The sequence below is a fragment of the Cantharellus anzutake genome, assembly GCF_015039405.1.
Source record: "Cantharellus anzutake strain C23 chromosome Unknown EI90scaffold_116, whole genome shotgun sequence".
Classification (NCBI taxonomy): domain Eukaryota; kingdom Fungi; phylum Basidiomycota; class Agaricomycetes; order Cantharellales; family Hydnaceae; genus Cantharellus; species Cantharellus anzutake.
The window spans coordinates 75,831-146,029 of NW_024067066.1; the positions used below are offsets into that span (position 1 = coordinate 75,831).

At 48.2% G+C, this 70,199-nt stretch overlaps 5 protein-coding genes across 5 annotated transcripts; 2 read left to right on the forward strand and 3 right to left on the reverse strand.

Annotated features, from left to right (window-relative positions):
- The first annotated feature begins 22,887 nt into the window (after positions 1-22,887).
- EI90DRAFT_223248 (uncharacterized protein) lies at positions 22,888-23,873 on the forward strand. The gene is made up of 3 exons (XM_039052732.1): positions 22,888-23,009; positions 23,068-23,236; positions 23,291-23,873. The coding sequence occupies exons 2-3, from the start codon at positions 23,098-23,100 to the stop codon at positions 23,683-23,685; spliced, it is 534 nt and encodes a 177-aa protein (XP_038909203.1). The 5' UTR covers positions 22,888-23,009; positions 23,068-23,097; the 3' UTR covers positions 23,686-23,873.
- Positions 23,874-24,763: 890 nt separating this feature from the next.
- Positions 24,764-26,314, reverse strand: EI90DRAFT_223290 (uncharacterized protein). Its single transcript, XM_039052734.1, has 4 exons — positions 26,213-26,314; positions 25,501-26,105; positions 25,035-25,451; positions 24,764-24,975 (listed from the first exon to the last, which is right to left on the reverse strand). The coding sequence occupies exons 2-3, from the start codon at positions 26,008-26,010 to the stop codon at positions 25,185-25,187; spliced, it is 777 nt and encodes a 258-aa protein (XP_038909204.1). The 5' UTR covers positions 26,011-26,105; positions 26,213-26,314; the 3' UTR covers positions 24,764-24,975; positions 25,035-25,184.
- Positions 26,315-26,463: 149 nt separating this feature from the next.
- Positions 26,464-27,044, reverse strand: EI90DRAFT_3086068 (uncharacterized protein). Its single transcript, XM_039062175.1, has 3 exons — positions 26,991-27,044; positions 26,865-26,967; positions 26,464-26,830 (listed from the first exon to the last, which is right to left on the reverse strand). The coding sequence occupies exons 1-3, from the start codon at positions 27,031-27,033 to the stop codon at positions 26,599-26,601; spliced, it is 378 nt and encodes a 125-aa protein (XP_038909205.1). The 5' UTR covers positions 27,034-27,044; the 3' UTR covers positions 26,464-26,598.
- Positions 27,045-31,155: 4,111 nt separating this feature from the next.
- On the reverse strand, positions 31,156-32,360 carry EI90DRAFT_3158848 (uncharacterized protein; the record flags this gene model as incomplete). The annotated part of the gene is made up of 5 exons (XM_039066201.1): positions 31,156-31,557; positions 31,607-31,851; positions 31,900-32,017; positions 32,080-32,188; positions 32,254-32,360. The coding sequence occupies 5 exons, from the start codon at positions 32,358-32,360 to the stop codon at positions 31,165-31,167; spliced, it is 972 nt and encodes a 323-aa protein (XP_038909206.1). The 3' UTR covers positions 31,156-31,164.
- Positions 32,361-36,369: 4,009 nt separating this feature from the next.
- On the forward strand, positions 36,370-38,603 carry EI90DRAFT_3134281 (uncharacterized protein; the record flags this gene model as incomplete). The annotated part of the gene is made up of 7 exons (XM_039064650.1): positions 36,370-36,529; positions 36,585-36,706; positions 36,764-36,871; positions 36,933-37,025; positions 37,166-37,379; positions 38,445-38,522; positions 38,575-38,603. 7 exons carry the CDS (start codon positions 36,370-36,372, stop codon positions 38,601-38,603), a joined length of 804 nt encoding a protein of 267 aa, XP_038909207.1.
- Between the last annotated feature and the right edge of the window lie 31,596 nt (positions 38,604-70,199).

Below are 70,199 nucleotides of genomic sequence, written 5' to 3' on the forward strand. Positions count from 1 at the left end.
ATCTGGTCACATGGTATCAGTTATGATGCTGTGTGATCTTCTATCATCTTTGATCCACTTCTACCAGTTATTAGTTAGTTGGCTAGTTACCATCTCTACCGTGTATATATATCCTTTGCTGGCATGGGCATGTCCCCCAGCTTTGCTATCAACTTGGTTTTGGGGGCATCCTTTGTTGCGAGCATGCACGACCCTGACAATCAGGCGGATTCAGACGACTCTGGAATGGAATTGGAGACTTAGCATGGAAGGACCTCAGCCTCAGCAACTCATGCAGAGTGCTGTCCCATTGCTGGTTGTCCTAGGGGTCCCTAATTTCAGATCTAGCAGAGGGGAAGTCTCTGAGGGGGGAATCAAGTTGATTTCAGACTGAGGTTACAAGTTACTATGTACATTGTATATAAGGAGGGGTCCGGAATCAAAAGGAGCAAGGGTACTCCGAAAGGAGACAAAGGGAGCTGGAATGAGGAACAACACCAAGGGTCAAGGGTTTGACTCAATGGTGTTTCCCAAAGGAGGAGTGAAGGGCCAAGGCCCAATGTAAGGGGTTGGTGTAGGTTCCAACCCCAGTTCTCCTCAATCCTCAGGTTGTCAATAAAGTTGAGCTGTATGGAGCTTTTAATTATCAACGATGGGGAGGAAAAGGAGTTCTCTTCCTTTTCCCAAATTCCCATGCTATTGTATATACATTGTTTATACATGTTTATTATGAGACACATATAGAATGAAGATAGGAATTAAGGGGTGGGGTTACCACTCCTTACACCCAAGGAGGAAGGAAGGAGGATGGGCGTGGGGAATGGCTAGCTGACTGAATAGAAAGGAAGCAGCAGCCCAAATAGGAATGAGGGAGAATAGCAGAGATGAATGGGACAATGCAATAGTTGCAAGGTCTGAAGTAAGTCCGGAAAGTCTAAACTCGGAAGTTAAACTCCGGAATATTGGCAAAGGTAAATAAATGGAATGGGCTAATCAATACAATGGGTATAAGTGGAGGTGGGGTCAAAGTCTGAGGTCAGAGCTAAGACCGGAGGTTCCGGAGATGGGGATGCGAATGGGATTCTGGAGTGGAGGTCTGGAGTCGGGAGCATAGATGTTGCATGTTCATCTGGAAGGTGTCAAGGTTGAGGTCGGACCCGGAATGGTCCAGAGTCAGACCGAAGGTGGTGTTGGAGCTGGAGGTGGGATAACCTCTTGGGAATCGGCAAGGAGAAGGTGATGGAAGGGAAGTAGGGCTCTGGAGTCGGATTCGGAGTTCCGGGAGCCTGGAGCAGAGGTCGGGATTGTATGGATATGACATTTTCCACCTGTGCAATCTCGTTGCATGGTCTTCTCTGACTCCAAGGGTGTCTATGTTGCCCTTGGATCCCATTCTCACTTTGTGAGATCGGAAGTCTAAGTTTACCTGGTTGTTATTCAACCAGGGGGTGCCAAATATAGCATCATATCTGTCAATGTTGATAATATTGAAGTAATGTTTTTCAATGTGGTCGTTGATCTCGATGCCCATGTTCATTCTGAACAAGATTTTTGATCTTGTTCCTTTTGTCCCCATTTGGAGGATGACTGGATTCTCCAACTGGAGAATTGGGATGTGAACTGCATGGGCAAAATCCGGCAATATTGCACCTGTTTTGGCCCCACTGTCAAACAGCATGTAGGCTTTTATGCCTGCTATTTTGATGTGGGCCATCAATGTTCTCTTAGTAGAGAGCAGTCTGTTTGTGGGATATTTCCCCATGTCTTTGGAGATGTGAAATTTTGCATCAAATAAGGGGGTTTGGGTTTTGTCAGACTTCTGGTCCTTCTTCCCTTTCCCCTTGTTCTTCTTGGGTTCCTTGGTGTGGGTTTCCAAGGCATCCTTCTTTGGTGTTTCCACCAAAGCCTCTGCAACTTTCTTGTCCACAGAGTCTTCTAACTGGCATGTTACTGCCAGTTTGACTCCATAGTTGGTGTTATCATGGTCAACAACTGACATTGGGCCCATTCTTATGGTCCCAATGTTGACTTCCTCACCCTCTGAATCGGGTGAGTATTGAGGTCCCTCATATGGGTCCTCAACTTCGAAGCTTGACGCTTCAGAGTCACCAGAGTTATTCTCTGGTTTATCTTCCGATGAGTCCTCTGACTCTTCTTCTGATAAATGGGTGACTCCCATGGCAGCTATTCGCCATGGTTTCTCATCGCTTATTGCATGATGTTAGGGCAATCTTTTGTGTGCCCTAATTTGCTGCACTTGCTGCAAATTGAAACTGATTTTTGGTCAGTTTTCCTCGAATATTTCGAGCATGACTCCTCTTTCCATCTGGGTTTGAGCTCCTCAGCCCTCTTCCCTGATGGGAGGGTTCTACCATGGCTTGTGGTTGCCATGGTGGTTGTTTGGGTGTAATAACCCAATTTGTATGCTTGTCATGACCCGGCATATCCACCACCTCTGTCAACATGTCCTAGTGCCACTTGGCCCATCCCACCTGCTACCATCATCATCTGCCCATCCATCTGTCCACCCATCACCCTCATCTGCACTTTCTCCCCACATGTGTGCCTTCCAACCAAGGTTGCCCATTCAAGTGGTTCATTGTTATCTGTCAGGGTCGCATCCGGGGTCGAGGCGGTCCGGGCGTAGCGTCTGGTGCTGAGGACCTCATGGGGGGTGGATCGGGCGTGCGTACTGGCAGCCCCGATGTGGGACGGCGATCCCTGGCCACTTAGACTGAAGTGGGAATGTTGAGAAGAAGGTTACTTCTTCGGTTCCCACCCCAGGTGTGTTTATATACATGCGGCTTGGGTCACATGAGGTCCGCCACGTCACCCCGCATACAGCCGCAGTCACCCGGGTGTCCCCGTGGGGGATCCTGAGGGTGTATGCTGCACGTGCACTCACTAGGTTGCGCCCTAGAGCCGTCTGGGGTCGTCCGGGGCTAGGCATGTTGTGTGCGCGTCGTGGGCGGGTCAATAATACATGGATATAAGGGAAAGGTCGTCCGTGTGAAGTAGAAATAGAAATAGAAATAGAAGTGGAAGTGGGAGAGGGATAGAGGGGGAAGGGGTATGAAGGAGGGGTGCAGGGTGGGAGAAGGGGAGCCAGGTGAGGTGGGCCCGGGTGGAGGTGGGTCAAGCAGGTGTGCCCTGACATTATCTGCCTGCCAGCCAGACGGCTTGCTAGATGGCCGGATGGCCTTTGTTTGCTTGCAGACTATTGTTCTCCCTTTGCCACTCCTTGTTTCTTTATTTCCTTTTGTTGGCAAGGTTTGCCGATATTAACCATTTGTCTATTTCTCCATTCATTAATATCGCACTTGATCCGCCACTCCTTCCGGGCCAGTCCATTTAGTTACTTGTGCTTATAATGCATGTAGGTTACACCGGATGTACCTCAGTTCGTATATCAACTTGGATTTACCCCCCTTGTCTCTTCTCCTCATCGTAAGGCTTCTGTCTGAAATTGGGACAACAACATAAGAATGAAGCGCAGCGCTCCACCTGAGTCGCTGAAGCTGAAGTCCCACCCCTCCGACCTTACGAGCCTGGATGACTTCACGCACCTTGCAGATCATCCAGATACGCGTCCGACATGTTCCTGACAATGCTGAAGACATCTTCAGCCTGTCAATTATCTCATCCACACAAGATATTGCTCTTATCATCTCCTCGTTTGAGGAGAAGTCCGCTCTGATTCTATCATGAGTGATCATTTCCCTCTTCCATTTGAGGGGAATGTTGTTTATGAACTGTCAGGGCACACCCACCTGACCCAGCTCCACCCAGCCCCACCTCACCCAGTGACCCACTATCTGCTCCTCCTGACCTCCCCCCTTTTCCTTTCCCTTCCTTCCTTTCTCCTCCTTTCTCTCTCCTCTTTCCTCTCTCCTTTCTTCTTTCTTCTTTCCTTATTACATGGACAACTTCCCTTGTATCAATGTACCATTGACCCAGCTGCAGTGCAACACACCTGGACCTGGTGTAGGAGAAATAATATTCAAAGAATAAAACAATGATCTATCAGAATAGTCAACGAACAGGTGACAAGTTCAGACGTTTAACAGATCTCATGATCTTTATGAGACTGGACAGACATTAGAAGATCATTGTAAATTATCTACACCCATGTAGCATGAGATTTAATCTACTACAAGCATGCCTAGAACCTGGCATAGGTGTAATATTCAAAGAATATATCCCTACAACAAGAAAATAGCACATAGACGGCAGAATAAGAAGGAACATTGGGAAAGAAATGTGAATATCTCGAGAACCAGTAAACCTTTGACTGTAATCTTTTTACCATCTGAAAGGACTGTTTCTTAAATTTATCCACGGTTTTGTTTCATTCTAAAAGCTTCAAAACTGACGGAGATATCGCTCAAACGGCGAAACACCTTATAATTCATATATATTTATTTGCTAATTCTTATAAAAAGTAATGTGACTCAAGGGAAATATATTGGCGCCCGGAAGTCTGGCGGACCAAATACCATATAACAGAGTATTCCCCGGCGCGGGCGGACAGTTTTTGATCGCATCAGAAGAGGAGAAAATGCTAAAAAACCGGATCTTGTATATTTTCCCATGATTCATCAAAACTTTTTGATTTTAAGCTCAAATAAATCGGAACAAAGGAATGATTGATGATCTGGATCTCGGATCATAAGCATAAAGTGATTCAGAAGTCCGCGGATCGGTTAATTAATTGGGAAGGCTCTAGAACATTAGTAATGATGTGGCTTCACAAAAAGGGGTCAATTAGAGAACAGTCTAGAAAGTTCCTTTATAGCTGAGTCATTTCTAAAGATAACCGTTCGTAATTAAGGCGGTGTAGAGCATAGCTTCAGCGCTACAAGATCCCGCTAAGATCGGCCCAAAAGACAAAGAAATGAATTACTTATTGCTGAGTCATGTCCTAAGTCCATTATTAAGCTTACACAGCCCAAGCCCCTATATCATTCTAGAACTATCTATAATACAAATGTAGCACATGTAACTAGTGCGAGGCGTGGGAGTAGAGAGGCCTCTGAAAAGCATAAAAGGCCGCCGCTTCTGCCCCCTCTCAAACCTCAGGTAGAAATAAAAGTTTAATTCTCCTCACCAGTGGTTGGTTCGTTTGCTCCAAAAGATAAAAGCAAATATTAGTTGTTAGCTAATATAAAACTAACACGTCACTCTAAGCGTGAGTTAGGGTCAGTTAGATGCAGCTGAACAAAAGTGTCATAGTGAGAATTAGTGAGAATTTGGTGGAGGAACTTCTTAATTGAATAATCTCTCAGCAATACTTGGTTATCACACCACAGGAGAAAAGTGAGCGATCCTGAACCTGCTAGATAACTAGCACGCACTCTAAGCGATAGAAAGAGCAGTTTGGTCACTCCTGTATTGAGTAACATTTATTGTGGAATTATTTTATTAGTAGTTTTCCTTCAGTAAATTATCAGGAAAATCACGTCCTACTGAAAAGTGGTATATCTAGGTGTAATATTGACTAGAAATCATAGTAAAGTCAATATAGAATTTTATCCGTAGACGATCTATACGTCAGGTGAGATCGTTGGGGGGTGTTTATTGTTGTTTAGACAGTGAACAATCATATATTTGGCAACCAAAACACAGTCAGTATGCAAATCAGCACAAACTCTAATATCGTTATTGGACGTAGGAAACTGGTTACATAAGGTGATCCAGCTCTGCTCCTTCACCAGACACACCAGATGACCTCCCGCACACCGGACACTCCTGGGACCTCTTGTGGAGATACCCGGATGGATGTGGCTGTGTGCATAGATGATGTGGCGCCTCCCACATGGCCTTAACCACATGTATATAAACACAGCCTAAGTGGGAACTGAGAAGCAACCTTCTTCTCACATGTCCCACTTTAGCCTAAGTGGCCAGGGATGCCTGTCTGCACTGGGCCCATTGCTATGCACACCCATGTCACACCCTACCAGGCCCTCAGCCCTGGGCAATACACCCGGACACTCTCGACCCTGGGTTGGTCCCTGACAGCAGAAGAAGGCTTCAACCCCATTTCCCCCCCCCCTGCCATGGTGACACAAGAGAGTATGACGATCTGCTGGCCTGGTTCCAGGAACTGCAAGCCATTGTGGAGAGCCAAGCCCGGAACTGGCCCACACACGCACCTGCACCATGCCTATGTCAGGGCACACACCCTGACTAGCCCGGACCTGGACCCGCATCCGGACCCGCTTCCACCCACCACGCTTCCCACATGCATGCATGCTCTGCGCACCACATGCTCTGGGCCCGGTTCCTACCCCTTCATGTGACTTCTGGGTATCCCTGGAAGTTTTCCTGATATGGTGGCCACTGTGGGAGGATGAGAAGTTAGCTTCCTTCTCATCTTCTTACCCACAGTAGGTTGTGCCCTGGATAGGGCTGGTTACACCTCAGGGCTGTGGACCATAGGGGAGGGTCATGGGGACCCAGGAGTCGTCCCCTGACACTTCCGGGTATCCCCAGAAGTTTTCACCATATTGGGGCCACTGTGGGAAAGTGAGAAGTTACCTTCTTCTCACTTTCTTACCCACAGTAGCTCTCTGCCTTGAGACTAGGCTGTTACAGGTTGGGCTGTGGGCCATAGAGAGAGGGGTCATGGGGACCCAGGGATCGTCCCCTGACAGCCTAGCTCCAAACCACCTAAGGTTGCCCCCCACCCCCTTCTCAGGAGTCAGTGAGGACCTTGACCACTTCAGGGCTGAATGCAAAATCTACCTCTACATCTGTGTGGCCAAATTCCCCAGCACCCTCTCCCAAGTCTTCTTTGTGCTATCTTACATGAAAGAAGGGACTGCAGGGGCATTGTTAGAGACCGGATCGAGACAAAGGGGTTGTCTCCATGGCGGAGGGCTTCAGCCTCAGCAACTCAGGCCAGGAGCGCTGTGCCAAGTTACGCGTCTGTGCCCTAATTTACTTACTGGCAACAAGAACTAAAGGGGGATCAACTCTAGTCGATTTTATCACTGGAGTGTAACCTATTGTCAGGGACAGCTCCGAAAGTGGCGAGGTCCCGGCATGTGGGACTCAGTGGGATGAATACTGGCTATGCGTAGCGGCAATCCCGTCGCAGGGTGAGCATCCCTGACCACTTAGTCTGAAGTGGGAAGTTGAGAAGAAGGCTGCTTCTTCTGTTCCCACCCCAGGCGCTATTATATATCTCCGCAGGAGATCCTGGAGGTGGCCACTTAGTAGGTGGGAGTGTGTGTGGCGCGTGCAGCGATCAGGGGGGCAGGGTTAGGTATGTAGTGGTACATGGAGAAAGGGAAATCGACCATAGAATAGAAATAGAGAGAAAGGGGAAAATGGGAAAGGAGGAATGGGGAGTGATAGTGGGGGGAGTGGAGTAGTGCAGTACGGCATGGGGTGCAGCACAGGGTCAGGTGGGTGTGCCCTGACACCTATGTACAAGTTAAGTATAATAGTTACAGCGAGGGCGGGCCCGTGAATAGCGGGACCAAGCGGAGCGGAGCTAATGGGGATAGATGTGAGCCGACTGAATATTACTGACAAGTCAGGTTGCGGGTTTAACGGAATGGTGGGTTATGACCCACAAGTGGAAAGGAGGGATAGGCTCGAAGGTAGACTTGCAGGGCAAGCAAGTGAATTGCCCAGCGGAGGTGGGAATGTGCTAGCAGACATCGGAGCTGTCTGGAGAGCTTCAGGGCTCTGTACTTAGGGAGGTGTAGGTAATATATTGAATTGGGGAGGTGGTGACCATCAGGGGGGTCGGAGGTGATTGCGGAAACCGGGGGCTCCAAGGTTAGTGGTGGAGGAGCAGAGGTAATCCAGAGGATCGGAGGTAGTGGAAGACGATGGCCATGGATGGATATGACAAATGGTGTAGGAGATGGTGAGGTTGTGAGGTTGTGAGGTTGTGAGGGTTGTAGTGAGGTGCAGGAGTGCGGGGTTGGGATTCTGGGATATGACAGGTGTCAACAGACTATGCATAGTTGGATAGCCCCTTCAAATAGCTTCCAGAATATATATATAATTTGAGACCTAAATTGACAAGCAAGTTATTGAGAAAAATGCAAAATGCATTTTTGGATGCAAGTCTTTGGGATATCAATGACCCAGGAATTTCAATGACTGTCACTGAAATTTAGTGGCCCAGCTATCCCAAAGACTCACATCCAAAAAAGTATTTTGCAATTTTCTCAATAACTTGCTTGTCAATTTAGTCTCAAATTATATATTCTGGAAGCAATTTGAAGGGGCTATCCAACTATGCAAGTGTGTTGACACTGTGAGAAACAGTGCTGACACCCCTTCAGACAGTGGTGTGCACAGACATGAGGTGGACAGCCACACTGTCATATCCTGTCAGGGCACATACCCTGACTTAGCCCAGACCCGGACCTGGATCCGGACCTGCTCCACTTCCTGTGCGCGCTGAAGGAGCGGAGCTGGATCACCTTATGTAACCAGTTTCCTACGTCTAATAACGATATTAGAGTTTGTGCTGATTTGCGTACTGACCGTGTTTTGGTTGCCAAATATATGATTGTTCACTGTCTAAACAACAATAAACACCCCCCAACGATCTCTCCTGACATATAGATCGTCTATGGATAAAATTCTATATTGACTTTACTATGATTTCTAGTCAATATTACACCTAGATATACCACTTTTCAGTAGGACATGATTTTCCTGATAATTTACTGAAGGAAAACTACTAATAAAATAATTCTGCAATAAATGTTACTCAATACAGGAGTGACCAAACTGCTCTTTCTATCGCTTAGAGTGCGTGCTAGCTATCTAGCAGGTTCAGGATCGCTCACTTTTCTCCTGTGGTGTGATAACCAAGTATTGCTGAGAGATTATTCAATTAAGAAGTCCCTCCACCAAATTCTCACTAATTCTCACTATGACACTTTTGTTCAGCTGTGTCTAACTGACCCTAACTCACGCTTCGAGTGACGTGTTAGTTTTATATTAGCTAACAACTAATATTTGCTTTTATCTTTTGGAGCAAATGAACCAACCACTGGTGAGGAGAATTAAACTTTTATTTCTACCTGAGGTTTGAGAGGGGGCAGAAGCGGCGGCCTTTTATGCTTTTCAGAGGCCTCTCTACTCCCACGCCTCGCACTAGTTACATGTGCTACATTTTTATTATAAGTAATTCAGTTCTTTGTCTTTTGGGTCGATCTTAGCGGGGTCTTGTAGCGCTAAAGCTATGCTCTACACCGCCTTAATTACGAACGGTTATCTTTAGAAATGACTCAGCTATAAAGGAACTTTCTAGACTGTTCTCTAATTCACCCCTTTTTGTGAAGCCGCATCATTACTAATGTTCTAGAGCTTTCCCAATTAATTAACTGATCCGCGGACTTCTGAATCACTTCATGCTTATGATCCGAGATCCAGATCATCAATCATTCCTTTGTTCCGATTTATTTGAGCTTAAAATCAAAAGGTTTTGATGAATCATGGGAAAATATACAAGATCCGGTTTTTTAGCATTTTCTCCTCTTCTGATGCGATCAAAAACTGTCCGCCCGCGCCGGGAAATACTCTGTTATATGGTATTCGGTCCGCCAGACTTCCAGGCGCCAATATATTTCCCTTGAGTCACATTACTTTTTATAAGAATTAGCAAATAAATATATATGAATTATAAGGTGTTTCGCCGTTTGAGCGATATCTCCGTCAGTTTTGAAGCTTTTAGAATGAAACAAAACCGTGGATAAATTTAAGAAACAGTTCTTTCAGATGGTAAAAAGATTACAGTCAAAGGTTTACTGGTTCCCGAGATATTCACATTTCTTTCCCAATGTTCCTTCTTATTCTGCCGTCTATGTGCTATTTTCTTGTTGTAGGGATATATTCTTTGAATATTACACCTATGCCAGGTTCTAGGCATGCTTGTAGTAGATTAAATCTCATGCTACATGGGTGTAGATAATTTATAATGGTCTTCTAATGTCTGTCCAGTCTCATAAAGATCATGAGATCTGTTAAACATCTGAACTTGTCACCTGTTTGTTGACTATTCTGATAGATCATTGTTTTATTCTTTGAATATTATTTCTCCTACAGCGCTTCCCACGCTGCATGCTCCGGTCCCCGGATCCTACCTTCATGTGACTTCCGGGTATCCCCGGAAGTTTTTGCCATATTGGGCCACTGTGGGAAAGTGAGAAGTTAACCTTCTTCTCACTTTCTTACCCACAGTACATTACTTGCCTTTATCTTATTCACTTTCTTACCCACCGTAGGATAGGCTGTTTACACACAGGGCTGTGGGCTATAGAGAGAGGGGTCATGGGGACCCGGGGTCCGTCCCCTGACATATCCATACATACCCGATCCCAATCCGACTCCCGGACCCCCATCTTCACCACTTCCGGAGTCCTACCCTACCACTGTCCGTTCCAATATTCACCTTCGGACCTGACACCACTCCTCCTCTCACCCCTCATGCCACCTCCACCCTTCTGTCCTTCTCCTACCTTATCTCCGTCCGTTCCGATACTCACCTCGGACCGAACATCACTCCTCTCGCCACCCTCCTCCTCCTACTCCTCCTCTTACTCCTCCTCTTACTCCTCCTCTTATTCCTCACGACACCTCCACCCTTCCGCCACTCTCCTACCCTACTTCCATCCACTCCGATACTCACCTTCGGACCTGACACCTTTCCTCTCCTCCACTCCTCACCCTGCTCCTCTTTTCCCTCTCTTCCCTCTTCCCCTCTCCCACCAAACCTCTGCCAAGTCACGACCTTCCGCTGCTGTCCCGTACCCCGTACTTGGACACCGCTCGTACCTTCGCTCTGAGATTCTGTCATAGTTCCGACCTCGGACTTTGACCCCACCTCGGCTTAAGTCCATTGCATTGGTGACCCCATACCATGTAAACACCATTGCCAACATTCCTCGGACTTTCAACTCCGCCTCCATAACCTCCATAAGCTCCGCAACCCCCGAGCTCCATACCCGGCACTTTTGCTGTTTGTAATGTATCTTTTGCGCCTTTCCCTCATCCTTATTTGGACTGCTGCTTCTTCCCATTCTAGCCAGTTAGTCATCCTCCCCACTTCACCTCATCCTCCTGCCCCTCTGGGCTTCGCCCTCCCTATCTCCTTTCGGATGTACCACAGGTTCTAAACCTATGACCTTCGGTGCCGCTCCACTTTCGTTTTCCCTTTGTCCTGTTTGGACATCTTTGTTCCGATTCAGACCCTCTTGTTTTCCTCGCGCTTTCGCCCTCTCCATTATATACTGGCACTTGTACATACTCGTTTTAGGCCCTTAGTCTAAAATCGACCTGAAATGCCCCCTAGAGACTTCCTGCTCAATGCCTCCGAAATTAAGGACCAAATGGACAAACAGCAATGGCACAGCACTCCGCATGAGTCGCTGAGGCCAAGGTCCCTCTGTCAGGGATGTGTCCGGGGTCGAGGGGGCCCGGGTGTAACACCCGGCACTGAGGCCGTTGCGAGGTGTAGAGCAGGCATGCGTAGTGATGGGCCCGATCCGGGACGGCAGTCCCTGGCCACTCAGACTGAAGTGGGAATCGTGAGTTGTTATTAAAAAGGAAGCTATGCTACTTACCTGAAGTGGGAATCATGAGAAGTAGGTTACTTCTTCGGTTCCCACCCCAGGTACTTTTATGTACATGCGGCTTGGGTCACATGAGGTTTGCCATGTCACCCCACATACAGCCACAGTCATCTGGGTGTCCCTGTGGGGGATCCCAAGGGTGTGTGCTGCATGCACACATGCTGGGTTGCACCATGAGGCCGTCCGGGTCATCTGGGGCTGGGTGCATCGTGCATGCGTCGCGGGTGGGTCGATAATACATAGATAAGGGGAAATGTTGTCCATGTAGATAAAGATAGAAGAAAGGGCAAGAGAGCAAAAGAACAGAAGGACAAAGGAAGAACAAGAAGTGAGAAACAATGGTGAAGGGTGAGGGGTGGAGGTGGGCGGGGTACCGGGTGAAGGCGGGGGAGCTGGGTTGGGTGGGTGTGCCCTGACATCACCCCCTCCTTAAGCCGCTTCGCCTCAAAGTGGCCAGGGGGTTTGTTCTCTCCCTTCCTGGGGCATGGGGGTGTGTCTGGTGGAACTCTTCGATCCGGTCGGGGGCATGGGTTAGTTGGTCTCGGGGGAGCCAATCATTCTCCGAGTTCGGCCAGCCAGCAAACTTTACTAAATACCAGAGCTTCCAGCGTAACCACTTAGAGTCCAGTATTTTCTCCACTTCGTATTCCTCCTCTCCATCTATGAGTTCTGGGCCCGGGCAGGGGTCGGGGGGTCGCTCTGCAATCTCGTCTGGGCGGTATGGTCTTATGTTTGTCACGGATACGACTGGTTGTATTCCCTTCTGCCATGTGGTGAGCTGGAGTTTGACAGCAGCCAGGGAGACGACTTTGACGACCTTGAAGGGGCCTAGCCACTTATGGTCCAGTTTCTTGGTCGGGTGGTCAGTCGTGTAGTTTTGGGTGCTGAGCCAGACCCGGTCACCCTCCTGGTAGTTGGGGGCTGTCTCTCGGCCCCAGTCGTAGTAGCGGGCCATCTCGTCCGCTGCATGCTCCAGAGCTGCCTTTGCCTCTTCCTGCATCTTCATCATCCTGGATGAGAAAGTGTTGGCAGCTTCTACCTCGGACGTATGTGTGGGCTCCATCCCCATCCTGGGATGCTGCCCAGTGTCAAGTTTGAAGGGGGTTCGACAGGTGGATGAGTGGATGCAGTTGTTGTAGGCGAACTCTGCCAGTGGGAGCCAGTCCACCCAGTCGTCCTGGCGGTGGTTGACAAACACCCAGAGATAGGCTTCGATTTCCTGGTTGACCCGCTCTGTCTGTCCATCAGTTTGGGGGTGGTAGGGCATTGAGGGGGTCAGCTTGACCCCTAGGAGGTCTGCGAGTTCTTTTGAGGAGCGCGAGATGAAGGCACTCCCTCTGTCGCTGAGGATTTCCTCTGGGAGTCCGTGGTGCTTCCAGACATGCTCCAGAAAGAGCCGGGTGATACCAGCCGAGTCTACGGACGTCACAGTGGGGATCGCGTGGATACGCTTGGACAGATGGTCCACTACAACTAAGATGGCATTATAACCCTTCAACTCTGGGAGCTCTCCCACTGTCAGGGGACAACTCCCGGGTCCCCATGACCCTCCCCTATGGCCCACAGCCTCAGGTCTGGCCAGCCCTATCCAGGGCACAATCTACTGTGGGTAAGAAGATGAGAAGGAAGCTAACTTCTCATCTTCCCACAGTGGCCACAATATCAGCAAAACTTCCGGGGATACCCGGAAGTCACATGAAGGGGTAGGAACCGGGCCTGGAGCATGCGGCGTGTGGAGTGTGTGCGCGTGCGGGAAGCGCGGTGGGTGGAAGCGGGTCCGGATGCGGGTCCGGGTCCGGGCTAGTCAGGGTGTGTGCCCTGACACCCACCATGTCTACTGAGATCACCTGCCAGCAATGGGTAGGGACTTTGTTTGGGGTGAGCTTCCCAACCTTCCGTGCGGGGAAGGATTTGACATGGTTGCAGGTGTTGCATCCACATACATATCGCCTGACGTACTCTGCCATCCGAGGCCACCAGTAGTCGCAGGAGATGAGTTCCAGGGTTTTCCATCGCCCTGGATGTCCCATTGCCTGTGCGTCGTGGTGTAGCCATACCAGATCATGGTGGATGTTAGAACTTGCGGATTCGGACGACTCCGGAATGGAATCGGAGACTTAGCATGGAAGGACCTTGGCCTCAGCGACTCAGGCGGAGCGCTGTGCCATTGCTGGTTGTCCTAGGGGTCCCTAATTTCGGATCTAGCAGAGGGAAAGTCTCTTGGGGGAATTCATGTCGATTTCGGACTGAGGTTACAAGTTACTAGGTACATTGTATATAAGGAGGGGTCCGGAATCAAAAGGAACAAGGGTAGGACAAAAGGAGACAAAGGGAGATGGAAAGAGGAACAGCACCGAGGGTCAAGTGTTTGACTCAATGGTGTTTCCCAAGGGAGGAATGAAGGGCCAAGGCCCAAGAAGGAAGGAAGGAGGATGGGAGTCGGGAATGGCTAGCTGACTGAATAGAAAGGAAGCAGCAGCCCAAATAGGAATGAGGGAGAATAGCGGAATTGAAATGGACAATGCAATAGTTGCAAGGTCCGGAGTAAGTCCGGAAAGTCCGAACTCGGAGGTTAAACTCCGGAATATTGGCAAAGGTAATTAAATGGAATGAGCTAACCAATACAATGGGTATAAGCGGAGGTGGGGTCAAAGTCCGAGGTCAGAGCTAAGACCGGAGGTTCCGGAGACGAGACGTGAACGGGATACCGGAGCGGAGGTCCGGAGTCGGGAGCATAGGTTTTGCGTACTCATCTGGAAGGTGTCGAGGTTGGGGTTGGACCCGGAATGTTCCGGAGTCGGACCGAAGGTGGTGTCCGAGCCAGAGGTGGGGTAACCTCTTGGGAGTCGGCAAGGAGAAGGTGACGGAAGGGGAGTAGGGCTCCGGAAGTCGGAGTTCGGAGTTCCGGGAGCCCGGAGCGGAGGTCGGGATTGTATGGATATGACAGTGGAGTTGTGGGTCTTTTGGAACGTACACTCTGCCTCGGTAGAGGACCAGCTCTCCCTGTCTCTCCCACTCATCCGACCTCAACGTCCCTTCTCCCATTCCCTCATGGCCTTCACCACCCGCTCATCATGATCCTTCGCTCCTTGTATCCTCTCCAGAATATCCATTTCCTCACCTTCCACTGAGACTGCCTCTGTCGCACGGGCCTCAAACCAGGTCGGTTGGAGGAGTGTCAGCCCCTCGTTGTCGCCCCTCCCCTTCGGGTGGTCAGCGCGGCGGGAGAGTGCGTTCGGTTTCCCCATGAGCTTCCCTGGGTGGTGGACGAGGGTGAAATGGAAGCGGGAGAGGAAAAGGGACCATCGAGCCTGGTGCCAATTCAGCCTCTGGGCTGTCCGGAAGTAGCCCAGGTTACGGTGGTTGGTGTAGATCTCAACTTTCTCTTCAGCACCTTCCACGAAGTGCTGCCATTCCTCGAGGGCTTGGACAATTGCAGGCATCTCCTTATCGTACACCTCATAGTTACGCTCCACATCCATAAAACTTTTGGACATGAATGCCACCGGGTGGAATTCCCCATCCGGTTGGAGTTGGGAGAGCACCACGCCAGTTGCAAAGTTGGATGCATCACACTCGAGCCTAAAGCAGCCATGGTCAGTGGGGAAAGAGAGGACAGGGGCCGTGGTAACAGCTTCCTTGAGGGTGCGGAAGGCGTCATCTTCGCTCGGGCCCCAGTTCCAGGCTTGGGTCTTCCGGGTCAGCCTGTGAAGGGGGCATGCCTTCTCAGAGAAGTCCCTGATGAACCGGCGATAGAAGTTTACGAATCCTAGGAAGGATTGTACCTCCTTCACCTTGGTTGGGGGTGGCCAGTCAAGTACTCCCTGGATCTTTACCGGGTCCATCACAACGTTACCCTCCGAGATAACAAGACCAAGGTACTTGATCCGGGTTCGCTTGAACTTACACTTTTCTGGTTTAAGGAAGAGCCTCCTTCTCCTCAGCATCTCTAGGACTTCACGGACGACCCTCCGATGTTCCTCCAGGGTGGCCATGAAGATTAGGATATCGTCCATGTAACAGATGACAACCTCCCAGTCGATGAAATCCCTCAGGATGTCGTTCATCATGGTCTGGAAGGTTGCTGGGGAGTTGCACAGGCCGAAGAACATCACCATGGGCTCGAACAGCCCTCGGTTGGTCGTGAACGCTGCCTTCCACTCATCTCCATCCTTGATCCGGACGTTGTTGAACCCCCAGCGTAGGTCCAAGGCCGAGAAGTACTTGGCATTACGGAGGTGGGCGAGGATGTCCGAGATGAGGGGGAGTGGGTACAAGTTTTTTACCGTGATCTCGTTCAGCTTCCTGTAGTCCTGGACCAGGCGTAGTGACCCATCCTTCTTCTTGATGAAGAAGACTGGCACTCCCATAGGGGACTTGGATGGCCGTATACGCCCATTCTGCAGGTTCTCGCGTAGGAACTCGTCCAGCTCTTTCTGTTCCGGGCGCGAGAGTGGGAAGGTTTTTCCCCTGGGCAGTTTGGCATCCGGTACCAGGTCTATGGCGTGGTCCCAGGGCTTCCGGGGGGCAACTGGTCAAAGGCTTCTTTGGAGAACATGTCCCGGACGTCCTGGTAGTGCTCTGGTACTAGCGTCTTGAACGACATGGGCTCAGCCTCTGGGTTGCAGGCCTCTGTCATATCCATCCCCGGCCATCGACTTCCAACCCCTCCGATTACTCCGGTCTACTTCCACTCCTTCTTCACTAACCTCAGAGCTCCTGTATTCCGCAATCCCCTCAGTACCCCTCGATGGTCACCACCCCCTCCTTTCAATTTACTACCTAAGTACGGAGCCCCAAAGGCTTCCGGACAGCTCCAACGTCCGCTAGTGCACTCCCGCCTCCGCTGGACAATACACTCGCTTGCCCTGCAAAGCCCACCTTCGGGCCTATCCCTCCTTTCCATTTCTGGGTTATCGCCTGACTTTCCATTAACCCCGTAACCTGACTCGTTGGTAATATTCAATTGGCTAATGTCTAAACCCTGTTAGCTCCACTCCGCTTGGCTCTGCCATTTGCGGACCCGCCCTCGCTGTAACTATATATACTTAACTTGTACATAGGTTACACTCCAGTAATAAAATCGACTAGAGTTTACCCTCTTCAGTTCTGGTGGCCAGTTAGTAAGTTAGGGCACGGACGTGTTTACTTGGCACAGCGCTCCTGGCATAAGTCGCTGAGGCCGAAGCCCTCCGTCATGGAGACACTCCTTCGTCTTGATCAGGTCTCTGACAGCCTCCTGGGCCATCCACTGCGAGGGGGTCGTGGTGGCTCTTAGGTCGTGGCCCCAGCTTGGGGGGATGATCGCAGCGTAGATCCCATCCCCAGGCTCTAGTATAGGGTCCTGGTCATCTGGTACTCACAGTCGTCTGCAGGAGGATGGGCAGCGGGACATGATGACCTTCTGTCATGCCCAGTCCACCTCTGGGTTGTGGTGCAGCAGCCAGGAGTGTCCTATGATGAGGGACTGCCGCCCGAGATTTGCAACTGCGAAGCGTGCCCGCTCTGTGTGCCACCCGAAGGTCAGGAGGGCTTCTAGCTCCTCGGTTATAGCTCCATTCTCGTTCAGGGTTCCATCGACATTATGGACGGGAATGGGCTGGGGGAGGGGGTTGTCTCCAGATTGTGCTTCCGGATGAACTCAGGGCTTATGAAGTTCCCAGTGGCTCCTGAGTCCAGGAGGGCTGATACGGACACTGACGTGAGGGAGGTTAGGGTGGTCAGTTTCACTGTGAGGTTGAGAGACCTAGGGGACTGTTTGGAAAGGACGTAAATGGCTGGGGGGGAGACCGCTACTTCAGGCGTTACTGCCCTTGGGGTCTTCCCATTCTCACAGGTGGAGGGTGCATTTCTCCTCTTTTTCTTCGCGATGACTCGATGAAATTTTGGCATTGGCATTGGCTTATGCATGCTGCAGTATTTACATGAGCTATCTTCTACGGGCAGCCGGGACACATCCCTCACCGGTTGCCTGCCTGAAATCCCTCTGAGGTTCCGCCTCTGGTTCCTCCTCCACTGTCTCTGTCCCTTCAGTCAGCTGTCTCTTCAGCCCTTCCATCAGCGCCCTTAGGTCTTCCAGGTGGAGACGTCATACTCGGCTGACCCTGGGGTGTGGGCACTCTCGTGCGAGATGCCCCGGGGTGTTACAGTTGTAGCACCACCTCTGGTCAGTCCTTGACCTGTCGAGATCCATCGGCTGGGGGCCTGTCCCTGACGTGGGACGGGCTGCTGGAGTGGGGGGTGGAGGTGCAGAAGCAAGTCGTAGGGGGGTCTGTGCGGGTCGCATCTGGGATGGGGTCGCGGTTAGTGGAGGTTGAGCTGGCAGAAGCGGGGGTCTGGGCAGGGGTGCGCATGGTTGGGTGGCTTGGAAACATTGCCACTGGTTGTCCAGAAGTGTGGCTTCGTGTTTCCACTCAGCCCAGGTGGTGGGCATGGGGTGGAGGTGGTATATGCTCTCCCTGAGCTGGGAGTTAATTGCCTGCTTGAATCGGTCGACCAGCCCGACATCCCCTAGCCTCGAGGTGGGTCCCAGTATCTCAAACTCCTGGATAACCTTATCCACAGAGTCAGTCCCTTGGTGGATGACTGCCAACTTCTGCCGGGCTGTGGCCTCCCGGTTTGGGTCCTGGAACATGGCATCGAGTTCCATGTTGAACTCGTCCATGGTAATGGTGGGGGAGTTGGCTGTTAACAGGGTGATCATCCATTGTGTCACCCACACCCCTGTGGGTCCCCCCTTCATGTAGGAGAGGACGAAGAGGATCTGGGATAGCTTGGTGGGGAACTCAGCAGCGTGGACATGGAAGTAGATCCCACACTCGGCCTTAAAACGGTCGAGGTCCTCGCTGGCTCCCGAGAAGGGAGTGGGGGGAGCAACCTTTGGTGGTTTGGGCCTAGGCGTGAGTGGGGGTATAGGGATGGGCGCAGGTGCGGGTGCTGGTGCAGGTGCAGGTGGGGGGTGGTTGCAGGCTTGGCTCTCCACAATAGCTTGGAGCTCCTGGAAGCGGGCCAGCAGGTCATCGTACTGCTCTTCTGACACCATGGCTGGGGAGATAGGGGAGGCGGGGGAGATAAGGTTAAAACCTTCTTCTGCTGTCAGGGATGCATCCAGGGTCAAGGGGGCCCGGGTGTAACACCCGGCACTGAGGCTGTCGCGAGGTGTAGAGTGGGCATGCATAGTGATGGGCCCAATCTGGGACGACGGTCCCTGGCCACTCAGACTGAAGTGGGAATCATGAGTTGTTATTAAAAAGGAAGCTATGCTACTTACCTGAAGTGGGAATCATGAGAAGAAGGTTACTTCTTTGGTTCCCACCCCAGGTACTTTTATGTACATGCAGCTTGGGTCACATGAGGTTTGCCATGTCACCCCACATACAGCCGCAGTCATCTGGGTGTCCCCGTGGGGGATCCCAAGGGTGTGTGCTGCACGCTGAAGGAGAGAATGAAGGAAGGTCAGTTGGGAGGTTCAAACGAGACCACCACCAAGCTGTTCCCTGGTTCTTTAGTTAGGATGGGGAAGTGTACTAGTATTATTAGTTGTAAATATAGTACCAATCCGAGTGTTTTGGCTAATTCTATTTTTATGGGTTAGTCTAAAGTTTCTGGGAATTGACTTACAGATAAACTGAGCCCTGCAGAGCTGTTCCTTTATTGAAATTTCTTAATTTGTCTAGGTGTAATTCTGTGTAGCGTTGTTTAATTTGGAATTTAACTTGAATTAAATCTTCTACTTGGTGAAGTTTCAAAGATTCTACTCAGTTAATGGATTTGGATTGTGTCTGGAGTGTCCCTTGAGTTTGTTTTATTTTTGTCTTATTTTATTGCTTGTTTTAACAGTAGCAAAATAACTGTTTTGTGTTTACACTTTGAACTCTGGAGTGTTAACCAGCTCTCCTGTTGAAATATCTACTTAATATTTCTCTCCTTAATTGCTGCCTTTTACTACAGTGGCAATCTTAACTGTATATCACTTTTTCGCACTGGAGTGACAACCAGAAATGCTTGAGAAAAATAATACTCTATTCTCTTACTTCTCTGAGGGGGGCAAAAAGTCGCAGAAAGGGTCACCCTTTTATACTCCTTGGGTTGCCTTCCTTTTTCATGCTCTACCTTGTATTTACAGGATTTATTTACAGTGTATTTTTCTCAAACTGAATAAAGAATGAAATTTTCATGCTATAGTTCTACTGCGCTTTGCTGTGCTGCACTGCGGCTCTACTGTGGTCAGACTGCGCCTAGAATCCTTATTGTCCTTCCTCACCTAAGCTATTTTAATGGTTAATTAGACCTTGACTGCGCTGCATTTGTCGCAGTTTCCTATTTCAAATTCCTCATATTTACCATTAAATTTGCTATGACTTGGTGATTCTGAATTCAAACTTCGCATTACTATGCGTACGGCTGTGCTGAGACCTTCAGCTGATTTATTCCATTTTTATTCAGCGACATTTAGTTAAAATGAGACTTGAAATGGTAAATGAGTGAATTATTCAGGTTTAAAACCGAAAGAAAAAGTTGCTAGTAGTCAAGAATTACTCAAACGAATGTATTAGGGCTCTCCACTTCATTAGAATATTGTTCCCTAAAATTCCTGCCATGGTCCGTCGTAGTTTAGTGGTTTTCGTGGATTTCGTTCATCTTCCCTGATTTCCCCTTTGTATTATCACATCCTAATCCTCCATATGTATTTTTCGTTGTTATAGTAGGTCGTCCTCGAAGATATCATATTTTTATGTATTTTATTTAGGGCTCTGGACCTCTTGAAGCTGTCTTCCCGCGCGTTATCAGGTTTCTAACTTCATGTCCTTGTATCTCATTCATTTCTGGATGGTTTCTCACGTTCTTGGTATCATAAATTTTCATTTATTCCCACCTCTCCAATGGTACTAAAGTTATGTTCTATTTCCTGGTATTTGTCGAGTTAGCAAAAGTTTGCGTGCACATTCAGTAATCACATGCATCGTTCCCATAGTCGTTCGTATGCGGGCGCAGTTTGTTCGGGATTTATGGTATGCGCAGGTGTTTATATCCTTCATACGGGCTTCTGTGATTTATTTCAGATTTTTCCCTCATGATCTAAGGTTGTTTTGCACTTTCCGTGCTTTGTTTTGACCGGGCTCTTCCTTATTTGGATGGAAATTGGTCTTTGTGATCTGCCGAAGTGTGGATCTCAGTTCCAACAGCTGGTTCCCTTTGCATTGCCACCCTCACATGTCATTAAACATGATGCGGATTTCTATACCCCCACCATTGGTATAACTTTACAATGGCTGGACCGTTTGGGCTGAAATTTGCATAACTATAGTTTCCTATTTTTCATAATTTCCGTGTAAATTTCGTTGTATGTTTTAATTTTGGATCCTACGTAAACATTGTCTTTTCCCTGAGCTCGGACTTTTGATGTCGCTATTCCCATTATTGGATATCTCATTAATGCGTGATCCTTTTATTATGAAAATTTGGGTGGATTAAGATTAGATCTCTTCCTTTCTAATGGGCTGTCAAGCTCGTCTCGGTCGTTACTGGTTATTCTTTGCGCTTGCTTTTTAAGCGTTGTCCTCGTTTTGCGGGAGTTTTAGTCATATCTCCATCGTTTATGGGTAGTTTTCCCTGTAATTACTTTCATTGGGTCCGTTTGGGGGACATCTACATTTCCTATTATAAACACGACTTTGAATTTTGCATTAGTTCCTGAGGAATCCTTGTTCCGTGGTACTTCCATCCTTGGCTACATGTGCAGACATGGGAAAGTAGTTTCCGTGGAGGTTCTCTGATTGTTTTTATAGTCAAATCTTGGTCGATTGTCCTAATTCTTTGTTTAATATTTGCTATAAATTCCCCCGAGAATTCCGTCTTGTTGATGCTAAGCTTGAAGTACTTTTGCTAATTTTCTTTCTTTCAATTTATCACGTATAATCATAATAATTCGTAAGAAATTTGTTAAAATTCATTAAAGTTCAGGTCCTTCTATTTTCTCATGTCTACTTGTCATATGGGGTTTTGTGATTTATCTGGCATATTTCCATAATGGGTTTCCATAGTGTGTCCGTTATTTCTCCTACAATGTGCGCATGCTGGGTTGCACCATGAGGCCATCCGGGTCATCCGGGGCTGGGTGCGTCGTGCATGCATCGCGGGCGGGTCAATAATACATAGATAAGGGGAAATGTCGTCCATGTAGATAAAGATAGAAGAAAGGGCAAGAGAGCAAAAGAACAGAAGGACAAAGGAAGAACAAGAAGTGAGAAACAATGGTGAAGGGTGAGGGGTGGAGGTGCGCAGGGTACTGGGTGAAGGCAGGTGGAGCTGGGTCGGGTGGGTGTGCCCTGACACCCTCCTTGCTAAGTCTCCGGTTCCCCTTCGGAATCATCTGCCCTCGCCCAGTTCTAACACACACTAACCCAAAGACTCGTGTCCAAGAAGGTATTTTGCATTTTTCTCAATGATTTATTAGTCAATTCAGTCTCAGAATATATACAGACAGTTGAGCAGCCTGGGAATTGTCATGGGAAATCAGATTCAATTGCGGCATTATGTTTTGAATGTCTACCCTGAATAATACAAATTTGATTGAATTATAGAATCATCCCAGGACGTTCCAGGATGTCCTGGGGACATCCTGGTGAATGGATCAGGCATTTTCTTTCCTCACCAGGATGTCCAGGACATCCACTAGTAAATACCCCCTTTCAGGCCCCATTCAAAGGCCAAATGGCCCCCCCTTGTTGTAATGTAGGGATTCCTGATAAGGCAATCCGCTTACTTCAGCAGTTATACTCGCGAGACCAGAGGTAAGCTAGAAAACTTTCTGATGATTTTGCTCAACGCATGTCTGTGCGTATTTATACATACACGAAATGTATTACAATGATATTATACGTAAAATAAGTAACTGCGCAAGCGCGCGTACGCAAGCACAGACTAAGCGGGAATATTCTAGCGATTTCCCACAATAATCCAGAATGCCCCGGAAGGTTCCGGTGACTCGTGACTTCAACACCCCTCCATAGGCTGTCATTACATGGCTGACTAGGCTGAGAAAATGGTCGGCACAGTAGTGACTGCTAGCAACCATAGCAACCCATCAAAACCTCTGGTCCGACTTTGCTGATGTGTGCCCGTGGCCCGTGACCGTCCGAGTCCCAGCTGGACAGTCACGGATGGAATTTAGCACTCAATGGGTTCAATCGCATCAGATGCGCATACTTGTAGTAAGTATATATTCATTTGCGTCTCTGCTTTCATCTCCTCACTCATGGATTTCATACATTATCGGGGAACGAGGCGCCAATCCACGGGCCGGGACCGCCCGGGTTCCGGCCGTTCCCCCTCTTTTATAGTTCTTCTTAGACACTGGAGTATCCTATATAATCTCTGAGGGGTGCGCTCCCAGCCCTCTAAGCGCATACACTGAAAGTTGTGGTAAGTACTCCTTGATTCATGTTACGTACCTACTGACGCCACGCACATTACCTGCCAGTATAATAGCAGCATTTCTCCAAAAGTCACAATGCGATTCTGGAACGTTTTTGTCCCAATCACTCTAGTTCTTGTTGTCGCAGCTGATATCCACTATGGCGAATTCACTTGCCACGACAGAGGCCACAACTGGATGTCAGGATCTTGGGGGATCGTCCCCGCAGGCAATGGTGAGCCGAAGTCAAATGGATTGTGCTCCTGCTTAACCAATATTTGCCCAAAAGACACTTGCGCCGCTGCAGAGATAATCTTCTCTCACGAATTGGAAGGCCTGAGATGCAACATCTACGGTCGCGACATCGCAATCACCGCGTCGCTTTGCGGTAAAAACGTTACCATATTGTTGAATGACCCCCTAAGAGCGATTTCTTCCTGGACGAGGATGGAAGAAGTGGAGAGTGTGTACCACTTTCCGGCGGTGTTCAGTCGTCGGAGTGCTATAATGAAGGGGATCCACAGGGCAGTTGCCACTTCGAGGACCGGGGCTACTGCCCGTTGCCCATGTGCCAGCCAGCAGGATCTGGCGAAGCACAGCGACCAATGCGCAAATCATCGGCATCTAGACGCTAGCTGCCTCGTCGCAAGACCTGTTGATGTTCAGAAAATAGTACTGTCGTAAGATACGCTCGGAATGATGATCGCCATTTCATCAAACTTTATAATTCAGAGATCGCCTTTCAGAGCACTCGTGCGCCGGAAATGGGGACATTCCAGTGAGAACTTCGCTGGTGTTGGATGAGCCAGCGATGACGAGGACGTACGACCCCACCTGATCGGCCTCTCTTAGGCCATAGCCGGAGTCACTGTACCCTTCTTTACATGTTCGTACTGCGAGGGATCCGGAGACGGCTATTATGTGATCGGTGCACGTCGGACTACGACACTAGAAACTAATGCCAAAATCTAGAGGACCCAGGAAATAAAATTATCAACGTGATTTGGGTGTGAATAATCTCGCCAGAGTCCCAAAAATCGACGACTCACCGATTCCCTCCATGGGTTTCCGCGCTGCCACCAAATGGGGTGACGAAGACGAGCGCGGTGCTTGGAGGTGTATGGCCAGAGAATGGTGTGCGATGGGCCTGAAGGATATGCCGGTACAGATCACATCGGGATGCCTGAAGGGCAACGAGTTTAGGGCAGTGTACCATTTTGTGAAGAGGTGCGTTTCATTAGCTTTGTCTTGTTCAAGGATACGGGGACTGATAAAAAGATGTATTATTATTAGGTGTAACTACGTATACAATGTTTTATAGTATGGCTACATGTGGAACGGCACACGGACGAGGCAGGAGGAGGTGTCAGAGTAGTCGTGGGATGCTGTGCATGCGATAAGTCTAGTGAAATGACTTGTTACCCCAGTCTGTTGTTATGAGTAGACTTTAGGCGCTCAACGGCAACACTCAGACACTAACGAGGGACTCAAGCTCAAGTAAGTATTGAAAGATATTATCCTTAGGTTCTGACTACGAGGTTTTATAGTACAATGGGACTATGCTACAACTGGGACGGCGCACGGACGAGATGGGAGGTGGTGTCGGAGTAGTCGTGGGATGTTGTGCATGCGCGCACTGCATACCCGACTAGTGATATTCAACAACGTCATTCACTGTTGATGAGGATCAGGACCCTTCGCATCTCTCTGCACCCATTTAAGCTTTCTCCACGGACCCAGCAGAGGATCCTGCAGAGAAGCAACCTCAGTTCGTCCTATCTCTTGCACTCAAGGTTACCTTAATTTGTTCTTTCTAAGAACCTGCTTGACTCCTTTGTCAGAGAAAGCATATGTCGCAAGGTGTGAATCGGACTCAAGGAGTGACTGATTTGATTGTGGAGTTGGGGATTTGATGAGAAGAAATACATAGTATTGTGGCGAAATAGTGGGAAAATGAAATACTAGTCAACGGGGCTGCAACAAGTCCAGAGTTAGCACAATGAAGTGGGCAAGGATAGCTAAGAGGAGCTCACATCATAACGAGAAGCAAAATGACATGCTATTAGCGGCCGAAGGTGGATGAAAGTGAACAATGAAAATGCCTTTGCAAAATAGGTACAGATTGATCAGCGGCATCGTCGTCACCTTCGAAGCAAGAGGCAGCCGGATTTGAATCCCAGTCACTAGAGGTATGGGATCCTAATGTTGCAAGGTTGGCTTGTCGGCCATGGCGACTCTTGCCCCGGAGCCAGGTATGAACCATTCCACTCCGCTCTGCGCATCACTCTGACAAATTCCTCGACAATCGGCCCTGCTTTTCGAGTCAGATCATGACCTGCCATACCCCGCATCCAAACGCCCTCATCCTTCTCAACTTGTTGGAGGACAGTTTCTCCAGCCTCAATGAGATAGTCCCCCAATTCATTGAAACGAGCTCGCAGCTCGGCAATCTTTGAACTCGTAAGTGTGAGAACCATGCAAGAAATAATGCCACTTCACCTCATCCTCATCCGATAAATCGCTGCCATGGAGATTCACAACCTCGTCATTGCCAGCAGGGGTGAGATTGGTGTTGACATCCATGTGTGCCTGAATCAAGATGTCAGCATGAGCGATTGAAGTGTCATATTTTAGCTTTTTAGCTGAGTGATCCAAATCTTGAGTCGGATCTGCTAAGGATGAGTGAGTGCGCTTGATTTCATGAGGTTTGAGGCTAGCTAGACTAAGTCGGACCCCTTCTCGGTCCTGGTCATCACCGTCAGATATGCTGCCTTGTTTGGCAGCTTGGTCACGGTTCCAGAGGTGAGTATGCCGATACAGGGAGGCTGAGGGGCATAAAATGACGCCGGTGGATATCCTCCCAAAATTCCATAGGAGGTTTCCCAGCAGACTGTATGAGGTGTTTGCAAAGGTGAAATGTGTTGGTGGCTTGTGCACCACAGTGGCAGGTCCAGTCTTTGATGTTAGTATTATAGTTGCGGCTGCTGATGGGCCTCTTTTCAAGTTCATTCCAAGCAGACTTGAAAGCTTGCTGCCAAGTTGTGAAGGGGCGGCTCCTGCCAAGGTGCCAGTTAACGGAATAACCGCTTGCTCTAATGCTAATGCTCAGTCTCACTATATGCACGAGAACTATTAATATTACCTAATGCTAAAGCTATAAGGTAATATACAATGAGTTATAAGATATAAGAATGAATGAAAGATAACTAACCTCAGTCTCACTATATGCACGCTTGTGCATGGGCGAAGGTGTAACGGATAGCATGGTGACGGCCCCGACAGGATGTTGAAGCCTCTTGATTTGAAGCGAGCCGGTAAATACAAAAATCCAAAAAAAAGGAGGTGATGGGGCAGGTGGAGGGTAACGATGAAGACAACTGAGAGTAGCAGCAGAGAAGTGCCAACAAAAGAGAAGAAGTGAAGTTACAAAGACAAGGCATGAGCCGAAAAGTGAAAGACACCGTAAACATCCGGGATCCAACTTGCAAAGGGTAACCAAGGCTAACTGCCTTATCCAATGCAAGACTGAATATTCAACGCCAACCAAACACCCTAACCAAAACTAATAAGAGAATTAGTTAGAAATATACGTCAGAGTCATAGAAAAAGAAATAAACTCCAGCATGCATGGACGCAAGAGAGATAAAAGACTGTAGAGCAACAGCATGCAGCGGATGCAAGAGGTGGTGGCTGAGAAGCCAAAGCGTACCACAGACACAGACGCAGAAGAGAAGGCATGGAGGCCAAAGCGCTCAGCGGGTGCGCATAAAAGAAAGAAGGCATGGAGGCCGAACCGTACAGCAAACATGTGTAAAGAGAAAAAAATAAACTGATGTACCAATCAAGCAGCAGAAATCAGAAACATGGACACAATTGCATACCAGACAACTAAGAAAAACTGAACATCGCAGGTGAACAGTCTAAAGGCATAAAGCAATGAATATTGTGTACAGACGAGGACTTGACCTAGCAAAGGGCATGGCAGATACCCAGAAGAAAACTGAGGCGCTGAGGCTGGCGCACACAAGTCATATTTAATCTCGTGCCTCCATTAAATTTAAAAGAACTGAGGAAAAAGGAAACTAATTCAAAAGATTGAATATAGTTTGTGGCCTTCACAGATAAGTCCGAAGTGACCAAAATAAGTAAGAAGAAAAAGGTGTTGTGACCAAGTAGTCACGCTACTGTGGGAATGTGGCTGTATGAAAGCTTGTCTGGCCTCCCATAGCACATGGTTCCTCCAACACCAGTCAGGCTCAAGAAAGTGGGATGTATGAATATAGGAGTTAATGGTGGAATAGGCAATGATGTAAACAGTCTGATTGAGCAGTGAGTGTGTTTTTAATCAAAGATAGCCATGTTTTAGATGCTTCCAGTGGTTTTCAGTGACAAGGGGGGTGTCAGGGGACAGACCCTGGGTCTGTCAGGGCACACCCGCCTGACCCCACTCCACCCGGTCCGACCCCACCCGATCCCACTACCCTCACCTGATGCCCCCATCCTCCCTCCTCCTTTCTCTCCTTCTTCCTTTCCCTTTTCCTCCTCTTTCTTCTTTCCTTTCTTTCTCCTTCTTTCCTTTTCTACTACACGGACAACTTCCTTGCTCGATGTACCATTAACCAGGCTGCGCAACATGCCTGGACCTGGACACACTGGGTGACGCCCTACACACCAGACGCTCCTGAGACCTCTTATGGAGATACCCGGGCGGACACGGCTGTGTGCATAGATGACGTGGTGCTCCCCACATGACCTCCAACCGCATGTACATAAACACAGCCTAAGTGGGAACTGAGAAGTAACCTTCTTCTCACACTTCCCACTTTAGGCAAGTAGCTTACATTCCCCTGCTAATAATAATAACACACTTCCCACTTTAGTCTAAGTGGCCAGGGACCCTTGCCTGCTCCGGGCCCGTTGTTACGCACACCCATGCCGCACCCTACCAGGCCCTCAGCCCCGGGCAATATACCCGGACGCTGTAACGGGTCTATCGCCTAGACTCGAGACAGAGAAAGGGGGGAGGGTGGTAGTGAATGAGTGTGTGGTGGAGGTTCGGTTCTTTGGGTCCTGGGGTGCTAGCGGGTCTGTTGGAGCCTCAACTCAACACTCACCTACGTCTCTCTTGGACGTCAAGGCCGAGGGTTATGAGAAAAGGGGTCTCAGATGTAAGCAAGTAACTCAGGGGAGGCGTTAGAGTCGTGGATGGCATCTTTGCCACTTGGATGCAACTTCTGCTTGTCCCTTCACGGGTCTATTCAATACTAACTTGTTATGTACAAGCTGTTATCTAGTTTTTATATGTTTGAAATGAAATGAATGGACTGGGGGAATGTAAACGGGCCGTTAGACAACCGTAAATGACGAATATCCAATTGGGAACAAAGAAACAATAAAAGAAATATGAATGAATGGGGGATATATCATAACGGGTCCGAAATGGGAAATGTAAAAGTTAACTCCGCAACGCTTCGCCACAGCGCCCGCCTATCCTCCCGTCAGCAACCTCCTCGTCTCCAGCTTTCCAACGAGCCCCTATTCGTCCCATTTGGTGCAGTAGTTGTTGAGATGTGGCCATTGACAGGTACTGTCAAGACCACGTGAGACTCTACTCCGTGCTGAACCATCCGGGCATGGGATTGCCATTCTGGGAAATGCTCCGGGGGTGAAGAAGGAAGGCAGAGCATCACTATCGGGTGGAAAAACGACTGGGTTGTATGTGTAGGTATGGAGATCTGGAGAGGGGGTGAAATTGGCGGCGTGGTTTGGCGTGGGAATTTTGCTTGGGGTTGTCGGGAATGATGGGGAAAATAGGGAAAAATAAGGAATGAGTTTGTGGAGTGTTGGATAGTGTTATAATGAACATCGGGAGCGTCAGAGGGTATGTGGTATATGTTGGTGGCCAAATTCCACAGAATCCGACTTTTTGCGGTACACGGAGTTGTCCCCACAACAACGCTCTCGACCCCGGGTCGGTCCCTGACAGGGTCCCCATGACCCCTCTCTATGGCCCACAGTCCAACCTGTAAACACAGCCCATCCCAGGGCATGACTACTGTGGGTAAGAAAGTGAGAAGAAGGTTAACTTCTCACTTTCCCACAGTGGCCCAATATGGCAAAAACTTCCGGGGATACCCGGAAGTCACATGAGGAATGGGAACCAGGCCTGGAGCATGCAGTGCATGGAGCATGTGGGGCGGAGTGCACATATTGGTCCAGGTCTGGGCTAGTCAGGGTGTGTGCCCTGACAAGCTCCCAATCACCACCCACACACTTCCCTGGTAAGCCAAAGAATTAAATTTGCTATAATTTGGGTGAAGTTTATAGTACACTCACAACTTGAATCCATGTCAGGGCACACCTGCCTGACCCGGCCCCAGCTGACCCGGTCCCCCATCACCCACCTGACCCAGTTCCCTGCTACCCACTCCTTCCCTACTTCCTCTCCCCTTTTCTCTTCCTCTCTTTCTCCCTCCTTTCTCTTTTCTTTCTTTCCTTACTTATTACATGGACAACTTCCCTCCTATCAGTGTACCATTGGCCCAGCTGCAGTACGACATGCCCGGACCTGCCAGGCGGCCTCTCACTGTCAGGGCACACCCCCCTGACCCGGCCCCACCCGGCCCCACTTCACCTGGTACCCCACCACCCAGCCTTCTCCTCCCTCCTCCCTCCTTCCTCTTTCTTTCTTTCTCCATTTCACTTCCTCTTCATTTATTTCACTTTCTCTTTATTTTCTCTTTATTCTACACGGACAACCTTTCCTTGTATCAATGTACCATTGACCCACCTGCAGCGCGCTCACGACACACCCAGCCCGGGCGCCCCAGGCGACCCCTGCTACGTCCAGCTCGTGCATTCACAGCGGACGCTGTTGTGGGGACAAGTCTGTGCGGGTTAAAACGAGCCTCATCGCACACTTCACCCTTTACTGCATCAGGGATTAGGATTGGTGACTCGGGGTAATAGTAGGAGTTGTAGAGGTTGTAGAGGTGGTTCTGACGAGTTTAAGATCGTTGGATTTGGTTGGGTTGTTGAGGAGATATGACATTTTCTTTATTATCTTTACTATTTTCATTCATTCACGCATGTGACTTTCCTTTTCTATTTGTATCGGACTCTTCCGTGACACACTGTACAGTAGTTAAAGAGGGTTATCAGCACCGTACCCAAGGACCCCACTACATCTGTCTGACACTAGAGAGAGACCTACCCCCCCCCCAGACCTGAGCCACGAGTCTAGATTGATAGACCCGCTACAATGCCCTTGGGATCCCCCATGGGGACACCCGGGTGACTACGGCTGTATGCGAGGATGAGGTGGCACCCATCATGTGACCCAAGCCGCATGTATATAAACATACCTGAAGTGGGAACCGAAGAAGTAGCCTTCTTCTCATCCTTTTCCACTTCAGTCTGAGTGGCCAGGGACTGTCTCCTGAGCCGGGCCCGCCAGTACGCACGCCTGCTCCACACCCCACGAGACTTCTAGTGTCAGGCGTCTCACCCAGGCCTCCTCTACCCCGGATGCGTCCCTGACAGAAGGTTAACTTCTCACTTTCCCACAGTGGCCCAATATGGCGAAAACTTCCGGGGATACCCGGAAGTCACATGAGAAGTGGGAACCGGGCCCGGGGCATGCGGTGCGTGGAGCATGCGGGGCAGAGCACGCATGCGGGTCCGGGAGCGGGTCCGGATGCGGGTCCGGGTCCGGGCTAGTCAGGGTGTGTGCCCTGACAGGCTCCCTCCTGCACCTGAATGCTATAGAAATGGGCCCATTTTTATAACATGGGGGCACCTCAACCCATTCATATGGGACATGACTCACAGAGTTATTTGGACGCTTGCACATGTTTCACTGAGAGAAGCGATTCCATGATATTGTAACGTGATAGGTCAAGATTTTGCAAAAAGTCCTGACCATTGTGTGATTATTGGAAACAAGGCATTGTCCGTTATCATGTAACTTTGCGGACTGCTACCTTCAGGCTCAGTGGAATAGGATTTTTATCCTGATCTTTTACAGACCGGTTCCACTGTTTGCTGGAGGCAGAACAGAGCCGGATTTTTATCTCATGGTAGACCAGACAAAGTCGCAATTCGGAAGCTAGATGTAAATTTGATTTGTAGCTAGGTATCCTAAGCATACACAATGGATTTTTGTCAGAGTTTGTCTTGTTGGGGAGTGTCTACAGTCAGTGAGTCATCCGTGAAGGCGGTGCGGACCCAGGAACCGCTCCGGTCAACAATCACCCATTGAGGATTCGTGGTGCCAATTTGGATGCGACCCACCACTGCGCAGATTGCAGCCAAGTCCACGATTTCAATGTACAACATCAAACTTCTAAAATAGGTCAGCTCTAGTGTAGCATCGTGTCCCTGGGTACAAGTGGTAATGATGCCAAAAAGAATGGTTTTGGGCTCAGTATTTTTGGATATGACGTTTGATGGGATGGTGCAGTGAAGGATATACTCAAGCCGCCCATAGTAGACAGTACGAACAAAATCTTCTTTGGCTTGTGGGCAGTGTGCATTCGCATCAGCAATCAACTCATACTATCAAATAACATATTTGGTTATGTAAACCAGAATTGCGATCACTCACACGGACAAAAGAGGCATCGCGGAAACTCTGCCAACTGCTCATCTGTGCAATGGCCCCTCGAATAAGATGGCCCCCATTACCAATGCAAACTTTCACCCAGTGCTCCATTATTTGTGGAAGGATGTCCAACCAGGCTCTGATCAAGCCACCAAAAGATGTCGTCAAATGTTTTGCAATCTTCTTTTGAATTGTCATGTCAGGAGTATGGTTGTGTTTGACAGGGTTGCATAAAAAAGAGATAAGATCTGGCAATGTGTCAGCTATGGTGGCTAAATAACTGAAGGATAGCGCACAGGCCGACTTCGAAAACCGTTTCTCATGCCGTGAAGGGACATTCATATCACGTCTCAGTGGCATCAGCTGAGTTACGTTGTAGCGGTTTACAACCTCAAATAATTGTGCTGCCTGATACTGCCTTAGCATGAGGCATGTGAATGGTTGTTTCCGAGATTTGATGGCAGGTAAAAGCGAACCACACCAATGCTCCATGATGAAGGTCCAATTGTTACATGGTGGCCCATTGTTTCGAATGTCGTATGGGGGCATGCAGATAAACGCTGAGCCGAAAACTGGTAGTAAATACTAGAAAAGCGATGCAATATGTATATTGTTTTGCACACAAAACTCAAGTGATAAAATGAACTCACATCTCATATTCTTTCACATAATCAACGATATCTTGCTCTAACTCATCCAGGTCTTTCTCTGTGAAAGAATATTGAATGGTGCGTTTGAGGATTGAATTGAATTTCATGAAATGTTTGTAATATTTGGGGCAGTTGAACCTGTTCCTGAGAACATACGGCGCTATGTGAATCATCCAGAATGTCATATCCATCCCTGGCCATCGACTTCCAATCCCTCCGATCCCTCCGATCACTCCCGCTCCTTCTCCACTAACCTCGGAGTTCCCGTATTCCGCAATCCCCTCGGTACCCCTCAATGGTCACCACCCCCTCCTTTCAATTTATTACCTACGCCTCCCTAAGTACAGAGCCCCGAAGGCTTCCGGACAGCTCCGACGTCTGCTAGCACACTCCCGCCTCCACTGGGCAATACACTCGCTTGCCCTGCAAAGCCCACCTTCGGGCCTATCCCTCCTTTCCATTTCTGGGTTATCGCCTGCCTTTCCGCTAACCCCGTAACCCGACTTGTCGGTAATATTCAATCGGCTAATGTCTAACCCCGTTAGCTCCGCTCCGCTTGGCTCCGCCATTTGCGGACCTGCCCTCGTTGTAACTATATATACTACACTTGTACATAGGTTACACTCCAGTAATAAAATCGACTAGAGTTTACCCTCTTCAGTTCTGGTGGCCAGTTAGTAAGTTAGGGCATGGACGTGTTTACTAGGCACAGCGCTCCTGGCATAAGTCGCTGAGGCCGAAGCCCTCCGTCACGGAGACACTCTTTCGTCTCGACCCGGTCTCTGACACAGAAAGCCCAATCTTCAGCTGTGAAGATGTGCTTTTCCATCCAAATGTTTGAGGTACGATGTCCGAAGGATGAGGGTACCGTGTCCCCAGCTTGAGCAGTTTCTTGTCCGATTCTTTCCCAGAGAGCTTCGGAAAGCTGATAGCTTTCCTTCCCCTCACTTTATATTTACCTTGCCATAGCGCAACCAGATTTTTTGAGTGATTTTCTAGGCAAAGATGCATCCAATCACGGGGGAAAGACCTAGTAATTGAAATGGATGGAAGTTCAGTTTCCATTGATCCCAGACTGTTGTTGGATTTTGGAAAGCTTCGATTTTGAGCCTCTGGAACTGCCTAGGAGGGAAGTGACCTCTGAGAGTGTGTTGATAATCAGATTTGGAACAGAGCAAGTTGTCCCGAATATCCCAGTATGTATCACATGTTTTGGGCTGGTCGAGAGGAGGTGTGTGAGGGACATAGTATGTTGTCACGCCATCAAGATTCCTAATTCCCTTAATGTGGCAGACTGAGCATGGGGAAATCCCATTAGGACCCTTAAAATTCATTACATGCGTCACAGCAACCATATTGCCATGGAAAGAAATTGGATAAGCTTGAAGCTTGAAAGTTTCATTTGAAGTTATATCCAATGCCCATTCTCCCAGAGCCAGCTGCTTGCAGTCATCAACAACTGGCTGTAAGAAGGAATTGAAGTCTTTTGGTGCCTTTGGCCCCGGGATTATAGCAAGTGGGATTATATTCGATAGTTTAGTACGTTCCTTGGGTGGCAGGTTGAAGTTGATTGCGATAATGGGCCAGCAAGTCATGCTGCCGTCGCGTTGGCATTTGAAGATCTGAAATCCATCTATCATGATCCCCAGTGTGACGTCCCAATGATCACCAAATAAATAGTGCTGATATCTGTCATATCCATCCACAGCCATCAACTTCCACTACCTCCGAACTCTCTGGTTTACCTCCGCTCCTTCTTCACTAACCTCGGGGCTCCCATATTCCGCAATCACCTCCACTTCCCTCGATGGTCACCACCCCCTCTTTTCAATATATGACCTACGCCTCCCTAAGTATGGAGCCCCGAAGCTTTCTGGACAGCTCCGATGTCCGCTAGCACACTCCCGCCTCCGCTGGGCAATTCACTTGCTTGCCCTGCAAGCCCACCTTCGGGCCTATCCCTCCTTTCTGTTTCTGGGTTATCGCCTACCATTCCGTTAACCCCATAACCCGACTTGTCGGTAATATTCAATCGGCTAATGTTTTAACTCCAGAGACCAGGTCAAGACGAAGGAATGTCTCCATGGCGGAGGGCTTCGGCCTCAGCGACTTATGCCAGGAGTGCTGTGCCAAGTTACACGTCCGTGCCCTAACTTACTGACTGGCAATGAGAACTAAAGGGGGTCAACTCTAGTCGATTTTATTACTGAGGTGTAACCTATGTACAAGTTGAGTATATATAGTTACAACAAGGGCGGGCCCATAAATGGCAGGGCCAAGCGGGGCGGAGCTAATGGAGTTAATCATTAGCTGATTGAATATTACCGACAAGTTGGGTTACAGGGTTAGCGGAATGGTAGGCGATAACCCAGAAACGGAAAGGAGGGATAGGCCCGAAGGTGGGTTTGCAGGGCAAGCGAGTGAATTGCCCAGCGGAGGTGGGAGTGTGCTAGCGGACGTCAGAGCTGTCCGGAAGCCTTCAGGGCTCCATACTTAGGGAGGTGTAGGTAATATATTGAAAAGAGGGGGTGGTGACCATCAAGGGAAGTGGAGGTGATTGCGGAATATGGGAGCTCCGAGGTTAGTGAAGAAGGAGCGGAGGTAGTGGAAGTTGATGGCTGTGGATGGATATGACAGCTCTGCTCGGCCCTGCCATTTACAGGCCCGCCCTCGTTGTAACTATATATACTCAACTTGTACATAGGTTACACCTCAGTAATAAAATCGACTAGAGTTGACCCCCTTTAGTTCTCATTGCCAGTAAGTGAAATTAGGGCACAGACGTGTAACTTGGCACAGCGCTCCTGGCATAAGTCGCTGAGGCCGAAGCCCTCTGCCACGGAGACATTCCCTTGTCTCGATCTGGTCTCTGACAATATCACTGCCCATCAAGACAAACTTGTTGTTGCTGTAGATGATGGTAGTGGATTCCATGAAAGACATCATCAATAGTCCCAGTATTGAGATCAAGAGCCCCACGGTATTTTAGATGTTCAGCAAAGGTCTTGTTTGTGTAGAGCGCTTTGAGGTGAGGTCCCATTGGGAGATAATGGAAGGTCTTGAAGGGACGACGACAATTTGGTTTGAAGCGTGATTGCTTGCAGTATGGACAAGTATCGAGATCGGCAAGTTCACCAGAAAAACAGCAGCAGCTGTTAATGCAGCAGTCATATGAATGCTCTATGACATGGGAAAGCCTGGAGATGTATGAGTGAAGTTGATGAAGTGACTTCAGTTGAAGTTCTTCAAAGCGCGACTGAATAATGCTATATGTTGAACCAGACATATTGCTGCAAATCATAATGTCGAACATCTTCAGGTTTGTGTAGTCTACACTGGAAAGGGGCTGGTTGTCTGCATTTGTAGGTTAGCTGATGACAAAGTGAGAGAAATTACGACACACAAAATTGGTTATAGCGCCGTAAGGTCACGCCTGCTTTATATTCCTCAACAGCCTCCATCCACTCTTCCAGAGATGCCCGGTTAGGCCCTGAGAATTCCCCCGATCCATCATCACTCTGGGATCCATCATCATTCCGATCATTGCTTCCGTTGGCATTAGGAGCAGATGTTAGCACCAAACTGTATTCATAGCTGACTGGAAGCGTACAAAATTTCGCAATCATCGTCAAAGTGTGCCATTTCCACTTCTGAGGCCCAGCGCTCATATTCGAAAGGATCTTCCCATGGTGAATTCCCCATTGTATCGAGTTCTGATTCCATAGCAGGATTGAGAATTCCTTTTCACCTTTTGTAATAGCTATGGGGAGCCGGACGTCCAAAAAGATGTGACCTTTCGACTTCACGGTGTCTGCAAGCCATGCTAGTTGAGTACCTTGGCTTCCAAGCTTTGGTTGTGTCACTTGTGTGGCAATTGCGAACCATAGCTTAAGGCAGTCTCAAAATGTTTGATAAAAGTACCCAGATGTGTCCCACCTCTCAAAGAGCTAAACAGTTGAGCGAGAGGGGAAATTACACCAATGGAAGCTGCAGGTGCTTGAGACGTGTTATTTTGGCTTATTTGGTTCTGTTTGAGACGAGAATGAATTCAACTTAGACCAAACACGATCTGCCCAGGTGACCAGCCTCTTACGCTCCACCATCGCACCATTTCTCATGCCGCATTCTGTAACTCAAAAACGCACGATTTCTTCCCTCAGACACGAAAAAGAACAGCTCAAGAAGGTGCTAGAAGGCAAGTCTCCCTCTATTTTCACATTCAAACGCATCGATCTACAATCATGTCCTCCAGGCCTCCAGAAGGATGCTGACACATGTAAGTGCAGTAGCCTCTCTGCGTTGGCTACTCTGATATATTTTTTTGCACTCAGTGTGTCAAAACCATGTCCAAGAGCAAATTCCATGGCCACAGGGTCGTGCAGATTGTCTCAATTGTGGCTTCTGTCTGATGGAGGAAATGAGCATTACGAAAGAAGATATGAACACTGTACAAGTGAGTACTGAGGCCTTCTAATTCACACGATACTGCAGCTTGACAACCAAATATCAGGAATCCATTCGATCTGCCCTACGCGCAAATATTGGGGGGCCATACCTTAAAGGCATGATAAGATACAATGCCATCGACATTGACATGCTCAAAATAATTCAAGATGAAGTGAGCCTATTTAATCCACTTTCCTCATCATTATAGCACGCTGATTATTTGCATCATGCAGATCCTTATCGAGCATGCTTGGATCAAACAGAATTATGAAGAAAGCTGGCCTATTCCAGTGCTAATCAAGACAGCGATAGAGAATCATAAAACAGTTCTTTGACGAAAGGCAAACAAAAAGGTGATTCAATATGCTTGCTGGACCACTGCTAAACAACTATTCCGCTGTCCCATGCAGGTGAAAATGTTAAACGGATCCCAGGACTACAGTGCATAGCTCATCGTGTCTCCCAGAATAATACTGCCATAGATAATGTTGCCATTGAGAGTGACACTGAACTGGGCAACTGCGGAAATGACCCCACCAAATCAGACGAAGAATTGGATGACAGCCACACTAAATTTGATGGGAGCCACACTCAATCAGACGATGACCAAATCGAATCAGATGATTACCATGCTAAGGCTGTGGGAAACCAAGGGATTACTGGAAAAGTGCGAGGGAAAGGTGAGTATCACCAACATTTCCTCTCTATCTGGCATTCATGCAGCAAACCAAATAGGGACGATGAGGATAGGGTCATCCACGACCAGTCTGATGAGACATCGCACCCAAGTGTTAGAACTTGCGGATTCGGACAACTCCGGAGTGGAATCGGAGACTTAGCGTGGAAGGACCTCGGCCTCAGCAACTCAGGCGGAGCGCTGTGCCATTGCTGGTTGTCCTAGGGGTCCCTAATTTCGGATCTAGCAGGGGGAAAGTCTCTTGGGGGGAATTCATGTCGATTTCGGACTGGGGTTACAAGTTACTAGGTACATTGTATATAAGGAGGGGTCCGGAATCAAAAGGAACAAGGGTAAGACGAAAGGAGACAAAGGGAGATGGAAAGAGGAACAACACCGAGGGTCAAGTGTTTGACTCAATGGCGTTTCCCAAAGGAGGAATGAAGGGCCAAGGCCCAAGGAGGAAGGAAGGAGGATGGGAGTCGGGAATGGCTAGCTGACTGAATAGAAAGGAAGCAGCAGCCCAAATAGGAATGAGGGAGAATAGCGGAATTGAATAGGACAATGCAATAGTTGCAAGGTCCGACATAAGTCCGGAAAGTCCGAACTCGGAAGTTAAACTCCGGAATATTGGCAAAGGCAATTAAATGGAATGAGCTAACCAATACAATGGGTATAAGCGGAGGTGGGGTCAAAGTCCAAGGTCGGAGCTAAGACCGGAGGTTCCGGAGACAGAGACGCGAACGGGATTCCGGAGCGGAGGTCCGGAGTCGGGAGCATAGGTTTTGCGTACTCATCTGGAAGGTGTCGAGGTTGGGGTCGGACCCAGAATGTTCCGGAGTCGGACCGAAGGTGGTGTCCAAGCCGGAGGTGGGATAACCTCTTGGGAGTCGGCAAGGAGAAGGTGACGGAAGGGAAGTAGGGCTCCGGAAGTCGGAGTTCGGAGTTCCGGGAGCGCGGAGCGGAGGTCGGGATTGTATGGATATGACACCAAGACAACCATCAGGCCAAGAGTATTTCCTTGATCAATCAATGCACTCACGATGTCCATGCTAACACCTTTGTTCAGAACACAAAATTCCATCAAGAATCCGCTTGCATCTCCCTTCAAAGAACAAATACATTGATGATGCTCTCACGGATGAAGGTGAGCAAAGTTGACTTGTTCTCAATTTGTTGCAATTTCTAACATCTTGTAGACATCGATCCTCTTCCTAAGCACAAGTAACGCTTGTTTGTGTTCGATAACTAACTCAAACTCTTTTGGGATGGATAGGCCATCGTTGCCTAAGTGTCAGGGACCGACCCGGGGTCGAGAGCGCCTGGGTGTATCGCCCGAGGCTGAGGGTCCGGTAGGTATGACGCGGGCGTGCGTAGCAGCGGGCCCGAAGCAGACAAGGGTCCCTGGCCACTAAGACTAAAGTGGGAAATGTGTTATTGTCATTATCAAGGGAAGTGTAAGCTACTTGCCTAAAGTGGGAAATGTGAGAAGAAGGTTGCTTCTCAGTTCCCACTTAGGCTGTGTTTATATACATGTGGTTGAAGGCCACGTGGGAAGCGCCACGTCATCCGAGCATGCAGCCACCCCCGTCTGGGTACCTCTGTAAGAGGTCCTAGGAGCGTCCGGTGTGCGGGGGGTCGTCCGGTGTGTCCGGATTCGGGCACGTTACGCTGCAGCCGGGTCAATGGTACATTGATACAAAGGAAGTCGTCCGTGTGATAAGAAAGGAATAAAGAGGAGAGAGAATAGAAAAGAAGGAGAGGAAGGAAGGGAAGGGAGAAAAGGGGAAGAGGGGGGAGGTCGGGAGGAGTGGATGGTGGGGCACCGGGTTAGGTGGGGCCGGGTCAGGCGGGCGTGCCCTGACATCACCCCCTCCTTAAGCCGCTTCGCCTCGAAGCGGCCAGGTGGTTCTCCCTCTCTCTCCCGGGGGCTTGGGGTGCGTTCTGTGGAATTCCTCGATTCGGTCGGGGGCGTGGGTTAAGTGGTCCCGCTGGAGCCACTGGTTCTCCGAGTTTGGCCAGCCCGTGAATTTTACCAGGTACCAGAGTTTCCGGCGTAGCCATTTGGAGTCTAATACCTTTTCAACTTCGTACTCCTCTTCTCCATCTACGAGTTCCGGGCCCGGGCGGGGGTCGAGGGGTCGTTCTGCGATTTCATCCGGGTGGTGGGGCCTGATGTTCGTTACAGATATGACCGGGTGGATCCCTTTCTGTCGTGCGGTGAGTTGGAGTTTGACAGCGGCAGGGGAGACGACTTTGACTATCTTGAAGGGGCCGAGCCATTTGTGGTCCAGTTTCTTGGTGGGGCGGTCGGTCGTGTAGTTCTGGGCATTGAGCCAGACTTGGTCACCCTCTTGGTACTTGGGGGCTGCTTCACGGCCCCGATCGTAATAGCGGGCCATCTCGTCTGCTGCATGTTCTAACGCCGCCTTCGCCTCCTCCTGCATTTTCATCATCCTTGATGAAAAGGCATCAGCAGCCTCTACTTCGGATGTACGGGTGGGTTCTGTCCCCATCCTGGGGTGTTGCCCGGTGTCGAGTTCGAAGGGGGTCCGGTGGGTGGACGAGTGGATGTGATTGTTGTAGGCGAACTCTGCTAGCGGGAGCCAGTCTGCCCAGTCGTCCTGGTGGTGGTTGACAAACACTCGGAGGTAGGCTTCGATTTCTTGGTTGACCCGCTCGGTTTGTCCGTCCGTCTGGGGGTGGTAGGGTGTTGAAGGGGTGAGTTTGACTCCAAGGAGGTCTGCGAGCTCTCTCGAGAAGTGGGAGATGAAGGCACTCCCCCTGTCACTGAGGATCTCCTCTGGGAGCCCGTGATGCTTCCAGATGTGTTCTAGGAAGAGTCGCGCTACGCCCGCTGAGTCTATCGTCGTTACGGTGGGGACCGCATGGATGCGTTTGGACAAGCGGTCCACCACGACCAGGATGGCGTTGTACCCCTTCGACTCTGGGAGCTCTCCTACCATATCCACTGAGATTATCTGCCAGCGGTGGGTGGGGACTTTGTTTGGGGTGAGCTTCCCAACCTTTCGTGAGGGGAAAGGTTTGACTCGGTTGCAGGTATCGCACCCGCGTACGTACCGCCCGACGTATTCTGCCATCCGGGGCCACCAGTAGTCACGGGAAACGAGTTCTAGGGTTTTCCATCGCCCCGGATGCCCCGTTGCCCGTGCGTCGTGGTGCAACTGTACCAGGTCATGGCGGAGTTGCTGGTCTCTCGGTACGTACACCTTTCCTCGGTATAGGATTAACTCTCCTTGCTTCTCCCATTCATCCGACCTCAGGGTCCCTTCTCCCAGTTCCCGCATGGCTTTCACCACCCTCTCGTCATGCTCCTTCGCTCCACGTATCCTCTCTAGGATCCCTGCCTCCTCTCCCTCTACCGAGATCGCTTCTGTTGCCCGGGCTTCAAACCAGGTGGGTTGGAGGAGTGTCAGCCCCTCGTTGTCATCCTTCCCCTTCGGGTGGTCAGTGCGTCGTGAGAGTGCATCTGGCTTCCCCATGAGCTTCCCTGGGCGGTGGACGAGGGTGAAGTAGAAGCGGGAGAGGAAGAGGGACCAGCATGCTTGGCGTCGGTTTAGCCTCTGGGCCGTGCGGAAGTACCCCAGGTTGCGGTGATCCGTGTAGACCTCAACCCTCTCTTTGGCACCCTCCAGGAAGTGCCGCCACTCTTCAAGGGCTCGGACGATCGCGAGCATCTCCTTATCATATACCTCGTAGTTGCGCTCCACGTCCGTAAAGCTTTTGGACATGAATGCTACCGGGTGGAACTCCCCATCCGACTGAAGCTGAGAGAGGACTGCGCCGGTTGCGAAGTTGGAGGCGTCACACTCGAGCCTGAAGTGGCCGGAATCAGTGGGGAAGGAGAGGACGGGGGCAGTGGTGACGGCCTCCTTAAGGGCGTGGAAGGCGTGGTCCTCGTCCGGGCCCCAGTTCCAGACTTTGGTCTTCCGGGTCAATGCATGAAGCGGGCGGGCTTTCTCAGAGAAGTCTCTGATGAACCGGCGATAGAAATTCACAAACCCTAGGAAGGACTGCACTTCCTTTACCTTGGTTGGGGTGGGCCAGTCAAGGACTCCTCTAATCTTCACAGGGTCCATCGCGACACTTCCCTCGGAGATGATAAGTCCCAGATACTCGATCTGCGTCCGCTCGAACTTGCACTTCTCTGGCTTCAGGAAGAGCCTCCTCTTTCGCAACGTCTCCAGGACTTCTCGGACGACCCTCCGGTGCTCCTCTAGGGTAGTGGTGAAAATGAGGATGTCATCCATGTAACAGATGACGACCTCTCGGTCAATGAAATCCCGGAGGATGTCATTCATCATGGTTTGGAAGGTCGCGGGTGAGTTACATAGCCCGAAGAACATTACCAAGGGCTCAAACAGCCCTCGGTTGGTTGCGAATGCGGCCTTCCACTCGTCACCGTCCTTGATTCGGACGTTGTTGAACCCCCAGCGCAAGTCTAGCGCTGAGAAGTACTTGGCATTGCGGAGGCGGGCCAGGACATCAGAGATGAGCGGGAGCGGGTATGAGTTCTTTACCGTGATCTCATTCAGTTTCCGGTAGTCCTGAACTAGCCGTAGTGACCCATCCTTCTTCTTAACAAAGAAGACTGGGGCCCCCATCGGGGACTTGGACGGTCGGATGCGTCCGTTCTGCAGGTTCTCTCGCAGAAACTCGTCCAGCTCCTTCTGCTCTGGCCGCGAGAGTGGGAAGGTCTTCCCTCTGGGGAGCTTGGCGTCCGGCACTAGATCAATGGCGTGGTCCCAGGGTTTCCGGGGGGTAGTTGATCGAAGGCCTCTTTCGAGAACACATCCCGGAAATCTTGGTATTGCTCTGGCACCAGTGCCTCGAACGATACGGGTTCTGCCTCCGGGCCTTGGGCTTCTTGGGCCATCCGCTGGGAGGGTGTGGTAGTCGCTCTTAGCTCGTGTCCCCACTCTGGAGGAATGATCGCAGCATAGATCCCGTCTCCAGGCTCTAGCGTGGGGTCTTGGTCACTTTGTGCTCGTGGTGGCCGGCAGGAGGATGGGCAGCGGGACATGACGACCTTTTGCCGTACCCAGTCCACCTCCGGGTTGTGGTGGAGCAGCCATGAGTGTCCTATGATGAGGGACTGTCGCCCAAGGTTCGCGACTGCGAAGCGGGCCCGCTCTGTATGGCGTCCGAATGTCAAGAGGGCTTCTAATTCTTCGGTTATGGCCCCGTTCTCGTTTGGGGTTCCATCGACGTTACGGACGGGGATGGGTGTGGGGAGCGGGGTGGTCTCGAGCTTGTGTCTCCGGACGAACTCAGGGCTCACGAAGTTCCCGGTGGCTCCTGAGTCTAGGAGCGCTGATACAGACACGGAGGCAAGGGAGGTTAGGGAGGTCAGCCTTACGGCAAGGTTGAGGGATCTCGGGGACCGTTTGGAGAGGACATAGATAGCAGGTGGGGACACTGCTACCTCTGGGGCCGTCTCTGTGGTTTCCTCATCCTTGCGGGCTCGGGGTGCTCCTTTTCTCCTTTTCTTTGCGATGACTTGATGGAGCTTCGGTGCTGGTGACGGCTCCTGGGCATCGTGGCGTCTGCGTGAGCTATCCCTTGTGGGTGGCTGGCATGTGCTCCTTACAGGCTGGGTCTCCGGGCGTCCTCTTGGGTCCGGGTCCAGTCCTTTCCCTCCTGCTTCCGGTCCTTTCGTCGCTTGGCCCTTCAGCCCCTTCATCAGCGTTTGAAGGTCTTCCGGGTGCAGGCGTCGGGTCTGGCGGGTCTCGGGGTGCGGGTTCGTCTCTCGTCTGGGACGGGTTACAGGGGTCGCGGGTGGGGCAGGTGGAGGGGCGTGCATGGCTGCGTCCTCTGGAAGTGCCACCACTGGCTGTCAAGGAGCGTGGCTTCACGCTTCCATTCGGCCCAGGTGATGGGCATAGGGCGGAGCTGGTAGATGCTCTCGCGGAGCCGGGAGTTGATTGCCCACTCGAAGCGGTCGACTAGCCCTACGTCGCCTAGCTGCGAGGTGGGCCCTAGTATCTCAAACTCCTGGATGAGTCCGTCCACGGGGTCACTTCCCTGTCGGACAGTAGCCAGCCTCTGCCGGGCTGTAGCCGCCCGGTTTGGGTCTTGGAACATGGCGTCAAGTTCTGCATTGAACTCGTCCATGGTGGGTGTAGGGGAGCCTGTCCTCAGTAGCGCCATGGTGCGTTGCGTTGCCCATGCTCCTGCAGTCCCTCCCTTCATGTAAGAAAGCATGAAGAGGACTTGGGAGAGGGTGCTGGGGAATTCGGCCGCGCGGACGTAGAGGTAGATCCCGCATTCGGCCTTAAAGCGGTTGAGGTCCTCTCTGACTCCCGAGAAGGGGGTGGGGGGGGCGACTTTGGGTGGTCTGGGTGCGTGCGCAGGCAGGCCCTGGGCTTGGGCTACCACAGTGGCCTGTAGTTCCTGGAACCGGGCCAGGAGGTCGTCATACTGTTCTTGTGTCACCATGGTGGGGGAGGTGGGGGAGATGGGGTTGAAACCTTCTTCTGCTGTCAGGGACCGACCCGGGGTCGAGAGCGCCCGGGTGTATCGCCCGAGGCTGAGGGTCCGGTTGGTATGACGCGGGCCCGCGTAGCAGCGGGCCCGAAGCAGACAAGGGTCCCTGGCCACTAAGACTAAAGTGGGAAATGTGTTATTGTCATTATCAAGGGAAGTGTAAGCTACTTGCCTAAAGTGGGAAATGTGAGAAGAAGGTTGCTTCTCAGTTCCCACTTAGGCTGTGTTTATATACATGTGGTTGAAGGCCACGTGGGAAGCGCCACGTCATCCGAGCACACAGCCACCTCCGTCTGGGTACCTCCGTAAGAGGTCCTAGGAGCGTCCGGTGTGCGGGGGGTCGTCCGGTGTGTCCGGATTCGGGCGCGTTACGCTGCAGCCGGGTCAATGGTACATTGATACAAAGGAAGTCGTCCGTGTGATAAGAAAGGAATAAAGAGGAGAGAGAATAGAAAAGAAGGAGAGGAAGGAAGGGAAGGGAGAAAAGGGGAAGAGGGGGGAGGTAGGTCGGGAGGAGTGGATGGTGGGGCACCGGGTTAGGTGGGGCCGGGTCAGGCGGGCGTGCCCTGACACTAAGCCATCACAGCAACAACATTGATGACAACAACAGTGAGGACAACAATGGCAGTGACAATGACGATAATGGTCAACAAAGTACGCATAGTGGAGATGAGACTGAGGACATGCCTACATCTATCGCACTTCAAGCCAAAAGTAAGTCATTGGTCTTCTTTCCATCTGCAGTACGCCAACTCTCATTGTAGTGCAGCGACCAAAATGCAAGTAAATTTTTCACCCACTCGTTCAGCACACTCATTTCGAATAGCTCGTGCCCTTCTGAAAAGAACCACACCTATCGTTGGGGAGAACAGAGTGGAACCCAACAGCACTTGCTTGCAAATCCGTGGTAACCGATTGGACAGCAATCGCACTCATGCCAAACTGGGAAAAGGCATTCAAGCTTTTCCTTCTTGACTTGATGCTCATGCATAATTTCCAGGTACTCATAGGGATGATCCACTACACAGTGGTAGACGTGCGAGTTTGAGGAGCTCGGGTGCGAAAGGAGGCGATGAGGAACAGGGAAAGTGCAGACATGCGAGCCTGAGGAGCTCCAGTCAGAGATGAGGTAATGCCAACCGTTGGTTGCCTCATTGTGCCTGACTCACTCCAGGTCTCCCAGGTTAATGGACTTCATGCTTCTTCACATCACAATCTTGGCCAACATCATGGCTTTTCTTTTCTGCTTATGATTTTCTTGTACCATTTGTTCATTATCTCAATCCTCCGCTACCAGAAGTCGCTCTCCACCTTTCATTCGCTTCATATACCACAAACAATATTGTAGCACTCATACCAAGCTCAATCCGATTATGTTTGCTGTAGTTAATGATTCAGTCTGGGGATTAGTCCACTTCTGGGTTGATGTATCGAGGACCCAATCGTGAATTTATACAGATAAATTGATTAAATCCCCAGCAAGTCAGGATTTTTGGCCACGATTCTGGTCAAATTAGTGACAAAAGGAGATTTATGAATGCTTGGGGTCTGTCAGAGCACAGCCCCTGACCCCACACACCCTCAGGTACCCTTCCCCCATTTTCTCCTATTTTTCCCTTCACTGTTCCACAATCCCGCGTGCATGCAGACCGTGGGAACGTTCTGGGCGAGTTACTTGCCCAGAAACCATCACAGCCACAACCGTGGGAACTTTCTGGGCGAGCAGCTCGCCCAGAATCTTCCCACGGGGGGGTGCCAATTATGGAAAGTCGGCAAAGAGCCGAAAACTGTATAGTTCCCGGCTCCCATTTGTAGCGGCTTCACAGGAGGTTGAGAAGGTTACCCTTCTTCTCAACTCATTTCCTGTGAAGGCTGGGGCTAGCCCCCTCAGTTAGTTTGAAGACCTCGGACTGGGACTAGATACCCCAGCGACTCGGAGGATCCCCTTGGGCCCGTCACGGAACGAGGGCCAGGCCCTGACAGGGTCAAGATAAACTCCTGGTTTATGGGGAAAACTCTGTCCACATTTAACCTGACTTTATCATGGATTCTTTTCTCTCAGTGTTTGGTCCCAAATATCCTGGATATCAATAACAAGCCATCCTTTACAGGGAAAGGTGTCCATTCGGCAGGTGTCATGGTACTGTGATGAGTCATTGTGTTTTTGGTGGTGCTTTTGTGTTGATGAAAATTGTGCACAATGGGACATGTATTGGTGAAGAGCACCTGAAAGACCTTTCCTAACGTTGTGCTTGTGGTAACTGTCACTGGTTGGTAAGTACAAACTATAAAACAGGGAATGAATGTGGGTGTTGACTGACCACCAACAGTATTTGGTAGATTCAGATATCATGCCAGCCAAATACTTTGCATGTATTGGTGTCAGTCAGGGCCAAGTTCTGCTGTGGGGAGCAACAATGCAGCCAGTTGGGCAGAACTTGAAGTATCATCCTGGAAGTCTTTAAGAGGAAGGGTAACATTCTGTTCAAATTTTAGTGTAGTTGGGTTGGATGTAGTTACATGCTCAAAGATCTCTGGATCCTTAAGCTTACTGAGGAACTGTTGGAGGGAAGTCAGGGATTGAAGGAAGGTAGTCTCTTTCTGCTTCTGCTGTGCATCTTTTTTCTTGGCTATGAGCTCCATGTTGCATGTATGGCAATTTTTTAGTATTTTGGTGGTGGAATTGCTGGAGATGGTAAATTCTTCAATAGTCTTCTTTAGGCTGCATTTTGTGCAGTGCTTTGTAACCTGATTAGAGGACATGGAGAAAAGAGGTGAGAGGTCATGGATATTTAGTGGCGATAAATATATTAATTTCTGATTTTAGATTACATGCAGGTCGAGGGGGTCCTAGTGATTGTCTTGTCACCTGATGTTTAATGCAGAGTCCACTGAAGACACATCTTGGCTGCCCCATCTGGTGAAAGTGACTATGACCATCTCTGTTAGAACCGGGCGGAAACAGACGACTCCGGAGTGGAATCGGAGACTTAGCGTGGAGGGACCTTGGCCTCAGCGACTCAAGCAGAGCGCTGTGCCATTGCTGTTGTCCATTTGGTCCTTAATTTCACAGTAGGTGAGCAGGAAGTCTCTAGGGGGCATTTCAGGTCGATTTCGGACTGAACCAAAATGAGTATGTACAAGCACCGATATATATAATGGAGGGGGCAAAAGCACAAGGAAAACAAAGGGTAACCGAATCGGAACAAAGACGTCTGAATGGGAACAAAGGGTAGGGGAAGCGGAGCGGTACCGAAGGTCATAAGGCAGGACCTGTGATACGTCCGAAAGGAGGTAGGGAGGGCAAGGCCCAGAGGGGCAGGAGGATGAGGAGAAGTGGGGATGATGACTAACTGGCTAAAATAGGAAGAAGCAGTAGTCCAAATAGGGATGAGGGGTAAAGGCGAGAGATACATTACAAGCGGCGAAAGTGCCGAAGGCGATCCGTGAAGCTCGGGGGTTGCGGAGGTTACGGAGGTTACAGAGGCAGGGTTGAAAGTCCGAGGGATATTGGCAATGGTGTTTACGTAGTATGAGGTCACCAATGCAATGGACTAAGACCGAGGTGGAGTCAAAGTCCGAGGTAGGGACTATGACAGAGGCTCGGAGCAAAGGTACGAGCGGTGGAAGGTTGTAACTTGGTGGGAGGGTGGCAGAGGAGTACCAGAGGGAGGAGAGAGGGGAAAGGTAAGGGAGAAGGAGTGGCGGAAAGGTGAGTTGTCAGGTCCGAAGGTGAGTATCGGAGTGGACGGGGAAGCATAGGAGGGTGATGGGAGGGTGGTGTGTTGTGAAGGAGGAGCGGAGTAGGAGGGTGGCGAGAGGGGCGGTGTTCGGTCCGAGGTGAGTATCGGAACGGCAGCGGTAGGGTATGACTCCGGAGGTGAAGAGGGTGGAGGTCCGGAAGTCGGGTCGGGGTCGGGTCTGCACGGATATGACAATCTCTATTCCAACATTGGAAGTTGGTCACCTCCCTTGATTAGAGGTATCACCACACCCTTCTGAGCCTTGCCAAGCTTGAGGTGACAGAAGTTGTTTCGTTGAATGCATCTCTGGCTTATGGAGTTATTCACCTCTTCAGGATCAAGATTCCCAACGAGCCCTGCCACCTTTTTAGTCACATGCCCAACTTCTGAGCACATGAGTCGGCAATGCACCAACCAGCCCCAAGTGATGTTGATTCATCATCATCACCCACTCCCCTCTCTCAGGATATCCACCTGATGCCAACCCCTTGTTAGTGACCAGCCTGCCTTGGGGACATTGTTTTTGAGCCAAGAGACAAGGAATTCTGAGCCTTGTGCAAGACCCTCCATCTCTGCACCATAGACATATACCCTTGCTCCTGTTGCTCCTTTCCCTTGAGAATGTAGGGCTCCCAGTGGATTGGATGACACCTGGATATCCACAGATTTATCTGAAAATCTGCAGATGTGGATTTGGCTTTTGAGAGGATAATATACGCAGTTTTCAACCTGCAGATAGGCAGATTACCCATGGCTTCAATGTCACCCATTGTCCTAGATACCCCTCCTATGTTTTCTTTTTTTTTCTAATTTTTCCAAGCCCTATTTAACCATCCAGGCCTGTTATTCCCAAATTAGGCATGTTTTCCACCATATTTCCATCAGTTCTCCACCAATACAGACAAATTTGGTATTAGGGGGTTTCACGGTGAAGGAGAGAACAAAGGATGGTCAGTTGGGAGTTTCTAACAAGACCACCACCAAGCTGTTCCCTGGTTCAGTTAGGATGGGGAAGTGTACTAGTAGATTTGTTGTGATTATAGTACCAATCTGAGTGTTTTGGCTAATTCTATTTTATGGGTTAGTCTAAAATCTCTGAGAAATGACTTACAGATAAACAAAGCCCTGTGGAGCTGTTCCTCTAGTGTAATTTCTCAATTTATCTAGGTGTAATTCTGTGTAGGATCATTAAACTTGGGATTTCAACCTGAAATAAATCTTCTACTTGGTGAATTTTCAAAGATTCTACTCTGTTAATGGGTTTAGATCATGTGTGAAGTGTCCCTTTGCCCTGTCTTATTTTTTTCTTATTTTTATTGCTTGTTTTAACAGTAGCAAAATAACTGTTTTTGTTTACACTTTGAAATCTGGAGTGTTAACCAGCTCTCCTGTTGAAATATTACTTGATATCTCTCTCCCTAATTGCTGCCTTTTACTACAGTGGCAATCTTAACTGTATTTCACTTTTTTGCACTGGAGTGATAACCAGAAATGCTTGAGAAAAATAATACTCTATTTTCTTACTTCTCTGAGGGGGGCATAAAGTCACAGAAAGGGTCTCCCTTTTATACTCCTTGGGTTGCCTTCCTTTTTCATGCTCTACCTCATATTTACAGGATTTATTTACAGTGTATTTCCCTCAAACTGAATAAAAATGAATTTTTCATGCTATAGTTCTACTGTGCTCAGCTGCGCTGAACTGCAGCCCTGCTGCAGTCAGACTGCACGTAGAATTCTCATTGTCCTCCCTTGCCTAAGCTATTTTAATGTTTCAATTAGAACTTGACTGTGGTGCATTTGTCACAGTTTTTTTATTTCAAATTCTACTTGTTTACCATTAAGTTTGCTATGACTTTCAGCTGATTTATTCTATTTTTATCCAGTAACATTTAGTTGAAATGGTTCAAATTTAGAGCAAAAAAGAGTTGCTAGTAGCTAAGAATTGATCAAACAAATGTGTTAGAGCTCTTTGCTTTATTTGTATATCGTTCCCTAAAATTCCCACCATGGTCCATCATAGTTTTGTGGTTCTTCATGGTTTTTGTCCATTTCCCCTGGTTCCCATTTGTATTATAGTCCTTTGTATGTATTGTTTGTTATACTAAGTCATCCTCAATGATATCACATTTTTATGAATTTTATTCAGGGCTTGGGACCTCTAGAAGTTGTCTTCCCACATGTCTTCAGGTTACCAACTTCATGTCCTTATATCTCACTCATTTCTGAATGGTTTTTCACATTCTCAGCATCATAAATTTTCATCTAACGGTACTAAAGTCATACTCTAACTCTCAGTATTTGTCAAGTTAGCAAAAGTTCGTGCACACAATCGGTAATCACATGTGTTGTTCTTGCACTTGTTTGTATGTGGGCAACATTTATGTTTAATTATTCAGGATTTATTGTATGTGTGGGTGTTTGTATCCTTAATACGGGCTTCCATGATTTATTTCAGATTTTTCCCTCCTGATCTAAGGTGTTTTTGCATTCTCTGTGCTTTGTTTTGACCAGAGTCTTCCATATTTGGACAGAAATTGGTCTTCGCAATCTCCCAAAGTGTGGATCTCGGTTCCGATGGCCGGTTCCTTTCGCATCACCACTCTCACATGTCCTTTGACATAGTGCAGAATACTCTATTCCTGTCACTGGCATAACTTCACAATGGCTGGGCCATTTGGCCTGGAACTTTGCTGGTAGTTTCTTTTATCATATTTTTCATGTAAATATCGTTATGTGTTTTAAATATGGATTTTGTGTGAACGTCAGCTTTTCCCTGAGCTATGACTTCAATGTTGCTGAACCCATTAATGAATATCTCCATGATGCATGAACCTTTTGCTATTAAATTATGAGTGGATTGAGAATAGATCCCTTCCTTTCCAATGAGCTATCAAACTTGTCTCGGCCGTTACTGGTTGTTCTTTGCGCTTGCCTTTTGAATGTTGTCCTTGTTTCCCATGAATTTTGGCTATTTCTCCGTTGTCTATTGGTGTTTTTTCCTGAAATTACCTTTATTGAGTCTATCTAAAAGTCATCTACATTCCCTATTATAAACACAACATCGAGTTTTGCATTGGTTCCTATGGAATCCTTGTTCTGTGGTACTTCCGGCCTCAGCTACACATGCAGGCATGGGAAAGGAGTTTCCGTGGAGGTTTTCTGGTTGGTTCTATAGTCAGATCTTACCCGATTGACCTCGTTCCTGGTTTGATATTTGCTATAAATTCCCCTGAGCATTCTGTCTTGTTGATGCTAAGCTTGAAGTATTTTTATTAATTTTCTATCTTCATATTTGTCATATGTAGTTGTAAAATTTGTGAAAATTCGTTAAAATTCAGGTTCTTCTATCCTCTCATTCTACTTGTTGTATGGGGGTTTTGTGATTTTTCTGGCATATTTCCATAATGAGTTTTCATAGGGTGACCATTATTTCTCCTACAGCACTGGGGAACTCGGCCATGTGGACACGGAAGTAGATACCACATTCGCCCTTGAAGTGGTCAAGATCCTCGCTGGCTCCCAAGAAGGGGGTAGGGGGGGCAACCTTGGGGCCCTTGGGTCTGGGCACGGGTGCTGGCATAGGCAGGGGGGCAGGAGTGGGTATGGGCATGGGTGCAGGTGCAGCCTGGTTCAGGGCATGGCTTTTGACAATGGCCTGTAGTTCTTGGAACCAGGCCAACAGGTCGTCTTATTGTTCTTCTGTCACCACGGCAGGGGAGGTGGTGGAGGGAGTGGAGTTGAAACCTTCTTCTGCTGTCAGGGATGCATCCAGGGTCGAGGCAGTCCGGGCAAGCGTCCGGCACTGAGGACCTCACGGGGGGTAGATCGGGCATGCATACTGGCAAGCCTGATATGGGACAGCCGTCCCTGGCCACTTAGACTGAAGTGGGAATGATGAGTTGTTATGAAAAGGGAGAACTATACTACTCACCTGAAGTGGGAATGATAAGAAGAAGGTTACTTCTTCGGTTCCCACCCCAGGTGTGTTTATATACATGCGGCTTGGTTCACATGAGGTCTGCCACATCAACAGCCGCAGTCACCCAGGTGTCCCCATGGGGGATCCTGAGGGTGTATGCTGCATGCACACATACTGGGTTGTGCCCTGAGGCTGTCTGGGATGCCTGGGTGTCAGAGACCAGCCAGATCAGGACCACACTGGAGCCTCTTTGCCAAAAGGCCGATGTTGACTGACCACTCAGTCAACTTGGATCCTGATATTTATACAGGTGCTAAGATGCGACTTTTGCACTACTGTCATGACCTGGTGAAGGAGAGAATGAAGGAAGGTCAGTTGGGAGGTTCAAACGAGACCACCACCAAGCTGTTCCCTGGTTCTGTAGTTAGGATGGGGAAGTGTACTAGTATTATTTGTTGTAAATATAGTACCAATCCGAGTGTTTTGGCTAATTCTATTTTTATGGGTTAGTCTAAAGTTTCTGGGAATTGACTTACAGATAAACCGAGCCCTGCGGAGCTGTTCCTTTATTGAAATTTCTTAATTTGTCTAGGTGTAATTCTGTGTAGCGTTGTTTAATTTGGAATTTAACTTGAATTAAATCTTCTACTTGGTGAAGTTTCAAAGATTCTACTCAGTTAATGGATTTGGATTGTGTCTGGAGTGTCCCTTGAGTTTGTTTTATTTTTGTCTTATTTTATTGCTTGTTTTAACAGTAGCAAAATAACTGTTTTGTGTTTACACTTTGAAATCTGGAGTGTTAACCAGCTCTCCTGTTGAAATATCTACTTAATATTTCTCTCCTTAATTGCTGCCTTTTACTACAGTGGCAATCTTAACTGTATATCACTTTTCGCACTGGAGTGACAACCAGAAATGCTTGAGAAAAATAATACTCTAATTTCTTACTTCTCTAGGGGGGGCGAAAAGTCGCAGAAAGGGTCTCCCTTTTATACTCCTTGGGTTGCCTTCCTTTTTCACGCTCTACCTCATATTTACAGGATTTATTTACAGTGTATTTTTCTCAAACTGAATAAAAAATGAAATTTTCACGCTGTGGTTCTGCTGTGCTCAGCTGCGCTGAACTGCGGCTCTACTGCGGTCAGACTGCACCTAGAATCCTTATTGTCCTTCCTTGCCTAAGCTATTTTAATGGTTAATTAGAACTTGACTGCACTGCATTTGTCGCAGTTTCCTATTTCAAATTCCTCATATTTACCATTAAATTTGCTATGACTTGGTGATTCTGAATTCAAACTTCGCATTACTATGCGTACGGCTGCGCTGAGACCTTCAGCTGATTTATTCCATTTTTATTCAGTGACATTTAGTAAAAATGAGACTTGAAATGGTAAATGAGTGAATTATTCAGGTTTAAAACCAAAAGAAAAAGTTGCTAGTAGTCAAGAATTACTCAAACGAATGTATTGTAGCTCTCCACTTCATTAGAATATTGTTCCCTAAAATTCCTGCCATGGTCTGTCATAGTTTAGTGGTTTTCGTGGATTTCATTCATCTTCCCTGATTCCCCCTTGTATTATCACATCCTAATCCTCCATATGTATTGTTCGTTGTTATAGTAGGTCGTCCTCGAAGATATCATATTTTTATGTATTTTATTTAGGGCTCTGGACCTCTTGAAGCTGTTTTCCCACGCGTTTTCAGGTTTCTAACTTCATGTCCCTGTATCTCATTCATTTCTGGATGGTTTCTCACGTTCTTGGTATCATAAATTTTCATTTATTCCCACCTTTCCAATGGTACTAAAGTTGCGTTCTATTTCTTGGTATTCGTCGAGTTAGCGAAAGTTCGTGCGCGCATTCGGTAATCACGTGCGTCGTTCCCATAGTCGTTCGTATGCGGGTGCTGTTTCTGTTTAATTGTTCGGGATTTATGATATGCACGGATGTTTATATCTTTCATATGGGCTTCTGTGATTTATTTCAGATTTTTCCCTCATGATCTAGGGTTGTTTTGCACTTTCCGTGCTTTGTTTTGACCGGGCTCTTCCTTATTTGGATGGAAATTGGTCTTCGCGATCTGCCGAAGTGCAGATTTCGGTTCCGATGGCCGGTTCCCTTTGCATTGCCACCCTCATGTGCCATTAAACATGATGCGGATTTCTATATTCCCGTCATTGGTATAACTTTACAATGGCTGGACCGTTTGGGCTGAAAATTTGCATAACTATAGTTTCTTATTTTTCATAATTTCCGGGTAAATTTCGTTGTATGTTTCAATTATGGATCCTTCGTAAACATCGTTTTTTCCCTGAGCTCGGACTTTTGATGTCGCTATTCCCGTTATTGGATATCTCGTTAATGCGTGATCCTTTTATTATGAAAATTTGGGTGGATTAAGATTAGATCCCTTCCTTTCTAATGGGCTATCAAGCTCGTCTCGGTCGTTACTGGTTATTCTTTGCACTTGCTTTTTAAGCATTGTCCTCGTTTTGCAGGAGTTTTTTTTTTTTTTTTTTTTTTTTTTTTTTTTTTTTTTGGTGGAACCCCCATAGCTTTCATGGGCAAAGATTGCCTGGGGGTTTGTGGGGGAAGGCTGGTCCTTCCGGGAAGGTCGGGACGACACATCTGTATGATACTGAGACTGTCACCTCAGGGAAATGCTTTACGCACCGGCATTAATAAAATGCTCTGTGTGGGGCTCACCTGACCTTGGTGGGTCGGGTATACCCACTAAAACCCCGTTGCTCTTGAGCCAGTTCTCAGGGAGGCGCACCTCATTCTGTAGGATTCCGCTCCAGGTGTGTAGGACAAGTTTACCTGATATTGCATTTTTGCGGTATTTTTTCCTATTCGTGAGGCATCTGTCTTGCTTCAGTCTTTCATTTAGGGTGGTTAGGAAGGTGCCGATGGCTTCATTGGGGGGGATATTGCCAGCCTCGCCATCTTCGTTACCAATGACTCTTTTGCACCTCAGCTTCCACACTAGCCAAGCGCATTGTGTGGAGATGATTTTATAAAGTCGGGTTGCACCTGCTTTTGTCCTTCCTTTGGAATCTTTGATTTTGGTTAGTGGGGCTGCCATTATGTGGTGTAGGCCCATATTCGCTGGCCAGTTGATTCCTTTGGTCTGGCCCATTTTTTTGGCGATTGCCCAGAGTTTTGGCCCTTGGTTGTGTGGGCATCGGAAGACGATATGTTCCATCAATTTGATCGTGTTGCATTCATTACACACTGCCCTATCTTCGCAGCCTGGGATTTTTGCCCAGTATGTACCCTCTTTGTGGGCCCCCTGCGCCAGTTTCCAGAGGAAGTTTCGTATGTTCGGGGTAGAGTTGTTCCCTTGTTTCAGGATTGACTTCCAGATTAGGTTGTCTGTCGGGGAGGTGCAGTGGAGGTCTTTCAGTGCGTTCCTTATCCCTGTTACAGGAATGGGTTCCGGGGAACCCAACCTGAGCCGTTCAGCTCACTAACGGAGGTGGCTGCATAGCCATTGGAGGGAGAGCAGAATAGGATGAGTGTATGGAAGTACAACCTGTGTGTCAGCCAATGGTAACTTGGCGCTCCTGGGAGTGTACCAGTAGCGAGTATGATGTGGGCTCCTTGAGGGAGCCACCTGGCTGTCTGCTAATGGGGACTTGGCGCTCCTGGGTGCATGCCAGTAGTGGGTGTGCTGGGAGTGTTTGGCTAGCAGTGAATTGGCGCTCAATGGAGTGTACCGGTAGTGAGGGATACTGGGACTCCCAAAGGGAGTCACCCAGTTGGTGGCTATCGGTGACTTGGCGCTCATGGTGTACTGGTAGCGGGAGTTGTTGGGGAAAGCGGGCTGGTGGACCAGTGCACGGTAGTGGGTGACCGTGGGAAGTGGGACCTGCAGGTGCATGGCCAGGCATCCTGGAGCTGCCTGGACCGTATCCTTCTCCTGAGGAGGTGGGATCGGCTACAGTTCCTGATAGGGAACTTCTGGTAGGATGGGAGTAACCACTCAACCACCCGGTGGACTGGTGGGAGCGGGCAGCAGGAGGTTGGGCATGGGAATGCCCTCCTCGTTGTGGTTTTGTCATGGAGAGGATGAATAGGGAGGTGGACATGGTTCCAGGGTTACAGGTTGAGTTTACAGTGGGGACACAATGGTGAGGATGTTACAATCGCGGTACAAGGTTTGTGGGTTATGTATTTGATAATGAGAAAACATCTCGGCAATTACCATACATGTCATATGACTTGTATCTATCTAATACAAATGTTATATGGCCAAAGGAAGTCCCTTGGAAATCAACAAATCCCCCAGCCAGCACCAAAACCCAGTGGGAAAGCTTGGCATGGGGTTTGGCAGAGAATGAAGTGAGAGGAAGTAAGAAATATCTTACCTGTGTGCCTGGTCTATAGGAGTCTAGGCCCATTTCCATAGCAAGGGGCCTCAGGGTCTGGTTGCCTGTCACGGACCATAAGATTCTCCATTTCCATAACAATCCCGGTCATGTTTTCTTTCACTCTCTCACTTGTTACTGCTCTTTTCTTAGACATTTCCCTTAGTACGAGTTTAGTTGCGGAGGATTGGGTGAGCGAGGTCAGTCTGGCCCTGTTTTGGGTGAGTTGTCCAGCTCGGTTGTCTTCCCTGGGGGGGTGGTGTTCTGTCGCGCCACGTAGGGCGAGTTCATCCGCTTTCTCATTTCCTTCAGTTCCGTCGTGGCCTTTGATCCACTCTATGGTGGTAATTCCGGTTCTTTGTCGGAGAGCGCTTATGGTGTTCTGGATGGCTTGGGGGCTTGGGGTGTCAAGGAAGTTGTTGTCTTCAAGGTTTTCCAGGTTTGTGTGTAAAGTGTTCAGGCTCCATTTTGAGTCTGTTTTGATATGGAGTCTTGCGTTCATAGGGGTCGTGGTGATGGCGAGTTTTATTGCTAGTATTTCCGCCACGTTGTTCGTTTGCAGGTAGTTTAGGTCTATTGGGAGGCCCGCATTTTGGGGGTCATTTGTGGCAAACCATGTTCCTAGTCCGGCCCTCGCTGTGGTATCCCCATTGTTTGTGCACGATCCATCAGTGTAGACCACAATGTCGGTGGGGGGTGGGTCAGGGGTCGTGGGTTTGGGGTTGAGTGGGGGCAGCCACGGTATTTCTCTGAAAATCCTCAGGTAACTTGATATTTCGTGTCTGTTTCGGGGGAGGGCGTTAATGATTTTGACGTTAGTAGGGTCGCCGAGAGAGTGGTGTTGTATGCTTTCTAGCTCCTGCCTTTTGGGGAGGGGGTTTTCCTTAGGCTGTATGCATGGGTTGAACTCCGGTTTCAGGCTCCTGATAAGGTTTCCTGCTGTCTTATAGCAGGCACCCGGGTTTTTGCAGCCTTGCATTTTGTACTCTGAGCATTTTGGGCATGGGCATAGTCCATTCATAGTAGGGTTGTGGTCTCGGTTTGCCGGTATGCTCGCTTGGTAGAGGAGGTCCTCCATCCTCTGACATTTATGGGTAAGTCTTAGGCATTTAGCCATGGAGGAGTTCTCATTTACCCTCATGGTGTTAGATCTCCCTATGTGGTACCATGCCGGGAGGTTTAGGTGGGTTTTGGTGGGCATGTTAACATCTTCGATGGCGAGGTTGTACTTAGCTCCGGTGTTCAGGATGTCTTTTAGCTCTTGAGGCAAGGTTTTGCTAGTGTGACGTTTCTTATCAAGGATGTTTTGGGCAAAGATATCTACTATTTTCGGGTTGTGTTTTTCCCTTTCATGGATGCGCTTTGGGAGGGAGTGTAGTATTATCGCTTCCACAGCGTCGGCTGCAGGTGGTCTGTTCGGTGCTCTGTCTACTATTTTTTTCAGTTTTATGATTCTTATCGCATCGTTTCTTGCTTTTATGTTTAGGATGTTTCTTCCTCCTTCGTTCTGGGGGCCGCTCATGGCCTCCATGCTTACCAAGGGGATCTGCGCATCCCAGATGAAGTCTTTCACGATTTTGTTAAGTTCTTTTTCGATCTTTGGTGGCATTCCTTGGGCTTGGGCGTGGAATTGGGTCATACCTTGACCATTTGTGTGATCAGTTTACGTCCCTCTAGGGTGGGGTAGGACTTTTTCCAATTTTTTAGGCTCACTTTGACTTTGGTGATTATGGCAGGCCAGGGGTCGTGGTTATTGTGGTGATTGCCGCATTGGGCTCCGAGATATTGTGTCATTTGTCCATCCCGGAGAATGGTTATGTCTTTGTCCAGGGGTTCGTTTCTGTTGGGGTTCATATTCCTGGAGTTCGCAAGGGTTTCTCTGTAAGTGGTCGTACCAAGTGGGATTATGACTGATTTTTCGTTGTTGAATTTAGCACCGGATGTGCACCAGTCTCGAAGGATCTGGAAAAGGGCCTCTGGGCTGTCGTCCTCGGACATGAAGACAGCTGCGTCATCTGCAAATAGTGATAGGATGACCCTCTGGGGTAGTGACGGGGTGTTTATTTCGAGCCCCTTTAGTTTGTCCGAGTTGCGTAGGGTAGTGGATAGGGGTTCGATCGCCAAGTTGAAGAGCAGGCAGGACAGTGGGTCCCCTTGTCTCACTCTGCAGTTAACATGGAAGTGTTCACTGATGATGCCGTTTAGGATGACTGATGTTCTCGGGGTTGTGTACAAGGTTCTGATGGTTCTAATGGTGGGTTGAGGGATCCCCATTGCTTCGAGGGTTCGCCATAGATAATCGTGCCTGATTCTATCATAGGCTTTCTCTTGGTCAAGTGCAATGATGGCCCCATTCTGGCCGATGATTTCGCATAGGTCGATCATGCAGTTGATGAGATCAATCTGGTCATGGATGCTTCGCCCTTTTATGAAGGCCGCTTGGCATCTGTTTATCAGGGATGGGGAGAGGGGGGCTAGTCTGTTCATTAAGGCGGTAGTCATGACTTTGTATTCGGCATTTAGAACTGTGATGGGTCTGTAGTTTGCGATTTCCCTCCTATCTTTTTTCTTAAAAAATGGGCATATCCAGCCTGCTGTGAATTCAGGGGCAGCAGAGCCACTTGTTTCGATATTGTTGTAGATTCTCTGTAGGAGTTTTATGATGTCAATGCCATGACTGTCGTTCTTTTTTATTTTCCATCTTTCATTGAGCTTTTTGTACAGTTCAGTTGGGATGCCATTCAGGCCTGGAGCTCTTCCGTTCGGGGACTGTTTCAGGGCTTGGGTGACCTCTTCATAACTGATTAGGGTGGTCATGGGGGCAGCTGTTGTGTCTGAGATGCGTTGGAGGTTTGATAGGTGTTGTTTTATCTGTGTCTCTCTTTCTTCGAGGGGGGGTGTGTCAGGGCACGCCCCGCCCGACCCTCGCTCCGCTCCCCCGCTCCGCACCGCTTCCCCCTCTTCCTTTCTCCTTTCCCCTTTTTCTTTCTTTCTTTCTTTCTTCCTTTCTCACATGGACCACCTTTCCTGCTGCTCAATGTACCACCGGCGTGCACGCCCATTTCCCCTCTTGTATCTCACTGTTCCTATATCGCTGCCATCGCCGCCGCACTTACCCCGCACCCACAGCGGGCCCTCTCGGGATCTCCCGTGGAGGCACCCGGAGAGCCGTGGCTGTGTGCGAGGGTGACATGGCACGCCCCACGTGACCGACCCCGCATGTATATAATAACGGCTGGAGTGGGAACCAAAGAAGTAGCCTTCTTCTCACATTCCCACTTCAGGCAAGTAGTGTAGCCTTCCCTTTTAATAATAACTCACATTCCCACTTCAGACTAAGTGGTTGGGGATGCTCACCCCGCGACGAGATTGCCGCTACGCATAGCCGCTACTCGTCCCACCGAGTCCCACATGCCAGGACCTCGCCACTTTCGGAGCTGTCCCTGACAGGGTGGCATTTAGGTCTTTTAATTGGACTGAGTTGTAGTAGTCTGCTGCTAGTGTTGCCATTTTGGAGGAGTCGGTAGTGTATTGGGTTGGGTTTGATTGCGGGATTTTCATTTCATGTATTGTGTCTCTCGGCTTTTTATCTTTACCCAGGTTGCACCAACATTTATTAATGGATTCAGCGTTGAAGGAGCAGAGCTGGATCACCTTATGTAACCAGTTTCCTACGTCCAATAACGATATTAGAGGTTGTGCTGATTTGTGTACTGACCGTGTTTTGGTTGCCAAATATATAATTGTTCACTGTCTAAACAACAATAAACACCCCCCAACGATCTCACCTGACGTATAGATCGTCTATGGATAAAATTCTATATTGACTTTACTATGATTTCTAGTCAATATTACACCTAGATATACCACTTTTCAGTAGGACATGATTTTCCTGATAATTTACTGAAGGAAAACTACTAATAAAATAATTCTGCAATAAATGTTACTCAATACAGGAGTGACCAAACTGCTCTTTCTATCGCTTAGAGTGCGTGCTAGCTATCTAGCAGGTTCAGGATCGCTCACTTTTCTCCTGTGGTGTGATAACCAAGTATTGCTGAGAGATTATTCAATTAAGAAGTCCCTCCACCAAATTCTCACTAATTCTCACTATGACACTTTTGTTCAGCTGTGTCTAACTGACCCTAACTCACGCTTAGAGTGACGTGTTAGTTTTATATTAGCTAACAACTAATATTTGCTTTTATCTTTTGGAGCAAACAAACCAACCACTGGTGAGGAGAATTAAACTTTTATTTCTACCTGAGGTTTGAGAGGGGGCAGAAGCGGCGGCCTTTTATGCTTTTCAGAGACCTCTCTACTCCCACGCCTCGCACTAGTTACATGTGCTACATTTGTATTATAGATAGTTCTAGAATGATATAGGGGCTTGGGCTGTGTAAGCTTAATAATGGACTTAGGACATGACTCAGCAATAAGTAATTCATTTCTTTGTCTTTTGGGCCGATCTTAGCGGGGTCTTGTAGCGCTGAAGCTATGCTCTACACCGCCTTAATTACGAACGGTTATCTTTAGAAATGACTCGGCTATAAAGGAACTTTCTAGACTGTTCTCTAATTGACCCCTTTTTTGTGAAGCCGCATCATTACTAATGTTCTAGAGCCTTCCCAATTAATTAACCGATCCGCGGACTTCTGAATCACTTCATGCTTATGATCCGAGATCCAGATCATCAATCATTCCTTTGTTCCGATTTATTTGAGCTTAAAATCAAAAAGTTTTGATGAATCATGGGAAAATATACAAGATCCGGTTTTTTAGCATTTTCTCCTCTTCTGATGCGATCAAAAACTGTCCGCCCGCGCCGGGGAATACTCTGTCATATGGTATTCGGTCCGCCAGACTTCCGGGCGCCAATATATTTCCCTTGAGTCACATTACTTTTTGTAAGAATTAGCAAATAAATATATATGAATTATACGGTGTTTCGCCGTTTGAGCAATATCTCCGTCAGTTTTGAAGCTTTTAGAATGAAACAAAACCGTGGATAAAGTTAAGAAACAGTTCTTTCAGATGGTAAAAAGATTACAGTCAAAGGTTTACTGGTTCCCGAGTTATTTACATTTCTTTCCCAATGTTCCTTCTTATTCTGCCGTCTATGTGCTATTTTCTTGTTGTAGGGATATATTCTTTGAATATTACACCTATGCCAGGTTCTAGGCATGCTTGTAGTAGATTAAATCTCATGCTACATGGGTGTAGATAATTTATAATGATCTTCTAATGTCTGTCCAGTCTCATAAAGATCATGAGATCTGTTAAACATCTGAACTTGTCACCTGTTCGTTGACTATTCTGATAGATCATTGTTTTATTCTTTGAATATTATTTCTCCTACAGCATACACTTTTCTGTTCATGCTTGCTGTGGTACTGTTCCTAGCTTGTTTGGTATTTTCGACTTCTCGGATTCTCTCAGTAAGGGCCATTATTTGGTATTGTTTTTCTTCGAGGTGGTGTGCATTCACGTGAAGTTGGGCTATCGCTTTGTTTCGACTTTTCTCTAGTCTGGCTAGCATCGAGTTTATCTTCCCGCTTTTTGCTTTGGCAAGCTTGCACACTAGGTTTACTGTCTCCCTCTGGAAGTTTTGGAATTTGGCTTGGATTCCGCCATGTGTGGGAGGTTCACTTTCCTCGATTTCCTTCAGGGTGTTCCTTCCATACTCTTTGACAGTTGCGAGGAAGGTTTCGTCGTTTATGAGGTAGTCTGGAATGGCCCACCTCCCTTTGCCTATGTAAGGCGATTTCTGGTCATGGATAGTGACCGCGATCATCTGGTGATCTGTTGTTGGTAAGTCCGAGTTTTCGATGCTCCATGTTAGGGCCTTATTGTAAAGTTCACCTGATGTGTAGATTCTGTCGATTCGTGACAGGTGGGTGCCTGATGTGTGCCCAAAGGTAAAGTTCATTGTGGGTGGGGGGTTGGCTAGGTGCCAGCCATCTTCTAGGCTTTTATCTTCCATTAGGGTTTTCAGGGCGTTTACTGCGCTATCCGCATCTCTGTGCAGGGGGAAGCGGTCCAAGGATTCCTCAACAACATTGAAATCCCTGAGGATGATGTTGACGGGGAGGCTGTTTGTCCGGGTGGCTAGTGTGTTCCAGAAGTTCACATTGTTGGTTCCGGCTCCGTTGATGTTCGGGGCATATACTGCGATGATATTATTCTTTGTGCCTGCAGGCCATTCTACCGTAGTCATGAGGGCTCGGCCGGGTATGAGGTCCGTTGTCCCTTCTGGGTCGTTTCTAATCATGTTCTTATTGATTATTAGTGCAACCCCATTCACTTGTGTGTGGTCGGGGTCATAAGAGTGTAGGATGTGGAATTTGTCTTTGTGTCTGTGTTCTAGGTTTTCCACTAGGGGACCATCTGTGTGAGTCTCAGAAACGGCCATGATAGCAATTTTACGATTAATCATCATGTTAGTGATCGAGGTCCATTTCTTCTTCATGCGGTTGCTGTTTGCGCCTTTGATGTTGAGGGCTGCTATCTGGATTTGTCCTGAGACTGTTTTCGGGTCTCTGCCACCTCTCAGGCAGAGTGGACTAGTTGGGGTTTGGGATTGTCCATTTTCTGATCCTCGGTATCTTTCATTGGGTTTCTGTAAAACGGGATAAACATTCCACCCTCCAGGCACCGAGGGCAAGTTTGCTGTTGTTGAGTTGACGATGACCTTGTGATTGGGCTTTGTTAGTGATCTTTGTTTTTGGGCATATGGAGGTCCCTGGCTCAGTTGCCAGCTGATTTGCCAGGGGGTTGGTTAGCGCTAGGCTTTCCTGTCACCGGGGCTCAGTAAATTTGGGCTTTGCGCTTTTGAGGTTCCTTATTTTTATCGATGACATTTTTGTATATTACAGTGAGAGTATGATTGGGCAGCTAGATAATGCTTGTTATTATTTCTAGTGTGGTTAACAGTACTCTTTTGTATGTTTTTTCTCAGTAGTGGTTTTGTGGTGGAGTTTGTGGGGTATTGGCCAAAGCTGTTACCTCTACGGGGTGGTGGTCATATGCGATTGGGGTTTGTTGTGAGGGGCCCTGTGATCTCCAGCTGGGTCCTTGTTGGTAGTTACTGTATCCACGTCCTCGCCTTGAGGCGGTGTCATGTTTCGGGTAGCGTTCCTTCCATGCCCGGTGTTGGTGTATTGGGCATACGTGAAAGGAGTGGTTGATAGCCTTGCAGGTGTGGCAGAGTCTATGGTAGTTGAAAGCTGTGCCTGCTTGGGTCCATTTCCCTACAAAGGTTGCCGATTTGAATATCTGAATCCATTCGTCATGAAGGGAGTCTCAAGTGTCAGTTAGCACGCTGAGGGGGGGTTGCACATGGATTTCCCACATGGTGACTGCACTGTCCGTGGTGGGTTTCCGTTTTTCGTTTATGTTGTCTGCAGTGTCTTTGCCATTCAGGGCATATCCTCATGGGGTGGCTTGGAAGCTGTCTACGATATCCATGACTTGGTCAGATGTCATGTCCATTTGTGCTAGGAATGGGAGGAATAACCCATTCGTGTCCACGATTGTGTCTTGGATGGCTGTGACGATGTCCTCCTCATCCTTGAGTCTTTTGCTCATACCAGTTAATGAGGCGACAAAGGTTGTTGGTCTAAGTTTCAGGTCTATCGCTATAAACCCAAATTTCCGGCATATCCAGAGGTGTTCGTTGACCAGGAGGTCGGCATAGGGTGGGTTAAGACCTTGGACTAGAAAGCCCCATGGTTGGGCGTACTGCCCGTAGTTTTTCTTTCCTACCTCGGCAGGGAAGGGGGGAATGATTCTCACTCTCTTTGTTTGGTCCAGGAAGGCTCTTTCGATGAAGATTTCCATATTAGTTTGGAAGTTGCACGTGTTTTCTTCGTTGTAGGCTGCATCCAGTGGCAAAGCCAGGATAGCTCCTTCTGTGCGCATCCATTCTTCGGCTCTGGCTGGGTTAGCTCCTTCTATCAGGCGGGATGGGCGGAGTCCATGTGCTACAAATTTCTCGAGGTTGTGTCTGAGGGCGATCCAGTTGTAGTCCTCTTTTCCGTCTTTTGGTCTCTCTGCTTTCACGGTCTCATACATGGCTAGGTTTTGCATCTCGTTGATGTCCTCAGTGCTGGTTACTGGGTGCCGGGAGGGGGGGTACTCAGAGGGAGTTATGTCTGATCAGAGCATGTTTTCGCTCTGGTTCTCGTTCATACTCGCCGTTGTGAAGACATCCTGGGGGTGTCCAGGTTTCCGGGGTAGAGTTGGGTGCCGGTCCCTGATTTCATGATGGATTTTTTGCGGAGATGGATTCTAGGAGGCGCTGAAGGAGCGGAGCTGGATCACCTTATGTAACCAGTTTCCTACGTCCAATAACGATATTAGAGTTTGTGCTGATTTGTGTACTGACCGTGTTTTGGTTGCCAAATATATGATTGTTCACTGTCTAAACAACAATAAACACCCCCCAACGATCTCACCTGACGTATAGATCGTCTATGGATAAAATTCTATATTGACTTTACTATGATTTCTAGTCAATATTACACCTATATTTACCACTTTTCAGTAGGACGTGATTTTCCTGATAATTTACTGAAGGAAAACTGCTAATAAAATAATTCCGCAATAAATGTTACTCAATACGGGAGTAACCAAACTGCTCTTTCTATCGCTTAGAGTGCGTGCTAGTTATCTAGCAGGTTCAGGATCGCTCATTTTTCTCCTGTGGTGTGATAACCAAAAATTGCTGAGAGATTATTCAATTAAGAAGTCCCTCCACCAAATTCTCACTAATTCTCACTATGACACTTTTGTTCAGCTGTGTCTAACTGACCCTAACTCACGCTTAGAGTGACGTGTTAGTTTTATATTAGCTAACAACTAATATTTGCTTTTATCTTTTGGAGCAAACAAACCAACCACTGGTGAGGAGAATTAAACTTTTATTTCTACCTGAGGTTTGAGAGGGGGCAGAAGCGGTGGCCTTTTATGCTTTTCAGAGGCCTCTCTACTCCCACGCCTCGCACTAGTTACATGTGCTACATTTGTATTATAGATAGTTCTAGAATGATATAGGGGCTTGGGCTGTGTAAGCTTAATAATGGACTTAGGACATGACTCAGCAATAAGTAATTCATTTCTTTGTCTTTTGGGCCGATCTCAGCGGGATCTTGTAGCGCTGAAGCTATGCTCTACACCGCCTTAATTACAAACGGTTATCTTTAGAAATGACTCGGCTATAAAGGAACTTTCTAGACTGTTCTCTAATTGACCCCTTTTTGTGAAGCCGCATCATTACTAATGTTCTAGAGCCTTCCCAATTAATTAACTGATCCGCGGACTTCTGAATCACTTCATGCTTATGATCCGAGATCCAGATCATCAATAATTCCTTTGTCCCGATTTATTTGAGCTTAAAATCAAAAAGTTTTGATGAATCATGGGAAAATATACAAGATCCGGTTTTTTAGCATTTTCTCCTCTTCTGATGCGATCAAAAACTGTCCGCCCGCGCCGGGGAATACTCTATCATATGGTATTCGGTCCTCCAGACTTCCAGGCGCCAATATATTTCCCTTGAGTCACATTACTTTTTGTAAGAATTAGCAAATAAATATATATGAATTATAAGGTGTTTCGCCGTTTGAGCGATATCTCCGTCAGTTTTGAAGCTTTTAGAATGAAACAAAACCGTGGATAAAGTTAAGAAACAGTCCTTTCAGATGGTAAAAAGATTACAGTCAAAAGTTTACTGGTTCCCGAGATTTTCACATTTCTTTCCCAATGTTCCTTCTTATTCTGCTGTCTATGTGCTATTTTCTTGTTGTAGGGATATATTCTTTGAATATTACACCTATGCCAAGTCCTAGGCATGATTGTAGTAGATTAAATCTCATACTACATGGGTGTAGATAATTTATAATGATCTAATGTCTGTCCAGTCTCATAAAGATCATGAGATCTGTTAAATGTCTGAACTTGTCACCTGTTCGTTGACTATTCTGATAGATCATTGTTTTATTCTTTGAATATTATTTCTCCTACAGCGCTCTGGACAGTCCTTGTAATTTGGCGGCTGTCGGGGATCTAGCGTGCTTTCTTGTGTCTAGTTGTAATGTGTCCCTCGTATTTGTGGTCATGTACCTCAAGTTTCTGATTGTTAGGGGACTGGGGGGCCCGTCAGGCGAGCTGCAGAGGTCGTTGAAAGAGGGCTCGCGGCTCTCTATGCCGACACAGCTCGTGGGGGACAACTCTCCCTAAACTCTACTTTCTCCACTAAACTCGCTACGTTCTCGATCCTTAACTCTGTGTGGGTTCTCCGGGATTCCGCAAGGTCCGGGCTCAGTGTCCACTACTCACTCGTTGTGAGCTAGATCACTGCCCTTATTCCTACTGTTGGAATTCCACACACTCACACCCTCTCTAGTGCGTCCTAGCACCTTAGAGAATTTTGGGGGAGGGGAGAACTTCTATTCCAAAATCTGGTATGTACAGGATATAAGGAACAATTATTTTTAGAATAATTGATGGGAAATATTGGTACCATATGGCACCTGCATACCTTATTAGGCGAAATAATAAAAAAAGGGTAACAGTATCAATAAAAGAATATCAATCAATAACTGAAATGATGGTGAAATATGAAAATAAGAGAAAATAAGCGATATCTCAATGGATTTACGGAATTAAGAGCCTAAATTGGAAATGTAGCCGGAGATAACTCTCACGCAGCCAATGAGCATTTTTACCAATTTATTAGACGCCGTGGGAACGAGTGAGGCTGGAATTCTGGGTTGCCGCCTGAGATTCCCACGCCCGCACATGCCCGTGACCTGCTGTGCCTAACTTCTCCAACACGGAACTCCGTCAAATCTCCACCGATTGGGACGTTCTTGGTATCGTCAGAATCGTACGAATTAGGACTATTTTTGGATACCAGATTTGTACCGAGTCGTCGCGTGAATGAAAGTTGTTTTCTGATCGTGGAAGTGGGTATCCGAGCCGAGTCTGTGCGTGGGCGATTATCCCGCCTACATCGTCGTCCTTGCTTGTGGCCTTTGTGGTAATAGGCTGGGGTGGTATGGTTGTTGGGCTTTTGGTGGCCAGCTTTTGTCTGGGGAGGTTCTTCTTGTTTGAGAAGAGGGCCTCCAGTGTGTTCTCATCTTCTGGGGTAAGCGGGGCCGCAGACAGTGGTTCATTAAGGGGGAGTGTCTATTTTGGTGGCATCTCTGTCAGGGGGGGGATATTTAGGTGGTAGTGGGTTTACCTCCATGACTCTGCGAGTTGTTTTCTGGGGACACTGGGCTTGCGGCTCGCAGGCTGTGTGGTAGTTCAGTGAACTGCCTAGTTCCATCGGAACTACACAGTAGATCTAGTAGCCAGCGTTGCTCTCAATGCTTATTTGGGTTCTAGACGCTCTTTGTTGATAGCCTTTGGCTCGAGTGTCTTCTCGACTCCTCGCCAAGGTGCTGCCTGAGCTTTAGTCCCCCCCAACAATTTCATTAGATTTTTTGGTTCATATTCATGTATTCATTTCTTTTTTTTCTTTGCATTGCACAACGGATGCGGTTTTCTCTTATCTAGTTTCCTCCCTTTTCTAGTTTAACGACGTTGCGGTCATTTTGCAGGAGTTTTAGTCATATCTCCGTCGTTTATGGATAGTTTTCCCTGTGATTACTTTCATTGGGTCCGTTTGGGGGACATCTACGTTTCCTATTATAAACACGACTTTTGCATTAGTTCCTGAGGAATCCTTGTTCCGTGGTACTTCCATCCTTGGCTACGTGTGCAGACGTGGGAAAGTAGTTTCCGTTGAGGTTCTCTGATTGTTTCTATAGTCAAATCTTGGTCGATTGTCCTAATTCTTTCTTTAATATTTGTTATAAATTCCCCCAAGAATTCCGTCTTGTTGATGCTAAGCTTGAAGTATTTTTGCTAATTTTCTTTCTTTCAATTTATCGTGTATAGTCATAATAATTCGTAAAAATTCGTAAAAATTCATTAAAATTCAGGTCCTTCTATTTTCTCATATCTACTTGTCGTATGGGGTTTTGTGATTTATCTGGCATATTTCCATAATGGGTTTCCATAGTGTGACCGTTATTTCTCCTACACCGGCATTCCGTGGAGTCAGACGACCTCCTCCCCGACCTTTTCCTACACCCAAACACTCTGTCAGAACCGTGCGAATCTTCGCCGATGGTAGCTGTAGGCGACCGAACGTTTCCCGCTAGTGGTAAAGGTGTCCTACGCATGACCAAGCTTTAGCGAGGGATAAACCCCACCGATCTCGAGGCCGAGGCTACTTAGGCGAGTGAGCCGGGATTTCGGCTTCAACGACTCGAGGAGGAGTGTTGCACCTCGTTCTCGACGCGGTCCCGATACTTCAGAAGGTCGGAGATCTTACGGGGGACAGAGGTAAGCTTTAGGGGGTAATTCTCGTTGATTTTGAACTACAGTACAAGCATTAGTTACAAGCTGTATATAAGCGCTAGGGAACTGAATAGGAAATAAGTCGCCAGATCTCGTGGAGATTGCGGGTGGAGAAAAGAAGGAGGAAAACAAACAAAGAGCACATGCTCAAGACAGCGAAGGTCAAGCGTGACCTTCGCCACGAGATAACAAGGTGTGGCAAAACATGGAACAACAGGTTGTGGTGCTCTGCGCCGCTAGGTCGTTCAACGACAAAGAGGAGAGGTGGTGGGAAGTGGTTAGACGGCGACGGGCAGCGAGCGGAGTGTGCGGGGAGTGTTCGGGCGTGGGAGAAGGTCAGGGAGGAGGTCGTCTGGCCCCGGGGAACGCCGGGTCGTGACACACTCCCCACACACTCCACTCACTGCCTGTCGCCATCTAACCACTCCCCACCACGTCTCAACAACCCCTCCCCTAATTGTCATTGAACGACCTAGTGGCACAGAGTGCTGAAGGAGAGAACGAAGGAAGGTCAGTTGGGAGGTTCAAACGAGACCACCACCAAGCTGTTCCCTGGTTCTTTAGTTAGGATGGGGAAGTGTACTAGTGTTATTTATTGTAAATATAGTACCAATCCGAGTGTTTTGGCTAATTCTATTTTTATGGGTTAGTTTTAAAGTTCCTGGGAATTGACTTACAGATAAACCGAGCCCTGCGGAGCTGTTCCTTTATTGAAATTTCTTAATTTGTCTAGGTGTAATTCTGTGTAGCGTTGTTTAATTTGGATTTAAACTTGAATTTAATCTTCTACTTGGTGAAGTTTCAAAGATTCTATTCAGTTAATGAATTTGGATTGTGTCTGGAGTGTCCCTTGGGTTTGTTTTATTTTTGTCTTATTTTATTGCTTGTTTTAACAGTAGCAAGATAACTGTTTTGTGTTTACACTTTGAAATCTGGAGTGTTAACCAGCTCTCCTGTTGAAATATCTACTTAATATTTCTCTCCTTAATTGCTGCCTTTTACTACAGTGGCAATCTTAACTGTATATCACTTTTTCGCACTGGAGTGACAACCAGAAATGCTTGAGAAAAATAATACTCTATTTTCTTGCTTCTCTGAGGGGGGCGAAAAGTCGCAGAAAGGGTCTCCCTTTTATACTCCTTGGGTCGCCTTCCTTTTTCATGCTCTACCTTCTATTTACAGGATTTGTTTACAGTGTATTTTTCTCAAACTGAATAAAAAATGAAAATTTCACACTATAGTTCTACTGCGCTTTTGCTGCACTGAACTGCGGTTCTACTGCGGTCAGACTGCGCCTAGAATCCTTATTGTCCTCCCTCGCCTAAGCTATTTTAATGGTTAATTAGAACTTGGCTGCGCTGCATTTGCCGCAGTTACCTATTTCAAATTCCCTATATATACCATTAAATTTGCTATGACTCGATGATTCTGAATTCAAACTTCGCATTACTATGTGTACGGCTGTGCTGAGACCTTCAGCTGATTTATTCCATTTTTATTTAGTGACATTTAGTTAAAATGAGACTGAAATGGTAAATGAGTGAATTATTCAGGTTTAAAACTGAAAGAAAAAGTTGCTAGTAGTCAAGAATTACTCAAACGAATGTGTTATAGCTCTCCACCTCATTAGAATATCGTTCCCTAAAATTCCCACCATGGTCCGTCATAGTTTAGTGGTTTTCGTGAATTTTGTTCATATTCCCTGATTCCCCTTTGTATTATCACATCCTAATCCTCCATATGTATTGTTCGTTGTTATAGTAGGTCGTCCTTGAAGATATCGTATTTTTATGTATTTTATTTAGGACTCTGGACCTCTTGAAGCTGTTTTCCCGTGCGTTTTCAGGTTTCTAACTTCATGTCCCTGTATCTCAT

Coding starts and splice junctions, on each gene's coding strand:
- EI90DRAFT_223248 (XM_039052732.1), top strand. CDS start 23,098: ATGCGATTCTGGAACGTTTTTGTCCCAATCACTCTAGTTCTTGTTGTC. Junction 23,237..23,290: donor GATCGTCCCCGCAGGCAATG/GTGAGCCGAAGT, acceptor TTTGCCCAAAAG/ACACTTGCGCCGCTGCAGAG.
- EI90DRAFT_223290 (XM_039052734.1), bottom strand. CDS start 26,010: ATGAACTTGAAAAGAGGCCCATCAGCAGCCGCAACTATAATACTAACA. Junction 25,452..25,500: donor ATTTATCGGATGAGGATGAG/GTGAAGTGGCAT, acceptor ACGAGTTCAAAG/ATTGCCGAGCTGCGAGCTCG.
- EI90DRAFT_3086068 (XM_039062175.1), bottom strand. CDS start 27,033: ATGACTTGTGTGCGCCAGCCTCAGCGCCTCAGTTTTCTTCTGG. Junction 26,831..26,864: donor TGGTATGCAATTGTGTCCAT/GTTTCTGATTTC, acceptor TTGGTACATCAG/TTTATTTTTTTCTCTTTACA.